The sequence below is a fragment of the Myotis daubentonii genome, chromosome 12 (genome assembly GCF_963259705.1).
Source record: "Myotis daubentonii chromosome 12, mMyoDau2.1, whole genome shotgun sequence".
NCBI classification, from domain to species: Eukaryota; Metazoa; Chordata; class Mammalia; order Chiroptera; family Vespertilionidae; genus Myotis; species Myotis daubentonii.
In genome coordinates this window covers 6,928,278-6,989,225 of record NC_081851.1, presented here as the reverse complement: position 1 = coordinate 6,989,225, position 60,948 = coordinate 6,928,278, and the positions used below count along the sequence as shown (strand labels likewise).

At 49.5% G+C, this 60,948-nt stretch overlaps 1 protein-coding gene across 2 annotated transcripts; it reads left to right on the top strand.

Moving 5' to 3' along the window:
- The first annotated feature begins 4,900 nt into the window (after positions 1-4,900).
- IL1RL2 (interleukin 1 receptor like 2) lies at positions 4,901-49,906 on the top strand. Of its 2 annotated transcripts, XM_059658864.1 has the most exons (11): positions 4,901-5,381; positions 6,152-6,218; positions 6,869-7,103; positions 9,441-9,636; positions 18,938-19,097; positions 24,396-24,470; positions 26,692-26,821; positions 27,568-27,704; positions 37,915-38,058; positions 47,002-47,163; positions 49,414-49,906. In XM_059658864.1, the coding sequence occupies exons 2-11, from the start codon at positions 6,158-6,160 to the stop codon at positions 49,764-49,766; spliced, it is 1,653 nt and encodes a 550-aa protein (XP_059514847.1). In that variant the 5' UTR covers positions 4,901-5,381; positions 6,152-6,157; the 3' UTR covers positions 49,767-49,906. The 2 variants fall into 2 exon arrangements, with proteins under 2 accessions (XP_059514847.1, XP_059514848.1); XM_059658865.1 differs by lacking the exon at positions 6,152-6,218 and having other exon boundaries at positions 5,049-5,381.
- Positions 49,907-60,948: the final 11,042 nt, after the last annotated feature.

The window sequence follows — 60,948 nt, the reverse complement described above, 5'->3', positions numbered from 1 at the left end:
GAAAATTCTTGAAAAACCTTAAAAGTGTGGTTTTGAACTCTATATCCACTAGTTTGCTTTCCTCCATTTCTATCATTTGTGTCCTTTTTCTTTGTCTCCGCATTATTTTTATGCTTCCCTGTGTTGATAAAGTGGTTTTCCGTGCTAAGTGTCCTCTAGGGCCCAGTGGTTCAGCCTCCCCAATTACCTGAGGAGGACACTCTTGGTGCACCCCCTTGTGGCCTTTGTGCACAGTCTTGTTGTAGTTAAGCCTTGATTGTTGTAGGTATCACTGGGAGGAATTGACCTCCAGGCCAATTGGCTATGAGAATCAGCTGTGTCTGCAGTGGGAGAACTTCTGTGCTGGAGACACCCTATGGGGCAAGACTTGCTTCAATGGGGCTTTGGTGCTCACTGAGTCTGCCCCCTGAGTGTGTCCTTTATGGTTCCACGGAGCTGCAAACTGGATGGTCCCACTCTGACCTCTGGGTACACTGGCTCCTGGATCTCTAGGGAGGTGCTAATCTAGCCTTTGCCTGAGACTATCCAGCAAAAACATCCCTGCAGAGTTTGGGTGGGGCTAGCAGTTATGGCTGCTCTCAGTCCTACCCTCAGAGGCTCTGCTTCTCAATGTCCCGGTAATCGCTGCAAGCCCCTCGGAGAGAAAGCTGCCCTCGAGTTCCAACCAATGACAGACAGTCCCCTTCTCCCGTATGAGTCTGGGTCCCAAGAGACTCGCCTGGAACTGAAGCTCAGAGCCGGAGACTCCCTCCCGATTGAAAACGACAACCGAGCCCTCAGCCACCAGCCCGCTCCACATGCACCTCCGCACCTTAGTATTTTACTTCCGCATTGCGCCTCCTCTGAGTCTCGGTATGCTTTTCTCTTTCCTTCTAGTTGTAGAATTTCCACTCAGTCAGCCTTCCTGTGGTTCTGGATGATGTCCGTTCCATCTTTTAGTTGTATTTTTGAAGTGGTTGTTTGAGGCAGCAAACTCTGGTGTTTACCTATGCCGCCATCTTGGTTTCTCTTGTAAATTCTAGTTTTTTAATGTTATGAATACTCCTGCCATGAAAATTCTAGCAAGTATCTCTTTTGTTGAATATACTAGTATGTATGCACTTCTATCTGGTGTATCCCTCAGGGACTGGCTGAGTTAGCTGGAGTAGATAATACCAAATCCTTTTCCTAGGTGCTGCGTGACAGCTTCCGTCATTCCATGTTCTCTACACGTGGTATTGTCAGTCTTTGTAACTCGCCATTCTAGTGGGATTTTAATCATCAGCATGATATCTCTTTTATGCTCTAAATTGCATACTAGTTTTTAATTTTGCCTAGAATAAAATCCAATCTTCTTTTTATTGTCCACAGGCCCTGGGCTTCCTCCTGCCTCATGACTGTATCCATCAACACTCCTGCTTAGTCACTGTATTCTACAGACTTCATTTCTATTATTTTAAATTTTCCAAATTTTCTTCCTTCCGAGATTTATTGTTTCTTCTGTAAGGAGAGCTCTTCATCCGTGCGCTTATCCACCTGGTGGCTCCTCATCACTCAGGCCTCAGCTACGCTGTCAATTACGTACGAAAGCCTTCCCAACACCCTCGCTACCCCTTCACCAGATTCCATATCTTTCATGTTTCTCACTAACCTGAAATCTCCTCTTCAAGTTTTCTTACTCAGTATCCCCCCTCCCTATACCTTCCCATTCCCCACTCCACAAGCTCAACTCTAGACTGCAAGCTCTGAGGGGGCTGCCTCTTCCCCAGCATGGCTTCTGGCACACAGAGTGCCCGGCACGTCAGAGGAATGGTACAAATACTTGAGTGAATGATGGACTGACGAATGGAAGCTGAGGGAGAAATTAGGCCTAGAACCCCTGGAAACCAAATGTTTTTAGCATTATTCTTCTGTCACCCCTGTACTTCTTACATCGCTAGAAGTTCGTTCATTTCAGCAACAAAAGGATGCTATAGAGTTGCTGCTGTGTATTCTCAAGTGTCTCAGGAAAAATGTGAGGAGGGAGAGCCTTAAGGTGTCGAGAGCTTCGTGGAGCCCCGACCTCCCGGCCCAGCCTGATTTGACCACGACACGCAACCATATTCCTGCTTCATTCTCACTATAAACTCTCTCTTTAGAGTTGGGAAATCACTGATGTTTAGTTAAAACAAATAAAAGGTACTATGTATAAAATATACATCAGAGTATACAATCTCTAATATAAATAACTGCCTTGCAACTCTTCTGAATATGTATGATATCCTGGTTTGAGGATCAAATAGATTGAAGGTAAAAGTCAGCAAACCTGAACTGAGCAATACCTCCAGAACACACAGGGTGCTGCTGTACGCTGCTGCCTGCTCTCCAGAGGAGGTGATGACCTGCAGAGGAAGCTGCTTCACTTCATAAAAAACATCAACCAATGGGAAGAGTCCCTCGCCTGCTTGTGACTAACAGCGTAAACGACCCATCCCTGTGACTAACAGCATAAGCTTCTAAGAATATTTGCAAAAACATCTGCAACTGGAAAGATTGCGACAGGAGGAGTTGGTGAGAAGATGATGACAAAGAAGCCTGGTTCATCGGGGATCTGTAACCTCAGACACTCTGCTAAGGACGTTTCCCAAATGTCACCTCTGAGAAGTGGGCCTGGTCACCTGTCTTGTAAGGAAGAGGCACTGCTGGCCTGCGCTCCTTCAGGGAGAGGCCAGGACGCACGTCTGCATGTCCCTTGGGACGTGCCCTCATGCGACATCAAAGGTAGACCTCAGTGAGTTTTCTACAAATTAATGGGAGGAAGACAAACCAAGTGGGCAAAAGGGCAAACATGAGAAGGAATTTCTTACAGAGAACTCCCACTTGGCCAAAGATGTCCCGCCTGAGTAGTAAATAGTGGAATGCAAAATAAAATCAGATGACAGCTTTTACAGCATTGGGCTGACTTAACTAGCAACATGGAACAGTGTGACATTGCCAACTATGTTGGCAAGCACATGAAGTGGGAAACCCTTATCGTTCAAAGGACACAGATGTGGAGAAAGTCAGGGATTTTCTAATGTAATTGAAGATGCACCTGCCCAATGATCCTGCCATTTCACTCTGAAAACCCGCACAGAACATTACAGAAACCTGCACCAGGGCACTACTTTTAAGAGCAACATATAAATTTGAAACAACGTAAATGTCCAAAGGTGATGGATACAGAAATGGGGTCTAGTTATGCAGTGGAATACGATACAGCATTCCAAGTGAATGAGAGCTACACTCCTCCAAGTGCTTGGTCTCAGAGATAGAATGCCGAGTGAGAAAAGCAAGTTACCAGTGTAGAGCTGTGTAAAGACTAACAACAATACTTTGTATTGCTTAAGAAACACACACACACACACACACACACACACACACATTTTAAGATAAGAAGCACCACGCTGAGGATAGTACATTTACTGGGTGGGAGAGGTGTATAGAGAAAAACTGCTAATTCTTATTTCTGCTGCTGGGTCTTGCTTACACAACCTATGACCTGTTTTGAGTTATTTAGCTCTTTTTTAAAAAATATATTTTATTGATTGCTTGCAGAGAGGAAGGAAGAGGGATAGAGAGTTAGAAACATCGGTCAGCTGCCTCCTGCACACCTCCCACTGGGGATGTGCCCGCAACCCAGGTACATGCCCTTGACCGGAATCGAACCTGGGGCCTTTCAGTCCGCAGGCCGACACTCTATCCGCTGAGCCAAACCAGTTTCGGCTGGACTTTGGTTTTTCAATTGCAAAGCTCACAGTCCCCAAGTGATAGGCCCATAGCTTCACTGGCAAAGTAAAATGTCAGGAATATCCAGTAAGAGAGGGGGGCTGGGATGGCCCTTCTTCACTCCATACACTTTGGGGCCCTGTACTGGTTAGACTTGGCACGATGCTCACCCTCAAACCGTAACAAGAGGGGGCACAAGTTTGTCTCTTCATAAAGTAGGAACTGAAAAGGACAAAATAAAAAGATTTAGGAACATCTTTCAACACTGCTTATAACAACAGCTCTAAGTGCAAGGACTGGACTGTTTTTGACAGTAACACCTTTGTTTTGTTTTGGGGCGGGTGCGGGGGGCATCCGCCTTATAAATTATGTCTGTGCAGAGGAACTCCCCTAGTGCTGCAGGAACAGAACAAGGCCTCCACTCACCGCCACCCAGCGCTCTCCAGAGCGCCTGGGGGTGCAGGGCTACACAGACATGTTCCCTCAGAAGCAATTAGATGCGGAAGCAGGTTCGAGAACCCTGTGTTCTTCCATTAGGTGAGACATTAAAGAGATTTCCAAATATTGGCCATGAGTATGCAGTTGTTTGTAGAACAGTATCATTTTTCTCAGGAAGTCTGTTTTGCGAAGTATAGTTATTTTTCATAAAATGTCTGATATTTATGATCTTAGGCACACATAATGCATTTTTTGTTATTTAAAATGGATAAAATAAATGTTCAAACTCTATTTAATTTCTAACACAGCAAGTGGTGACAGACAACACCCACAGACACAAAAGCGCCGGGGCCTCGGTGACCTGGAACCTTGTGGGGGTTTGCAAGCCGCGGCCACACCGCCTGGGAGCGCGGCTGGCACAGTCCTCCTTCCTCTCCGCCTGTGGAGCTTCTGCCTGGGGCCCAGCCCCCAGAGCCCCGGCGGCCTGGCCCCGAACCGCCTCTCTCTCTCTCTAATCCTCGCCGGAGAATATGTTTTTATTGATTCCTTTCTTTTTTAAAGAGAGAGAGGAAGAAGCATGGATGTGAGAGAGAACCACTGATCCGTCGCCTCCGAGCGCGCACAGGGGCTGGGCGGGATGGAGCCACAGCCTCGGCGAGTGCCTGCCCGGGGGGAGCCGCCAGCTTTGCGGTGCATGGGACGCGCTGCAGCCGCCCCAGCCCGGGCGCAGGGAGATCCTGAATGATGGTCGCATTTTAGATTTCCTTCCGTCGCAGTGGCCAGGGCAGCAGCCCCTGGGCAGCCCCCGCTCCCCTTTGGGACCCGAGCAGCCCGTGCTCCGGGGCTGGGCGTCACCCCAGGCGGCCGGCTTCCTGGTTACCGAGCGCGGCGCGTCCGTGCTGGTCCCGACTCGCCAGGAGCCGCCGGGACGGCTCCCCCTGGGGGCGCCAGTGCCGCCGGAGGAGGCCCGGCCGCACCGAACGCGTAGCGCGCACAGGACGGGGCGGGCCGACGGCGGCGGGGACCCCGGGCCAGGCGCCCAGGCGGCCTCGGACCCGCCCCTGCGCGAGGCTGCGCCTCCCCCCGCGCTGAAGTGCCCGCCCCGCCCGCAGCGCTGGTGGCGGGGAGCAGCCGGGCCGGGAGGTGCCCGCCGTCCCGCCCGGAGCCAGCCCCGCGCTCCCCAGCCCCAGGCTCCGGTCCGCCCCCGGGGCGCCCAGGTAGGTGTGCGGGAACCAGGTGGCCGGACCTGTGCGACCTGAGGCCAGAGGTCGGACCCCGGCGGCTTCCCACCGGCTGGGGGACCCGCATCTGCCGGCCTCCCGCTGGCCCCTCCCAGATGACCCTCACTGGCCTCCCAGGTGGTCCTCCAGGTGGATCTCACCGGCCCCTCCCAGGTGGATCTCACCTGCTCCCAGGTGGCCCTCCCAGGTGGATCCCACCGGCCCCTCCTAGGTGGATCTCACCTGCTCCCAGGCGGCCCTCCCAGGTGGATCCCACCGGCCCCTCCCAGGTGGATCTCACTTGCTCCCAGGTGGATCTCACCTGCTCCCAGGTGGGCCGGGCTGGGATGTGGGCTCAGGCCTTGCGGACCCGAGGCCCCAGACGCAGGGGAGGCCACGTGCCACGCACAGGGGACCTGGACCCTCAGGGCTGAGGCGGCTGGGGGCGAGCCTCCCAGGGAGCCTCCCAGCGATCCCACCTCACTGCCCACGGAAGGGGGAATCGCCTCCTCCCCAGGAAGCGATGGCGCTCCCTGGAGGGGGGACCCGCTCCTGCCCCCACCGCGCCCCGCCTCCCCTCTGCGACCGCCCGCGGCTCTTCCACCCAATCCTGAAGGTCGGCCCAAGGATAGGAAGGGCCAGGGAAGGTACACGCGGGGCCAGGTGGAGGGCACCCCAGGAGGAAGGGAAGGCCAGCGGCTGACCTGGGATCTCCGAGGTTCAGAGGTCGCCGAGCTGGCCCTGCCCTACCCCTTCTCTTCCCGCAGCCTGCTATGGGGGCGGCGTCCCTGCTGCTGTGCGTGTCCGTGGCCCTCCCGCTGCTTCTGGGCGCAGGTATGTTGGCGTTGCCTGGGCCTCGGCCACCTCACCCTGTGTCCCTGCGGCCCTCCCGCCTGGTGTGTGGACCTGGGGGGCGGGGGGCCCAGGCAGGGGTCTGCGGAGTGGGAGCTTCCCTTCCAACGCCTGGTGCTCGGCCCCAAAAGCGTATGAGCTTTGAGGTGACTTAGGAGAGGAGGAGGGTAGGCAAAGTGCGAGTCAAGGCCTGCATTCAAGGGCAAATGGATGGAGTGCTGTCTGTGTCCTGTGACAGCTCTGTTCTATGGCCCAAGGTAAAAGCAAACCAGGCAATCTGGTGGAAAGGAACTTTAAAGCAAGCGGATTTTTAAACAAAATAGCTGGTGACAGAAAACAGGACAAGGAGGGCCGAGAGCAGGAAGGTTTCCTCTGAGGGGAGGGCAAAGAATGAAGGCCTTCCGATGGAAGGGAGAGAGGGGCTCATTCCAGAGGCTGACACCGGGAAGAAGCAGGAGATTCAGTCCTATGGACACGCTGGGAGGACTCTGAATTGTGCTTCACACCAACACACTATTTTTGGGAAATTCCCACACTGAGAAACCTCCCAATGAAATTGGCTAGGAATTGACACATTCGTTAAACTATTAATAAAGTTCCCTTTCATGATTATTTTCCCTTCCTCTCCCTAGATGAATGCCAGGTCATTCGTGTGCTAACCGAGGCATCTTCAGCAAAGCAGCCTTTTGCCTTTAATTGCACATCCCCTCTGCTCACTTCTGGGAAAGCACGTGTAACCTGGTACAGACACCCTCGCAAAGGCCCAGTCTCCACCGACTCGCAGGCGAGGATCCACCAGGAGCAGAGCTGGCTCGTGTTCCTGCCCGTGGCCTGGGGGGACTCGGGGACCTACCGGTGTGTGATAAAGTAAGTTCCTCCCTTAAAGAGCACCAGCACACTCTCCCAATCTCTCTCTCACTGACATGTTATAATTATATGTCTATAATTCTTTTAGGAAAATTCTTAATAAATTCGTAAGAACTTAAAAACTCAATGAGAAGAATAAAATATAGTTTTATAGTTGTTATAAAACAATTTCCAATGAAAACATTTTAAAGCAGAGAAGATTTGTAAATCAGTTGTTAGAATATGAAATACAGCTTTTCCCGTGGAAATGATGCCACAGCCAGACCAACTTCCAAAGCTGGTGGTGTCTCCCACTATTGTCGCTGCCCTCATTCTCCGCATGCCCGGCGTCCCTGTGATGGGCTGCACGTCCGGAGGGGAGCCAGCCTCCTCTGCCCACCTTTTTGTAAGGCATCTGCTGTGGAAATGTACCAGTGACAAAGCACCACGTCTGCTGGGGCCCAGTGTACCCTGTGCTGGAAAGTAACACTGTAGATGAATGACAGCTCTGTGCAGACGGGGACGCTGTGCTGGTGGGGACTGCGGTGAGCTGGAGCGTGCCGCACCAAAGGCGGCAGTCTATTCAGCTCAAGTCCATTTTCCATTTTTTCAAGGAAACCTGAAAATTAGTGTGTGTGTGTGTGTGTGTAACTTTTCAATAGCTTTGTGTGTGTTGCCTAAATAAAACACACCTTTGGACCACATTTTGCCCAAGGGCCCCGTTTTGTGACCTACCTTTACTGACACGCATGTGCATGACCTAACGCAGTGGTCGGCAAACTGCGGCTCGCGAGCCACATGCGGCTCTTTGGTCTCTGGAGTGTAGCTCTTCCACAAAATACTGACTTCTGCGCATGGGCCACGAAGTTTCAATCGCACTGTACATGCGCGCCCGCACGTGGTATTTTGTGGAAGAGCCACACTCAAGGGGCCAAAGAGCCGCATGTGGCTCACGAGCCGCAGTTTGCCGACCGCTGGCCTAACGAATGCTTTGGCCTCCCTGAGGCATGGCTCTCTTGTCTGCAGAAAGGAAGCATGGCAGCCTGCTAGGGCCGAAGTGAAATGAGCTGAGATCAGGGGATGTAGGCGCCTCCAAAGGGAAGCTGCGTTCCCTCTCATTCTGTTTCTGTGGTGTTTGCTGGTCCCTTTCTGTGCCCGGCTCTGATTCATGCCAGATTCCTCATTTTCATATGTCAGATCGACCTACAGGACAAAATCACTCAGTGGTACAGAAACAGAAGTGGCCGGTGCCCGTGTACCTGGCCTCTTTCCAGTTTCACTCACCAGGCCCATCATGCTGGGGGGGGCGGTGCTCTCCCATGACATACGAACTAGAGGTGGAGATTGTATGTCGCACAAATTCACTGTGAAATCCAGACTGGATTTAAAATATTTGAACCTGGGAGCTGGGAAATGCAGAAAATCATCTTTCACAGAAAGGAAACAGATACTGTCTGTAATAGAAGAAAATAAACAAGAATTTCCATAAAATTTTAACATATACATAGACATGATACATACTCAGTAAACCGTATATTTGAAATGCTTTCAAATTCACATAAAATTTGCAAGACTAGTATAAAGAACTCTCATCTATCCTTTAACTAGATTCCCCTTAACACTTTGCCACATTTACCTTATTATTCTCTCTCCATATATTTGTACATCACACTTGATAAGTTTTCTAAATCATTTTTCCTAAATCATGTGAGTTGTAGGCATTATGACCCCTGACCCTTTACTATTTCAATGTGTATTCCCTATCAACAAGAATATGCTCTTACTAACCACACACAGATGACACCTTTAGGAAATTGCACTGTTGTACGATGTTCTTTATCAAACCCTCAGTCCATGTTCTACTTTTACCCATCCTCTCAGTGGCGAGCAATACACGCCTTTTCTTCCCAGCAGGGGCCAGGCAAGATCACGCCCTGCTTCTGGCTGCCATGTGCTTTTGCTCTTTCCCCTGCACAGGTCCTTGGGCTGTTCCTCACGACACTGACATTTTGAAGGAGCACAGGAAATTTTATATTAAATCCCTAATTTGGGCTATTTCTCCCCGAGCCCCCCAGGTTGGAACACTATGACAGGGTCTGTCCTCCTAGGCCACGCGCAGCGGCACCCGTGTCTGTCGGCCCCCGGCCATGTCCCCGTTGGTCCCTGGGTAGGGCGCGTCCAGTGTTTCCATGTGTCAGCACTTGCCCTGGGTGCTGCGAGCCTGTGAGCTGTGCTTGTCTTGCTGGAGGCGGCGTGTTCGCACTGTGCCTCACGGAGGATTTGCACGTATTTGAAGATGACCGGCATCGTTTGGTCCTGTGATTGTTTCATGAGGGTCACTCTGTTGTTTTCTTACAGTGATACAGACATGTGTCGCCAAGTACACGTAAACCTAACTGTGTTTGAAAAATATGGGTGCGGCATGTCCAGAAACAGTCAAATGAATTTCCCAGATGGGCACGAACAAATACTGCATGTTGGGAAAGATGACAGCCTGACATGTCACCTGCATTTCCCGAAGAGTTGTGTCTTGGATTCAGTAAAATGGTATAAGGTAAAAAAAAAAAAGGATTTTCCCATTAATACTGTCCCTTCTTTTCTTTAAAACCCACTTGTTTTTTTCAATGTAAGTTGTATTTTTAAGGCAAAATTAGTAAAGAGATTGTGTATCTCAGACAGATTTGATAGCTGATTGCTATTGACAATCTTATCTGCTAATTATTTATGTTTAAATTTATGGTTATTACTAGAGGCCCGGTGCATGAAATTCATGCACTCCAGGTGGTCCCTCAGCCTGGCCTGCACCCTCTCACAGTCTGGGGAGTGGGCCTAAGCTAGCAGTCGGACATCCTTAGCGCTGCCACAGGGCTTCCGGCTGAGCAGCACTCCCCCTGTAGGAGCGCACTGACCACCAGGGGGGCAGTTCCTGTGTTGAGCTTCTGCCCCCTGGTGGTCAGTGCACATCATGATGACAAGTTGTTCTGCCATTCAGTTGATTTGCATATTAGCTTCTTATTATATAGGATAGCTTTTTAATATTTTATTATTTGTATCTTCCACCTCCTCCCTACCATCCTTACTTTTCAGACCATCCTTGGCTATTTCTCTTTTCTAGCAGATTAATTAATTCCTATGTTTGAATGGGCCCTCACGTGCACATGAGGCAATAATCACACAGCATAACCCCCGGAAGTCTCCTTCCCACTCCTGACCCATGTGTGTCCTGGGCCCATGGCCCCTCCCCCAACAAGCGGCTACTCTTATTAGTCCTGTTAAGTGTCATGTTTATTTTGGGGTTAAGTTCTAGTTTGCTTGAAGTCATATTATGAATGGATGTTAAATTTTATCTGCCTTTCCTAATTATTAGATATTTTTTTCTTTTTACTCTGTTACTGTACTGAATAACAGGAACTGATTTGTGAATGTTATACCCATGTTGCTTTACTGGAATAATCTAAATTGGTGTGTAACCCTTTTTATATGTTGCCAGATTTGGCTTGCCTGATTTGTCAAAAAAATTTTCATCTAAATCATAAAGAGGTGGGTTTGTAATTTTTGTTGCCTGCTTTGTCCCTGTCAAATTTTGGTATAAAGAATATGCTGACCTTAGAAAATAAGTTGGGAAGTAATCTTTACTTTCTTCTGGAATGTTTAAGATTGATTTTATTTCTTCTGCTATGTGCTTTTAGTGTTTATAGTAAAGTTATGTAAGACTGGGACTTCCCTTTGAAGGAAAGTTTTTAAATCATAGAATTCAGAGTCCTTAATTATAGGACCACTCAGATGCCCTACTGCTTCTTTATAGCAAACCTAGCACATTGTGCTTGCTTAGAAATTTTCATTTTACCTTTACAATTTTTAAGTTATTGAGCTAAAATTGTTCAAAATATACTGTTATTACCTTTTTAATGTTTGTAGGATTTGAGGTGATGTCTCTTTTTCATATTTGGTGTCATATTTCTCTCTCTCTTGTTTTGTTGACTCCTGCCAGGGATTTATCAACTTGAATAATTTTTTCAAAGCGCTAACTTTGTTAACTCTGTTTCATTAATTTATGCTCTCATTTACACCCCCCCCCCCCGTTTTCTTGGGTTTTAAGTTGCTGTTATTTTAATAACTTTATGAGATGGATTTTTGGATCATCCTATATAATAAAGAGCTAATATGCTAATTAGAACGAAGAGCAAAACGACCATCCATTAAGTAAGCTTAATCGCACTGTGGCAGAGAATCTACTCCATATGTTGTAAATAGTTTGAAATTTGGTGAGGCTGCCTGCAAGTTCCACGTTTGCCAATGCCTCAGGCTTAGTCCACAGAATGAGAGAGCTGCAGTCTGGGTTTGTTAGTTCTGTGATTCACGTCCACGATGCGCTTTCCCCCTTCTCCTTTCAGTTGCTTAGAAAGAGATGCAGAAGTAGCCCTCGGTGGGTGTGGGTTTTGGAGTGTGGCTCACCCACTTCTGAAGCCCAGTCCGCCTTCTCAGGAACCAGTGTCCACTTCCCCTCGTGGCTCCCCAGGCGCTGCTCCTCAGGCCTCGGCCTCCACCGCAGCCTCACAGCCCCTCCTGGCACCAGCGGGACCGGCCCGGGCTTCCCAGGAGGACTCTGGCCTGCCCTGCCCCTGCTGAGCGCACGGCCGTGAGCGCAGTGCCATTTGCAGAGGCAGATTGTGAGCATCACTCTGCCGCACCCCCAGTGCCGAGATGCAGGCGCATTGCACCTCGTTTTCTCCCTTAGGAAGTGAGTTTGGACCACATGATTTCAGAAGGCTTTCCAATCCCAAGGCCACTCGCCTGAGGGCACAGCCTGTTCCCTTCCATCCCAGCGTGATCGGATTAGAGGAATGGGCCGTTGTTAGCAATTTAAGCAGCATTATAATACTTACCACTATTAAAATGCATGCCAATCTCTGTAAGACCCGGAGACGAACCCAGAGCTCCATGATTGGTCCTACGTGGGCATCAACCTTGATCCTACGGATCTTTTTAACAAGCAGGTGCTTGGCCTCTTTCTCTGCTACGAACCAGGTTATAAATGAGGGAGACTCAGGCAAGTTTCATTTTGAAATAACCACTCAGCCCGAGAAGATGGGAGGGAGCTAGGAGGCAGGTAGTATAAGGAGGAGGGGCCATTCTGCAGTGTCAACCTGTGCAGACCCAGTACCTCAGTTATGGCTCTGTTTTTGCCACTAACTGACTCACCCCTTGGGCCTCAGTGTTTTCATCTGTAGAATGAGAGGGTTGGAATAAATTATGAAAATATTTAGAGCTTATCATCTGCCTGATGCCATGCCAGGCACTAGGGATGTAATGATGAGAGAGCCCTCGCTTCCAATAGCTATAATTTACCAGAAGGGCAGACAAGCAAGCGAAACAGTTTTCCTTAGAGCACAAGGTGAACTCAAAGGACGCAACATAAGATCAGCCACAGGCCTTTCTGAGGGAGGTGACTGCTGTGCTGTGTTTACAGAATGATTGGCAGCTAACCTGGGAGGAAGGGAAGGGAGGATGGGAATTCAAGGGAACAGTATGTGAAAAGGTATCAGTGAGAATGGTTTGGGGCATTGATTAGAATTTAGGGTACATGTAAGCGTGGGCTAAAGTGGTATTAGGAGTAGGAGACCTTGCATGCTAACTGACACACAGCCCTTCCCACTCACAGTATTTTAACAGCTAACCACACCACCAGGATAGTGACATGATCAACTTTGTATGTGAGTGAAGTCTTCGTGTGGGCACTATAGTGAATAAATTGGAAGGACTTGATGATGGTGGTGTGTTGATTATTTAGGCTATTTTAGAATTTAATAAAAAATGGGGATCATTTTAAAAAGTGCATGAAGTGGAACTGGTAGAATGGAGGAAAGGAGGGGTAAGCAGAGGTCACTCATTTGTGAAGGCCTCTGTTCTCTCTGTTACCTGGGAGATGCCATGTGGGAGATTTGAACAGGCAGCGTGGTGAGTAGGTGAGTGTGGTAGTGAAGACCATGCATCTGGAGTGGTGCCAAGACTCATACTTACCTCCCACAGTGCTCAGCTGGCGCGGGCGGGGACCACAGGGCTGACCTGGTGCGGGTTTGCAGGGTGGATACGCTGGCAGGCAAAAGGCTACAGAGTTCAGTGGCTGAAAGGGGTGATGAAAGTCGTAGCCACAGGAGTCCAGATTTGGTTTAGATTTAGAAAGAAAACAATGCCCGAAGGAAACTAGAAATTAGGAGTAAATAAAGGGTTAAGGGGACTGATTCAAATTAAGATAAGAAATTGGATCAGGTGCGTAGGAAGTTCAGGCAGGAAATATGGCAGACATGGTGGCAAACACTCACCGTCCACGGTGAGCCTCGTCCCGCCACAGAGACCAGGAAGCTGGAAGGAAGACAGGGCAACCAGCACACCTGCGCTGCCAGGGTGCCTGCAGCTCCGCCCTGGACGGACGCAGCGTGTCCCCTGCTCCGGGGAGGCTGGTGTGAGGGCAGCACAGCAGGGCGGGAGCCTCCTGCATGTGTCTCTGGAGTTACTTGTTGGGCTGGCTCTGCCTGATGTGACAGGATTTCACAAGGACAGCGGCGGAATAGCCGCTCCTGGCCTCTGACTTGCAGGTGGTGTAGTTCCAAATCGGGGCCCCACCGTCATGATTGTGGGGGAGGTAGCAGCTGTTGTATGAGCTGGTCCCACAGTGCGGCGCTGGACCAGACCTCACTCCCTGAGCACTTCTTAACATTTTGTAAGCACCTAATACCCTGTGTTGAATCCTTTTCTGCCTAAAATAGCCAGAATGCTTTTGTTTCTTGCAACTAAATCAAGTCTGAGAGCTAGGACCTCATAGAGTTTTAAAAATTAAATGAAATAATCTCTCCACTAAGCATTTAGTTTGCTGTGGGCACATAGCAATTACTGTAACAAACATTATTAGATATTATTACTTAGTGAAAATAAAGGGATGAAGAGGTGGCATAGTAAAAAATTATAATCAGAACGATATATATGCTTTTAAGAGTTTAGAGACATAGTAGTTATGGACAAAGTTTAAGTTGTGGCTGGGAGAATTGAGGCCTGGGAGGGATAAAGATTGTCCTTGAAATCGAAGGGGTTGAGGGGAGAAAGTTTGGACATTAAACGCCCATTCTTATAGATAGATAGAGAAGTGCCTACACGTGGAAAAGCTGTATGTCTCCATTTTTTTCGGTTCCAAATTACTCCTCAGTACAACAAGGATCTCATCGTGCGGGATCTGTACTGTGAGGTTACTCCTGGCTTTCCCACTGCCAAACCTAACATTCATTTTCAGTCCTAAGCTTGATTTCCTAGTAGCATTCATAACTACTGGACATTCTTTCCAGCTAAGAACTCTCTCTTCTATTCTACCTGAGACTCACTTCTTTTATCTCTGCTCCCCCCAACCCCCCATTCTTTCCTTAGCAACCATCACTGGGTTCTCATCCTCTCTCTATATTGGGGCCTTAGATTTGGGGGTTTCAATTTCAGCCACGGTCATCTTCTATTCTTGCCTTGATTACATTCAGATGGGGATGGCTCACGGAACCATTCATGCACAGAGGGTTCCCAACTCTCTCTCCCACTTTGATCTTTTTCTCAACCTCCAGATACTTTGTCCAATGGCCTAACATGTATTCCTCTTAAACATTTCCATCCGTAACTCAACCATTGCTACCATATTTAGAGCCACTTTGGTCTCACCCCCAAATCTGATCATTCTTTTGTATTTTATTTACATTCTCTCTCCTATCTAACAACACCTTTGCATAACCAAAATGGGGTCATGAAAATCCTGTTCTCTCTCCATATTCCAAATTTGTCACTGAATTCTGTGGATTGGAATTGTTTAACATCATTGTTTTTGTGTTCTCTTCTTGCTGTTCTTACTGTACTGCCTTAGTTCATGCTCTGTTTAGCCTTAGTTTATGGAAATAACTTTCTAAAATTTTTCTAGTTTCTTGCTCATTCATCTTTAATCCTTTCCCACACAGCCAGATAGATTACTCTCAAACACAAGTGTAATAACCCTGTTTCCTTGCTTAGGCGGCTTCCAAAGCACATCCCTTTCCGTGGTTTCCAATGACATCCCTTGCCTGTCCCTCTGGTTTCATCTTCACATTCTCCCACAGCCACAACCTCTCAGTCAGAGCTCTGGGCTATTTTATGCCTCAGAACCATTGTACACGCTGGGCCAGGGGTGTTCTTTTTGGTGCTGGAAACATGAAACACATTCAAATATTGGCCATTATGAATTTTTAAATTTTAAATCTTATTAGATTTAGAATCTCTCTATATAAAAGCCTAAGCAACCGAACAACCCAATGACCAGTTGCTATGACAGGCACTGACCACAAGGGGGCAGGTGCTAAACACAGGAGCTGCCTCCTGGGGGTCAGTGCGCTCCCACAGCGGGAGCACCGCTCAACTAACCCCCCTGTCCTGGCCACCCACCAGCCCAGCAGCAGCCACTCACTCCCTCAGTAGTAGTGCAGGTCTAATTTGCAGAGAATGGGCCAGGCACCAACAGACCAGTGTTGCCAGCACAATCCCATCAGCACTGCCTCCTGGAAGTTGGCCTCAGGCACTGCGGTCACTTCCCCTCCCTAGACACTCTGCAAGGAAGAAACAATATAAAAGTGGCCGCCAGGTGGCTTCCGATAATTGGCGCGAACATCAGCAGGATGGATCCAGATCCTGGGCCAGAAAGGGAGTCCCACTGCCCACCTGGAAGGCAGATCGCGTCCCGCCCCCCTCCCACCTGCCTTGGGACAAGCGCCAGACACAGGGCTTACTACTGGCAAGCACAGCTATGGTGACGTGAGCCTCTCCTGATCAGGACTGACTGGGCGAGAGCCCGTGGCAGGCGCAGCAAGGCCGGGATGAGCGGGAGTGGCAGGCAGCGTTAGACTGCCGGTTTGCGCCCAATTCCTGCAGGCCATGCGGAGGGACCCCACCTGTGCACGAATTTGTGCACCGGGCCTCTAGTTGTTAAATAAAATCAAAGCCTTATGAGAATTTAGACTCTAAAATAATGCTTCAGTGGATTATATTAGAGGCCATCCTGTTACCGTAAAAGGATAGAATGGCTCGTAAGCTAGCAAGGCTGAACTTTCATATGGTTAAATATTTGTACCTGAAAGAAAGAATGAGTCCATTGCCAAGGGGACTTCTCAGCAATGGAAACATGGAAAGTGAGGCCCAGAGACTGTGCCTACTGAAGCCCATGTAGGGAAGAGGTTTCCACAGTCCAGAGATTCAAGCTTTTTTTGGCTTCTTCTCCGAAGAAGGTGACATCACACTATCAGAGTCTGATGCTTTCCCCTATCTGACTCTTACTCACTCCCGTCCCATGGGTAAGCCATTGTCCAGTTACAGCTTAGTTCCCCATGAAGATGTTTATAGAGCAATAATGGGAGACTTCTAGGAAGCTGTAGTTTACATGGTAAGTAAGCGAATGCTTGTCCCGGCATTATTGCATTTCACCTTCTGAGACAGATTTGTTTTTTTGTTTTTTTTTAATTAAATCTTTATTGTTCAGATTATTACATTTGTTCCTCTTTTTTCCCCCCATAACTCTCCTCCTCCCAGTTCCTTCCCCACCCTCTGCCCTCACTCCCCACCCACTGTCCTCATCCATAGGTGCACGATATTTGTCCAGTCTCTTCCCGCATCTCCCACACCCCTTTCCCCCCCCCCAAGAATAGTCAGTCCATTCCCTTTCTATGTCCCTGATTCTATTATGATCACCATATTATTTATTCACTTGATTCTTAGATTCACTTGTTGATAGATGCATGTTTGTTGTTCATAATTTGTATCTTTACCTTTTTCTTCTTCTTCCTCTTCTTAAAGGATACCTTTCAGCATTTCATACAATACTGGTTTGGTGGTGATGAACTCCTTTAGCTTTTCCTTATCTGTGAAGCTCTTTATCTGACCTTCAATTCTGAATGATAGCTTTGCTGGATAAAGTAATCTTGGTTGTAGGTTCTTGGTATTCATCACTTTGAATATTTCTTGCCATTCCCTTCTGGCCTGCAAAATTTCTGTTGAGAAATCAGCTGACAGTCATATGGGTATTCCCTTGTAGGTAACTGAGTTTCTTTCTCTTGCTGCTTTTAAGATTCTCTCTTTGTCTTTTGCTCTTGGCATTTTAATTATGATGTGTCTTGGTGTGGCCCTCTTTGGATTCCTTTTGTTTGGGGTTCTCTGCACTTCCTGGACCTGTAAGTCTATTTCTTTCATCAGGTGGGGGAAGTTTTCTGTCATTATTTCTTCAAATAGGTTTTCAATATCTTGCTCTCTCTCATCTTCTGGCACCCCTATAATTCTGATGTTGGTGCGCTTGAAGCTGTCCCAGAGGCTCCTTATACTATCTTCGTATTTTCGGATTCTTTTTTCATTTTGCTTTTCTGGTTGGGTGGTTTTTGCTTCTTTGCATTTCAAATCTTTGCCTTGATTCTTGCGCTCCTCTGGTCTGCTGTTGGGAGTCTGTATAATATTCTTTATTTCAATCAGTGTATGCTTAATTTCTAGTTGGTTCTTTATCATAACATCGAGGGTCTCATTAGATTTCTTGAGGATCTCACTACATTTTTCGGCAGCTTCTAGACAGTTCTTAAGAGACCTTAAAAGTGTGGTTCTGAACTCAATATCCTCCATTGACAGTTTTGTCCTGTTTCTTTGACTCCGCATTTTTTATGCTTTCTTGATGCACCCCCTAGTGTTCTTTGTGCGCAGTCTTGTTGTAGTTAAGCCTTGATTGTTGTCGGCAATACGGGGGTCTGAGACAGATTTGTTAACACTGCTCCGAAGGCAGAGAATGAGATCTAAAACGTGGGCAATGAGATCTTTATCTATAAGTTGAGGGTTTGAATGTCTGTCTTCTCTGTTATCACGAGTGTGCGCTCTCTGAGGCAGGGACTGCATCTTCCTCCTGCCTGGCCTCTCAGTGCGAGCAAGGAGCAGGAACTTAAATGCTGAATGACTAAAATGGGCTCCATTGTCTAAGATGTCACTTTGTAGAGTGAAGCTTCCTGAAGAAAGGGGGAAGATATGAACGTTCAGAAGTGGGTCTGAGAGATGGGAGAAGTAGCAATTAGCATAGAATGTGAGCTTCTGGGAGGACAGATGGGTATGAGACTTGGCCTCTGGGTGGCTGCTGAGGATGATAGGTAGAAAGGTGTCCTGAGACTAACCAGCCTTCAGTCGGTTTGGGCTGAGGCTGTTTTGTGGATGCAGTGGAAGCAGGGGGGTGGGGGGTGTGAAAAGTGGCATGGCGTCTGCTGTTCATAAACCTCGTCAGCACACATTGACTATGGTCCAGATAGAATGCTGGGAATGAGTTATTTTTTACCTCTGAAAAGGCCAACTCTTGACAAATGCAGGTACAATAGGGCCTGTGACACAGTGAAGCAGGCCTTGGCCAAGGGGTGTGGTGCCATCAGATGGTGGCCCACGGGGAGAGAAGGCCCTGCGGGTGGAGGACTCTGCCTGTTCATCCTCCCACTGAACGCATTTATGGCCCAGCCTGTCTTCCTCCATGGAGTCTTCCTCCAGCCGCATAGTCTCTGTCCGTCGACTCCCATTAGACTGAGTGTTCGTAACACTCACTTCAGCCTGTTAAACGTTCTCTGCCAACTCTTCCTGGAGAGCACTATACAGACTTCAGTTGGGTTATACACTACCTAATGTCTAGGGTTATACACTGTCTAATGTCTAGGGCTTATACACTACCTAATGTCTAGGGGCCACACAGTTTCTTGTATCTCCTCATGGTTTATGGAATGCTGCCAACTGGGAATGTAACTGATCCCAAAATGCTCTTTGAGTTGAATTTTCTTTTCTTTTTTTATCTTTAGAACTGTAAAGAGATTAAAGGAGAGCGGTTCACTTATTGGGGAATAAAGCTGTCAGTGAACAACGTTTCGGAGGAAGACAGAGGGAGCTATGCCTGCGAAGCCAGCCTGACACACGCAGGGAGGCAGTTCACTGTGTCCCGGAGAATTGCCGTGAATGTCAGTAAGTATGCTCACGGCCACTGCCTGAGCCTGCAGCTCTGTGGGAGATGGCGCTCTGACTTTGAGACGAGTGATTGATACTCCTGAAGGTGTTGTATCGTAAATCAGCGAACTAGATACAAGACACCTTAACAAGTCAATTACTTAGGAGTTTTTTATTGCATGCGGGTTCAGAGCAGAATATCTCTGTCAAATTCTGAACAAACGAAGGAGTATTCCCTTTTTATATCCTTCTAGGTTTTTGTGTAAGTTATTATTGCCAACAGCCTGTAACCTTGAGTATATATCATATCTAACAAACACCTGGCATGAGAATATTATCAGTATCAGCATATCAGCCCCTTACGTTAGATGGCTAGCTTGCAAGGTCAGACAGTTAAGTTTATCTTTTCTATTATTCAAGCTAAAAAACAAAGCTATATTTTATAGAATAAGAGACTGTCTAAAAATAACATAGCTGACTTAAAGAGCAAGGGACTATCTAAAAATAGCAGAGAATTTCAAACAGCAGTTTCAAACAGCAGTTTTTCCAAACGAGGGATTATTATGCCTCAAAGGTTAGCAGGTTCTCACATGTCACTATTAGAATCAGAGGGTAGAAAGAATGAGGCATGAGCAATTTAATTTCCTCATCTGAGAAAACAGAATACTCAAAACCCTTGGTCCACTGTAATCAAAACACACACACATCCTATATGTAAGTAGCTATTGGGATGCCTGGCCAAGAATAGAGATTTAGTAAGTGGTGGATATTGTGAAAATTACTGTTTCCCTGAGCCCTCACTGGTGTGACTCTTTCGGTGGCCATGCTAGCTTTGGTCTCTGAAATTGGTTCCAGGATGCCTCATGCCCATGGGGTCTTAGTTCTCAGCCCAGAGAGCTGGATTTCTTAAGCATATGCCCTGAAAATTTTAAAGCCGAATCTTAGGGGCAGAAGAAACCCGAACTAGCAATGTCGCTTGAGCCATTAAGTTTGCAGAGGTTCAGGAGGAGGCCTCCTGCCCTTACAAAGTGGTTCGTGGAGGCCGCAGGCCAAACCCAGGCCGCAGGGCTGGGCAGCGGGTTCTCTCTGACACACTCAGCAGGTGCTTCTGCTCGCTGCCGTGGCTTCTTTCCCAGTAGAGAGTTGTTTTCTGTATTTACTCCTCTAAATGGGAAGAACTGGAGGCTAAATACATCTTTATTTTAACATTAAATTTATTGGGTAACATTGATTAATAACATGATGTAAACTGTAGGCGAACAATTCCATGTAGCACATGTCTGTATGCATGTCTTTGCCTTGCCCCTTCATGTCTGTCACTGATTTCTGTCAGTCTTCATGTCCTGGGAATGCTTAGAGATTTCTTGATGGTGTGGCTGTCTGAGGAGGTGTGTCCAGCTTGAGTGGCTTCCTGCTTCCCACCTGGAGCCCCTGAACTGTGAAAATTAATTGCATTAGTTGTTACGATTTTTATGCTTTGGGTTTTACGTTAAGTGATAGAACTCTGAAAGTAGGCACTTTGTGTTGGTCACAGTTGAGTCCCTAACACTGAACCCAGAGCCTGGCCTCGTTAGGCACGGAGCTATGTGTGGACTGAATGACTGACTACTCCTGTACTTTCGTTTTACCTGTAGCAGAGGGAACTCTTTGAAAGGCAAAATTTCAAAGGCATCTGAAGAATAAGTCAGAGGTCACTGAGTCCAAGAGTCTAATTTTATGTATTTGAAGTAAACATTTATTTTGATCTATTGTATACCCCAAATTGTTAAAATTTGATAAACAAAACTTTTTAAAAACACTACACTTTGTTTTTTTCTGTTGAGCAGCTCTCAGCCTAGTGGTAGTGGAGCTAGAGAGCATTTCACATTATGTGGTGAGGACAGTTATAGACAGTGTCTGAGGGAGCAGGAAAAGATTCAGAAGTTGCCCCATGGTGGCAAGTAAATGGCCTAAAGGCTTCAGAAAGGAAATGTCATCTGAGCTGAATTGTGAAAGATGAGTAGGGTTTATGGAAATAAAGAAGAGCAAGGAGGGGCAGAGAGAGTATAAGGCAAAGCATAGAAGTGTCTGCCATTGTAGATTATGTTGGGTGTAAAACTAATCTAGACAGAGCATATGTAAGTACAAAGTGAGGAGGCCATAGAGTCACATGGGCAAGGTCAAGGGGACCGGTCACATGCAGGTGTATCATGTTGCTTCTGAAGAGCCCTGGGTCGGGTGCAAGTACAGAGCGACAAGGCTGTGTTTGTGATGGTGAAAGTTTTGAGATGGTTTGGGCAGGAGTTGAAGAGGGTCTGAGACCTGGACCATTTAGAATGTTTCTTCAATGTCCAGAAGAGTGTTGATCATCTAAACTTGGATGGAAGCGGTAGGGCTTCTTCTCAGGCAGTCATTCAGCGACTCTTCACTCAGTGCCTAACAAGGCCAGGCCCTGTGCTAAGCAGAGAGAACATGATGGTGAGGAAAGCAGCCAGGTCCACTGCTCTGCCAGGGCTTTGAAGCCTGAGCAGGGAGGGAGGGAGAAATTTCTCAGATAGTGTACTAATGATAATAACTAAGGAGATTAATGCAATGAAGGAAAGGAAGATAGAGCAAACAGACAAGGGCTCATTGAAAAGTCAGGGAAAGCTTCCTGATACTGGTGATGCGATGGGCAGGAGTATTCACTGAGGAGTGGAATGGGTGAGCTCTTTTGAGACTGAGGGCACAGCCCAAGTGAGGGCCTATAACAATACAGACAATGGCATTTCTGAAGGGTGGAAAGCAGACAGGTTGGCTGGAGCTATGGTGAGTGATGGAAATCATGGTGGGTTATAAAGTTGGAGAAATAGTCAGGAGCCAAGATTCGATGGGAATATGCAATCTAAAGCGGGAAGTATGGATCTATCCTACGAAAAATGGCAGAGAGGTTGAGAGCAGGCTAGCTGATGTGACTTACATTGCTGAAAGCTCACTGTGGCTGCTGTGCACAGGATGATCCCTACAGAAACAGGAGTGGCGGTTAGTAGGCATGTGAAGAAATGCAAGTGAGATGTCAAGTAGGTACAGGCAACATGATGGCCCTGAAGATGGAGGGATGTGGTGTGATGGATTAGAGGCATTTTAGGAGGTAAAATCCACAGGTCTTAGTGTAGGATTGAATGTGAAGTGAGGGATGTGGCATGATCAAGGAAGCTAGGCTTTGGGCATACACAAGTGATTGGATGATGATATTATTCAATAAAATAAGGTAACGTTAGAGGAAAACGGGTTAGGAATGTGATCATGAGTTTGGTCATGGATAAAGTGAGTACATGGACAAAGTGAGTACATGGATAATGTGAGAACACGGACAAAGTGAGTACATGGATAAAGTGAGTACATGGACAACGTGAGTACACGGAGAATGTGAGTACATGGTGGTTTTGAGTTGCTCAAGTGGAGACACTGAGGAGGCTGTAGCCTATGTGGGTCTGGATCTTAGAGAAAGAACTGGAGATAGTACAGCTTACAAGGTCACTGGCCTTGAGGTGGTAATTGAAGAGCTGGATGTAAACTCTCCCTAGGAGAGTGCCTAGGGAAAGAGTAGAGAGTAGAAAATAGAGGGTTTAGGAGTAAGTAATCACAGACTGAGAAATGTTAAGAGGTAGAATTAGTTTGACTTGGTGATTGGTCATTTGAAGAAGGTGAAGGAAAAGCTGTTGCCTAGAATGACTTTTAGATTTTAGATGTGTGTGGTCATATGGAAGGCGGCAGTTATCTAGCTGGTGATGATTTCTGTTTGGGATGTACTGAATCTGAATAGTTTGTAGAAGGTGCCAATATTATTGCCATCATAAAGTATGTATGTTTTTGCATTTTCCTAGTTTCCTTTTTTATAACTTCCACATCCCACCAAATGGATAGGAAGAATATGGGACTAAGAGAGTGACTGTTAAATTTTGGTGGACAAATGAGGAAGAGAAGAAGTACAGAAAGATGAAAGGGTAAGGGGGTCCATGTCATATAAGGTAGGCAATTATAAAGTGGTGTGTAGGGATGAAAGAGCTAAAGAAAAACAGAAGGGAAAGGACAGGAAAGACATGAAAAAGCAGGGTTGGGGGACGGAGGAATGGGACTAAAGACAAGACATTAGGGTCATTGTTTCTATCTAGGACCTAGGCCAGAGCTTTAATAATAGCCAATGCTTTAGAAGTATATTTAGATTATCAGAGACTTTTATTACATAACTAGGGGCCCAATGCATGAATTCGTGCACCTTGAAAGGAACTGTGGGCTGTGAGGCTGCGGTGGGCACAGGAGTGGGTCTCAGCCCATCCTCTGTGCCCCCGCCTGGCCCCTCCCACCGTGGTCTCTGGTCCCGTCTGCTGGCAGCCCTGCTCCCAGTGCTGCTGCCACTCCCATGCACTGACGGCAGGGGCCCCACCCAGCAGCGGGTGCGAGCGGGGCTGGTGCTGTCAGTGGGTGTGAGCGGTGGCTGCTGCTCAGATCACCCCTCAGGAGCAGGGGGAGGTGGAGAAGCCCTCAGGGACAATTGAGGCCAGCAGCTGCCACTCTCACCTACTGATGGTGCCAAGCAACCGGGACCAGCAGGTGTGACTGGGACCAGTGCTGGCAGCAGGTGCGAGCGACAGGCAGGACCAGGGCATGCGGGAGTAAAGAATTGTCAGTAACCACCAGAGGCTCGCCCGGATGACAGCGACCGGTGCCCTGCCTTGGTCTGGGCTCCTGCTCACCTGCTCCACCATCCTGCCAAGGCCGACACCCGCCATGTTCTGTGCATGCCCTCTGGTGGTTAGTGCACCTCATAGTGATCAGTTGTTTGGTTGTTTGGTTGTTCTGCTGTTCAGTCTATTTGCATATTAGGGTTTTATATAGAGAGAGCTCATCAGTTTATATTTATACCAAATATGTAAATACTAGAGTCCCAGTGCATTAATTTGTGCACGTGTGGGGTCTGGCCAGCCCTCCCTGATCAGGGCCAATCAGGCTGGGTTGACTTGGGGGAGGGGATGTGGGATGTTGGCCAGCCGGCCCCGCCCCCTGGTCGAACTCCTGGTAGAGGAGACAATTTGCATATTAGCCTTTTATTATATAGGATATAATGGCAAAGCAAATTCTCTTGATAGGCCAGCTTTTAGGCTTTTTCCTTAACAATTCAGTTATTTTTGGTTTAAAAATATGCATTTATAGAGTGACACTGACACGGCATGAGTTATGGTTTTTCTTGACAAATGTTTTTTGAGGGTCTGCAAGTGTTTAATGCTATTATCACATTAAAGTAATTGGGAATGTATTGTATGTGATTCTAATGCAATTTCCTGTGTGATTTCTTAGCAGAAAATGTTGGACATGAAGGAGGAATCCCTAAAATAACGTATCCAATAAACAATACAATTGAAGCACAACTTGGTGAGTAAAGTTCTGAAAGCCATTGAAATCATTAAGGGTAGAAATCAACAGCCTAGGGAATTTCTTGAATTTCAGGGATGAAGAACATTCCACACACGTCCCGTTTTCCAGCTCGGAGGTTCCTGGGCTCCGCAGGAGCGGCACAGAAACAGCAAACCCAGGGAGCCGAGCCCTGGGCAGTGGCGGCAGCCACGGCCTGGCAGTGAGCACGGCTGGCCTCTGGTCTAAGAGAGTGAATTCCAACTCGCTGGCCTCAGGCATTTTACAGCCTGCACTACCTCATGTGTAGTCAGAGGCACTGGCCTCTTCCCTTAGATTGTCAAATTAAAAACTGACAACAGCCATCCAGGGTGAACGAATCAAAATTATAGCTATTTTTTTGTCAGATAGGCAAAACATATATTTTTCGGTGTGCTTCAAATTTTAGTAATTAGTTTATGTGTGCCATGAGTTGAAAACGATTGGAAATCATTGGTCTAAATGATTAATGTAAATCTGTTTATGCAAAGGCGATGAAAATGTAAAAATAATTCCCAAAAGAGATGATAAAACTACTAATATAATGTTGGTCAAGAATTCTGAATGATACAATCTCGCACTGGAAATTATTTTAAAGGAGTAGAGAGAGTTATCATGTTATTTTCCTTATCTTACTTAGGAAGGGACCAGTGAACATTGCCTCAGTTTATGATCTAAGTGAAGAAAAAGGAGCTCAAATTATTTTTTAAAATGTAAAGGTAATTGCTAATAAAATACTAGTTGAATACTTTCTGAAGAAAAAGGTAAATTAAACAAATTATTATTAAAAGATAAATGCTGAGGTTGAATCAAATATTAAAATCCGGTTACATGCTATTTTTAAAAGACATAGTTCTAAAATACATGACCTAGAAGATTAAATATAAATTCATATGCCTGTATATCTTGGCAATATGAATCTTTCAATCTGATAAATGTCTTTTAATGCAAAAAATTAAATGAAAAATTGAATCATTTGATACTAATAAAATTATAATTACCCCTCTCCCCTCAAAAAAAGTTATGTGCCAAATAACAGTGCATCAAAATATTTGAAGCTAAAACTCTTGGATATACAAAAGCAATACGATAAGACAATGCAATTATTTCAATTATAGTGGGAGATTTTAACATACTCTGGATTTGACTAATTTGTTAGTCAAATAAGGATCTGAAAAATTATAGTAACATGATAAGAATAATGTATTAAATAAATCACACTAATACAAATTATGAAAAACTCAAGAGTCCCAGAAGAGGAAATCAACAACTCTATCTTCTATTCATTTAAAATAAACGTTGACTTGCACATGCGTCATATTTGTCCCTGTCTGATACTGGCCTCCCATTTAAATCAATTCGAAAACAGTTTTCCATGATGCTAGCATTTGTGATGACTATTAATAAATCACAGGAGAAACTCTAGACAGAGTAGAAATATTCCTACCTGAACCTGTTTTCAGACATGGTCAGTTATATGTTGCTTTCTCTTGAATTTGAAGAGCATGTGATGTTAAAGTTAAAGTTGTAAATACTTCATCACAAGGGAAATTAGTCAAGCACTCTGAAAGTGTTTTTACTCTTAATGTGGTATACAGGGAGATATTAGAATAAGTTTAATCAATTTATCAGTCATTGTTTTTATATCATGTTTTGTTTTTATATCATGTCTTTGTTGTTGTTATATCATGTTGTTATTGTTTATTTATTAATCAATTTATATATCATTTTCATATAGATTTTACTAATTTTCTTTCATCTCTGACACTTCTATTATAGAGAAAGGACAAGTAGCGATATTAAAATATTTCTTCTAATTAATTTCTTTTCAATGTGCATGAATCCGTGCACCAGGCCACTAGTTTATAAATAAAACCACAGAAGTGACATTAAAAAATAAAGACAATTTTTTTAATCTAATGCCAAAATGATGTACTTTTGAAAATAAAATCAGTGGAAGAAATCACAAAAGATCAAAAATTAGACTAGCATAAAAAATATAGATGGCGCTATAGATGAAAAACAGTGAAGACACAAGCTCCCGTGTCCCTTGTGACCTCTGCCCAGTAAAGCAGATCAGCACTGACCACAGGAGTGTGTTTTTGGTGATGAGAAGGTAGTCAAGGCTCAAAAACAGGCCGTATTTGTTAAGCAGGTCACTTAGGGTAGAACTTTTATGGAGTGTTTGTGACTGCGGTTTCAGGCTCCACCCTTACTGTGAACTGCACCATCACAGACTCGAGGGACAACACCAACCTGCGCAGCTGGAGGGTCGGCAGCACTTGGGTGGAAGTGTACTACCAAGAGTCCAAGCGGGTCCAAGAAGGAAACGAGTAGGTGTTTTGTTGTCCTGGCTTCTCTGCGAGCCAGCGGCACTTTCTCCAGTTCAGTGATTGGGTTAGCTCTGCTGCCTGAGAAGGTTCCTGCCTTCTCGTCGCTCCTTTTGCTTTGTCTCTCGAGGATCTCAGGGCTATGTGTGGGCGAGCAACTGTTCAAAGATTGTCACTCTCCTGCGTCCTCGTTCCAGATGAGGTGAACGGGAGGCGTGGCCTGCTGGAATGAGATCCATTTCTGTCAGCTGCTCCTGAAAACCAGTCTCATTCCCAGGCACGTGATGGACCAGAGGCCTTCAGCCTTAAGCAGGAAACACGTGGCAATACAGGGACCCTTGGGGAGCAGTGCATGGTCATTAGCTGACTGAGGGCATGAGCCCCATTTACGATGGTATGAATTGCATGGTGTGGAACAAGACTCATGAGGTCAGAGGGCAGGGAACGTGTGTTGGGCCTTGCAGTGTAGATAAGTTAGGGTACGTGGAGAGGGAGAGGGGAAGTCCTTTAGGGTGGAGGATGGGAGTTTACAGTGAACAGAACCACACTTCCCCGTCACACTGTCCCCAAGAGAAGGCAGGTTTAGAACTACACCATGCACACACCTCACTGAGCTACTCGGGGAGTATTTGTAGGTGCACGGCGGCTGGAGTGTCTCTAGGAAAGAACCTGGTTCTCCAGACGAGGGGTCATGAAACACGTCGGGGAAGATATGACTCAGGTACTAATGATCGACTCCTCTTTCACAGAACCCACGTTGCTTTTAAGGAACATGCTGTTTACACAGTTGGCATAACCTTTTTAGAAGTGAAAATGGAAGATTACGGCCATCCCTTCACATGCCATGCTGGTGTGTCTGCAGCATACTTCATGCTAAAGCCCCCAGGTAATGTTCCCGTGGGCCAAGTACTGCTGAGAGGCTCAGATGGTGGCAAGGACACACACGGAAGACAGGTGGCATGAAATGCAGGCATGTGGCAGTAGGGTGGTGGGACACAGACAAACCCAGCATGAGGTACAGGGTGCATCTGAGAAGGCTCTCCAGGCGCTGCAACTCCAGCATGGGGTGTGTGGGGAGTGCCATGTTATCAGACGTGGAATGCGTGGGGAGTGCCATGTTATCAGATGTGGAATGCGTGGGGAGTGCCATGTTAACATACGTGGAATGTGTGGGGAGTGCCATGTTATCAGACATGGAATGCGTGGGGAGTGCCATGTTATCAGACATGGAATGCATGGGGGGTGCCATGTTAACATACGTGGAATGCGTGGGGAGTGCCATGTTATCAGACGTGGAATGCGTGGGGAGTGCCATACTATCAGACGTGGAATGCGTGGGGAGTGCCATGTTATCAGACGTGGAATGCGTGGGGAGTGCCATGTTATCAGACGTGGAATGCGTGGGGAGTGCCATGCTATCAGACATGGAATGCGTGGGGAGTGCCATGTTATCAGACGTGGAATGCGTGGGGAGTGCCATGTTATCAGACGTGGAATGCGTGGGGAGTGCCATGTTATCAGACGTGGAATGCATGGGGAGTGCCATGTTAACAGTGACATGTTCTCCACCAAAGTTCTGGTAAACAGGTGTTCCTGTATCAAACCTGATTGCTCAATGTTTATAGTCATGTGCTTGTGATTTTCAGCCTTTAGGTGGTTTGTTATAAATAATTTGATATGAAAATAAAATGTTTATGTATATTTTGATCAGGTAACTTTTAAAATTATCTGCAGAGGCTGAATTCTGACACTGAGCAGAGGCCTTCAGACTTATGTACACAGGTTGCTCTCCTGGCACCGTGCAGAGCTTACCGTTGCCCACGGGAGGGGACACAGCCGGGGAGACCGAGATGCTGTAATCATAACCTGGTGCACAGCTTAAACTGCCAGCGGGCGAGGGGAGGTGCTTGAAGACCCGTGTAAAATGCTGCTCTGCACCTTAGCAAGACCGTTTCTTCTTGATTCTATTAATACCAACTTGTTTCCTTGGCTAGCTGGGAGCAAGAGGGAGAGGGCTTGACTTGACAGTGTCCCTTGGTGATCGGTTTAACTGTGCTTGCATGTGTCTAGCTAAAGTCCTACTCGAGAGGTTTTTCTAGAATTTAACATTAACATTAGCTCAGTGAGTGCTGTATGGAGCTATAGGATGTGCCTTGGCCCCTGGCCTCCTGAGTGTCCATCGCCTCCCTTCCAATAACAAGGAGTAGGGATGCGTCCACAGCAGCTGCAGTCCTGACACACAAGCACGTGCATGGCCTGGAGGCCATAGTCACTCTGCCCGAGCTGCTTCAGCCATGAGTGAGCACGCAGCACCTCCTCTCCTCACCTGGGCCCATGGGGACTCTCTGGGTTGCAACAGGTGGAAGAAGCCTTGGGCTTATCAGCCACCATTATCCATTTTTACTCTTCTAAAGGACTTTCTCTTGTCATAGAAAGTAAATTTTTAAGTTATTTTTTTTATTGATTTCAGAGAGGAAGGGAGAGGGAGAGAGAGATAGAAACATCAGTGATGAGAGAGAATCATTGATCAGCTGCCTCCTGCAAACCCCACACTAGGGACTGAGCCACAACCCAGGCATGTGCCCTGACCAAGGAATCAAACCATGATCTCCTGGTTCATAGGCCGATGCTCAACCACTGAGTCATGCTGGCTGGGAAGTAATTTTTGATGGTTTCCCCCAATCAGTCTTGTGCATCTGTCTCTCTTGGTGGCCCACCTGAGTGATTCTTGAGGCTCTATCACCAGTGCGGTCCTTTCTTATCCTCATCCCTGATAACCTTCCCACTCTCAGGGCTTCAGTGTCATCTCTGAGCAGGTGCAGCCCACATGTCCAGACGCATCCTCCCTCCCACCTCCCAGGTGGCGGCCTGCATTGCCAGCTGCTTGCTGGCCTGATTCTGAACTTTGTGGAAGAGAAGGGTGTCATGTTTTTTTCAATGTTGCTGCTCAGGCCTATGGGGCTCATGGCTGCATCGGTGACGTAGCAGGCAGCCGTAGTTCATTCTCACTGCTGAGTCCTATTTAACTGAAGAACTAAATCACAGTTGATTATTCTGCTATAAATATGTCGCCATTGTGTTGTTCCCACTTTGGAGCTATTCCTAGATCATGCTGCTTGGACATTTCAGGCTGTGAGTTGTTAGGTGGAGAGGCAGTCCTCCATAGCATATCCTCGAGTAGGATTACCACAGAGGACTCAGGGGCCATCCAGAGAGAAGAGGGGAGGAGACTGCACAAGACTTGAAGGAATTATCATTGAAATCGGCCTCAACCTGGAAGTGTGAGTTCTTTGTTTAGCGACCTTGACTAAAAATGACCAACATAGATTTTCTTTTTTGTCTTTTTCTTTTGTTTTTAATGTTGACACTATTACAGATGCCCCCCAGCTCCCCCTCCCTTTGCCCACAGCTCACCCCCGCCCCCCCCCCCCCACACTCCGACATACACCACACTGTTGTCTGTGTCAATGGGGGCTGTGCGTATATGCTCTTTGGCCACTCTCTTCACCTTCTTTCATCCAGTCACCCACACCTCCAGCCCCTCTAAGATCTGTCAGTCTGTTCCATGTGTCCTTGCCTCTGGTTTTGTTTGGTTTATTTTGTTCATTAGATTCCACATATTAGTGAGATCATATGGTGTTTGTCTTTCTCTGACTGGCTTATTTCACTTAGCATGATACTCTCCAGGTCCCTCCATGCTGTCTCAAAGGGTAAGAGCTCCTTTTTAACTGCGGCATAGTATTTCATGGTGTAAATGTGCCACAGCTTTCTTATCCACTCGTCTACTGATGGGCACCTGGGCTGTTTCCAGATCTTGGTTATCTATACTAATAAAAGGGTAATATGCTAATTAGACCGGATAGACTGGACGTCTTCCAGACGTCCTTCTGGACAAAGCCACGGTGGCGGGGCCAAGGCAGAGACAGTTAGGGGCAATCAGGCAGGCAGGCAGAGCAGTTAGGGGTGATCAGGCTGGCAGGGAAGAGTGGTTAGGGGTGATAAGGCCAGCAGGGGAGAGCAGTCAGGGATGATCAGGCTGGCAGGGGAGCAGTTAGGGGCATCAGGCAGGTAGGCAGAGGGGTTAAGTTTGATCAGGCAGGCAGAGGTGGTTAGAGACAATCAGGCAGGCACGCAGGCAGAGTGGTTGGGGCAATCAGGCAGGCAAACAGGGGAAGTTAGGGGTGATCAGGAAGGCAGACGATTGGTTAGGGGCAATCAGGCAGGTGTGCAGAGTGGTTAGGGGTGATCAGGCAGGCCATTAGTATTTTAATCAGAATTGCATTGAATCTATAGATTTCTTTGGGTAGTATGGACATTTTAATGATGTTAATTTTTCCAATCCAAGATTTCAACATTCTTGAATTTGTTAAGACTCCTTTTGTGTCATAACATGTGGTCTATCTTTGAGAATGTTCATTGTGCACTAGAGGTATATACTTCCACTTGTTTGTATCTTCCTCTATGTCCTTTTTCAATGTCCTATAGTTTTCTGAGTATTGGTCTTTTACCTCCTTGGTTAAGTTTATTTTTAGGTACCTTATTTTTTGTTGCAGTAGTAAGTGGTATTGTTTTATTAGTATCTCTTTTTATTAAATATATTTTTATTGATTTCAGAGAGAAAGGAAGAGGGAAAGAGAGATAGAAACATCAATGATGAGAGTGAAACCTCCTGCACGCCCCCTAGGGGAATCGAGCCTGCAACTTGGGCATGTGCCCTTGACCGAAATTGAACCCCAAACCCCTCAGTCCACAGGCAGGTGCTCTATTCACTGAACCAAACTGGCTAGGGCATTTTCTCTTTCTGATAGTTCATTATCCCATATAATAAAAGAGAATCGTGTAAAATTGACCGTCCCTCCACTACGTTCACCAGCCAATCAGGAGTGAGTATGCAAATTAACCCACCAATGATGGTGGGTTGATTTGCATACACAGGCGCGAGGCGGAGAGCAGAATGGGAGAGCCAGCAGAGAGTGGAGTGGCTTGGGGAACTTGGCTCCCCAAGCTGCCAGACGGAGAGCAGAGAGGGAGAGCTGGCAGCTTGGAGGACTTGGCAGAGTGGGAGGCCATGGACGGAGACAGAGCAGGAAGGGAAAACCAAGAGCATGGGGAGCACCAGGAATTCTGGGAAAAGTAGTTCTGGTGGCAGCCCCAGGACCTGAAGCGGAAGCTCAGAGCGCAGGGAGCACCCGGAATGCTGGGAATCGTAGTTCTGATGCAGGCGGATCTCCTAGACACTAGAGCAGCGGTTCTCAACCTGTGGGTTGTGACCCCTTTGATGGTTGAACGACCCTTTCACAGGTGTAGCCTAAGACCATCCTGCATATCAGATATTTACATTACCATTCATAACAGTATCAACATTACAGTTATGAAGTAGCAACGAAAATAATTTTATGGTTGGGACACAACATGAAGAACTGTATTTAAAGGGACAGAAGGTTGAGAACCAGTGTACTAGAGCAAAGTGAGCCTGGGGCAAGTTACTGTTGTGGTGGGGGATGGAGGGAAAGCAAAGGTGAGAGACATAAGTAAAATCAGAGTGTCTAGGAAAAATTAAAGGGAAGATATCTTAAAACTTCCAGGAAATCTCCAGCAATGAAGCAAAGAAAAAAAAAAAGCCTCTATTATTCTGTGAGCAACAAACCAAACTGAGTTGGGATCTCAGACAATTCGCTCATATGATTGCAAAGACAGACAGAAACTCCTGGATTGGAGAGGGCTCTCCTGAGGGCTCCCAGATTGCAGAGGGCGCAGGTTGTGCTAAGGGACCTCCACACCCCCCAGTGCACAAATGTCATGTACGGGGCCTCTAGTAAGTGTACAAAAATGCCACTGATCTGGATGTTAATTTTGTATCCTGCTATTTAGCCGAATTCATATATTATATATAGCAGTTGTTTTGGTGGACTCTTCATGGTTTTCTATGCACAATATCATGTTATTGGTGAATAATGACAGTTTTGTTTCCTCTTTTCCAATATGGATACCTTTTATTTCTGTGGCCAATAGGTGCTGAAAGCAGACATCCCTGTCTTGTTCCTGATCTTAAGGGAAACACTTTCTGTTTTTGCCCATTGAGTGTGATGTTGGCTGTGGGGTTTGTCATATGTGCCCTTTATTACACTGAGATATGTTCCCTCTATTCCCACTTTGTTGAGAGTTTTTATCATAAATGGTTTTATCATAAACATTTATCAAATGTTTTTTGTGCACCTATTGATATGATCATGTGGTTTTAACCTTTCATTTGTTTTTTGTGATATATCATATTTATTGAATTGTGAATATTTGACCAACCTTGCATCTCTGAAATAAATTGATCATGGTGTATTATCTTTTCAATCGATTGCTGGATCCAATTTGCTAATATTTTTTGAGGATTTTAGCATCTATGTTCATCAGGAATATTGGCCTATGATTTTCTTTCTTTGTAGTATATTCATCTGATTTTGGAATTAGGGTAATACTGGCTTTGTAAAAAGAGCTTGAAAGTCTTTCCTCCTCTTGAAATTTTGGAATAGTTTGAAGAGGATAGGTGTTAGATTTTCTTTGTGTGTTTGATAAAAGTCCCCTGTGAGGCCATTGGTCCAGGAATTTTGTTTACTGGGAGTTTTTATTTTTATTACAGTTTCAACTTCATTAGTTATTATTGACCTATTCAGGTTTTCTGATTTTTCCTGAATGAGTTTGGAAGATTGTATGTTTCTAGGAATTTGTCCCTTTTGCCCAGATTGTCCATTTTTTGGCATATTTTTCATGGATTATTTTTGGCATATTTTTTACAGTTATTTGTATTTCTGTGGTGTCAGTTGCTACTTTCCCTCTTTCATTTGTGATTTTATTTATTTGGGTGCTTTCTCTTTGTTTCTTGGTGAGTCTGGCTAGAGGTTTATCAACCTTATTTGTCTTTCCAAGGAACCATCTCTTGGTTTCATTTATCTTTTGCTTTTTTTTTTTTTTGTCTCTATGTCATTTATTTCCACTCTCTTCTTTATTATTTCCTTTCTTCTACTTCTTCTGGGCTTTGTTTGTTGTTCTTTTTGTAGTTAGTTTAGGCATAGGACTCAGTTATTTATTTTAGATTTTTATTGCTACTTGAGCTAGGCCTGCAATGTTGTGAACTTCCCTTTCAGGACTGTTTTCATTGTGTATATATATACATATAGATATGTTTTCTTATCCATTCAGCTACCCTATGTTTTTTGATTAAAGTATTTAATCCATTTACTTTTAAGGTTATTATTTATTGATATTTATTTATTGCAATTGTTTTTCTTTATGCTTGTGTTTCTCTTTCTCTCTCTCTCTCTCTCTCTCTCTCTCTCTCTCTCTCTCTCTCTCTTTCTCCTTACAGCATTCCCTTTAGTGTTTCTTGCAGTCCTGGTTTGGTGGTAACGAACTTCTTTAACCTTTTGTTGTTGGTGTCCTGGAAGCACTTTATTTCCCCTTGAATTTTCAATGCAACCCCAGAGCCTATCCCTGGCCTCTGGCTCCTGGCCAGAAGCCTCCCCTGGAGGCAGAGTCTTTAAGTGCTCGCTCTGCATGTCTCCCTGCACCTGGGTGCTGTGGGACCAGGAAAGCAGGGGGAGGAAATCGTCCCTGAGCAGAACTTTGATTTCTCCGTATGTCTCACCACAGGGCAGGGGTGAGCATTTCCAGCTCTAGGCCCTGAGCAGCGGAACAAGCAGGACAGGCTAACCGAGTGTCAGCAGGCGGGGAAGTGGTGCTGCACGGCACTCAGTGTGGGCGAGACCCATCCTCCTTCCCAGGCCACATGGTTTAGCCCCTGCCTGGCTCTCTGCCCACAGTCCTCCTGTTATGCCCAGATTTCAAGATCCCCAATAGACCAACAGGGAGCCAGCCAAGTCCGATGCAAAAGCAGAGAGTCTTTATTACAAACCCGGGTTTGGCTCCCAGCCTCTACCAACTCAGTGGCGAGACGAGAGTGCCAGCCCCGTAGGAAAAAGGGGTTTAATAGTAAGGGGAGGAGAGAGGACTGTGGGCCCTGCCGATTGGCCAGGCACAAGTCGGTGCCTCGTTACACAGGATGTGGTCGTATCTATGGCGCACACTTCCCTTGATTATCATTGGTTAGTTTGAAGAAATCCTAGGTGTGGCTAGCAGAGGCTTGGGCTTCTTCCGGAAAGGAGCTCTTTGCTGAGCACATGGCTCTGCCCAAAAATGGAGGATTCGGGGCAAGATGGAGGGCGTAGCCCTCGCCCTTTCACTCCCAGAGAACACAGCCCCTCAAGGTCACTGCTGAGCGCACTGGCAGACCCTCCACCAGGTGGCGTGGCCTGTGGACTCTCCACAGTCACAGACTGCAGCGAACTTCCCTGGCTGGTGGTGGAAGAGGAGCTCCCCTTCCCTGGCTGGTGCTGCCAAGTCTCCCAGGTGGACAGAATACCCACTGATTGCCACGCCCCAGGCCCCAGGGGCCCCTTCCTGTCTCTGTTGCTGTGGGTTGGGGATCCTTGCACGGGGCTGAGACCCATGCTCCCTGGAGGCGGAGCTCCACAGCCAGGATCCCTCCCTCCCGCCCCCACTTCCTGGCCACCAGCTGTATTAGGTGGCCTGCCCTCTCCGTGTCTTAACACCCCTACAGGCTCCTCCTGACTTCCTTCATGCTCCTTGGTTATAATATTTCAGATCAGCTGCACCTCAACTGCTTTTTCGAGCTGATTGCTCTCTAATTTAGCTGCAGGTGTGGCCAGGGGCTGGGAGGAAGTGGATGGAGCGCCAGCTGCTCTGCAGCCATCTTGGCATCTCCTCCAGTGCAGACTTTCATGCCAGCGCTGACTTACACACGACCACTGACCACCGGGAGGCCAAGGCCTGGCTCAGAGGAATAAGGCGGCTACAGCGAACAGCGGCCGGTCAGGCAGGAGGGAAGAGGGCAATTCGTCATCTTCGCTGTAGGCCAGCTGAGAGGTCTGGGCTTACCACATGCATCTTTGTTCCTGTCCACACTGACTTCACATCTCACATGCAATGTCTTTTTGGACACGTGCGTTTTGTTTTGTTTTCCCTGAGTTTTTTAGAAATATTATCTCTTAAATCCAAGCCTCTGTGGGTTTGCTTCGGGCCAGAGGTAAGGCTGCAGCTTCTCCACTTGACTTCCTTATTTTTGTAGAAGACACATCCCAACTGAATCTGAGCCTGAAGCAGGGTCACTAGAAAGTTGTTTGGATTGGGTGCACCCTTCTGGGAATTTCCCTGGTCACTTACTCTCAGCTACCATCTCAGCTTAAGGCTGGCGGTAGCCATGTGGGCCCAATGGCTAGCACCTCCCTGATGGGCTTCAACAGGCACCTGGTGTCTCAACAGCGAGGTTCCCACTTCGTCCAGCTTCAAAGCTCATACTCCCTCTGCACTGTCCTTCATTTTCCGTTTCCAATCTCAGCGTCTTTTAGCTCATTTACAAAACAGGGTGCCACTGCTCCTGAATGCAGCGACTGGTCAGCTCAAGAACCTCCGGCCGTCGCTCCGGCCTACTTACCAAGGGCTTCCGAGTCCCATAAACTGTGAGCATGGTCTCACAGTGTGACCATTACGACACCCAGACCCCTGGCCGCTCAGTCAGGGCTCCCAGAACAGAGCCGAAGGGAGATGGGCCTCGGTGTCCGGAGAGCTGGGAAAGGGCCACGACGCGGAGGGTGGGAGGAAGGCAGCAGCATCTAAGATGAGGAAGGAGAGGCTCAAAGAAGTGGTCAGGGTCAGATGGCACCAGCACCCTACAGGCAGACCCCCGGGCCGTGCTGGGGCGGAGTTAGTGGTTGCCATTGTCGTGACACAGAATGTTTCCAGACATCGCTTCCCTGGGCCACGCACTGAAGACCTGCATGCTGGCTGGGCATGTCCTTGGCCTCAGAGTGTGGCCTAGGCCGGTGGTGATGGCCCTTTTCAAGTGAAAGTGCTCTGGAAATCCAGAGAAGTGAGTCCCTCCCTTCCTTCCCTCCTTCTTCGGGGACTGGAGGATCAAGAAGGGTCCCCAGAATGAGGAGGATTTCTCTCCCGTCCTTCCCTCTTTCTTATTCTGTCCTGGGAGCCGCCTCCTTTGGCAGCAGCGGTGTGGCTTATGGTGAGGAAGAAAACGGCTGTTCCTCTGGTCAGACACGTGGGAAGGAGCGTGTTTCTGTGGACACGGCGTTCAGGGGAACTGGTCTGCTCCTCGGTCAGGTGCTGCCCACAACCTTTTCCATAATCGCTCCGCAGGGACCTCACAGCGCAGGACGTCCGCCCTCCGGGGTGCTGGCCCTGGAGGCTGGGGCGGGTTGGGGTGGGTGCTGGCCCCTGGAGGCTGGGGCGGGTTGGGGTGGGCGCTGGCCCCCGGAGGCTGGGGCGGGTTGGGGTGGGCGCAGGTCCCCAGAGGCTGGGGCTGGCGCTGGCTCCGGGCCAGCCTTGTGGAGCCAAAAGAGATGGCTTCAGAGGCAACTGAGAGCTCTGTACTTATGGCAGGAGTCCTGCTGCTCAATTCTGAGTAGCAGTTATAGCAACATTATAATCAAGGACATGTGGCAGTGCCAGCTGTGGGGCTTTCCAGCACTGCTGGCTTCACATCTGGAGTGCGGACAGTGCCATGCGGGGCAGCGTCCTTACGGGGCATGTCCTCCTGGGGGAGGGTGTCCTCCTGGGGGGAGGGTGTCCTCCTGGGGGGAGGGTGTGCTCCTGGGGGGAGGGTGTCCTCCTGGGGGGAGGGTGTCCTCCTGGGGAGGGTGTGCTCCTGGGGGGGAGGGTGTGCTCCTGGGGGGAGGGTGTCCTCCTGGGGGGAGGGTGTCCTCATGGGGGCATGTCCTTCTGGGGGGAGGGTGTCCTCATGGGGGCATGTCCTCCTCAGGGGAGGGTGTCCTCCGGGGGGAATCTTCATAGGGAGGTGGCACCCTCATGCAACGGGCCGCAGCATCACCCTCCCCAGGTTCAGAGCTCTGTTTCCTGAAGTTCAGGGTCAGACCAGAGCCCTCTACGCTCAGGCCTATGACTTAGCGAGGGAGAAGTAGTCACCGTTCCCTCACTGACATCGAATGCATCCCTGGCCTTTGCAGGGGGCCTGTGAGGAAGCCAGGACTGACTGTGTTATTCTGCTCTCCTCGCAGCGCCAGACGGGCGAGTGTACCTGATCGGCGGGCTGCTGGCCATCACGGGCGCCGCTGCGCTTGTCCTGTGCGTGTCCAGCAGGTTTAGGATCGACATTGTGCTCTGGTATCGAAGTGCCTTCCACTCTGCCGGGACCACAGCAGGTAAGTGCAGGTGTTCGCTCACCGTGTGGCCATTTGAAAACACTTGGTCTTGCGTTCGAGCTGCCTCTTATGTCGCGGCACATGCAGAGGCGGGCCTCTCCCTGGACTTTCATGCTGCCAAGTGCCTTCCCGGGCGCCTGCGCTGTCGGTCACACCCTGCTGAGGCCTGAGCGACCCAGGGTCAGATCCCTAGGTCCCACTGCAAAGTGTCTCAAAGGGATCACACATCCACTGGTGTGAGCAAAAGAAGGACTTGCTCCTTAAGCAAAGTGCTCTTCATCCAGGAACTGCCCTTAGCACAGTGGGTGCATGTCAGGATGGGTGTGTGGGTAGGATGGGTGTGTGGGTAGGATGGTGTGTGGGTAGGATGGGTGTGTGGCAGGATGGGTGTGTGGGTAAGATGGGTGTGTGGGTAGGATGGGTGTGTGGGTAGGATGGGTGTGTGGGTAGGATGGGTGTGTGGGTAGGATGGTGTGTGGGTAGGATGGGTGTGTGGCAGAATGGGTGTGTGGGCAGGATGGGTGTGTGGGTAGGATGGGTGTGTGGGTAGGATGGTGTGTGGGTAGGATGAGTGTGTGGGCAGGATGGGTGTGTGGGTAGGATGGGTGTGTGGGTAGGATGGGTGTGTGGGTAGGATGGTGTGTGGGTAGGATGGGTGTGTGGCAGAATGGGTGTGTGGGCAGGATGGGTGTGTGGGTAGGATGGTGTGTGGGTAGGATGGGTGTTTGGGTAGGATGGTGTGTGGGTCGGATGGGTGTGTGGGCAGGATGGGTGTGTGGGTAGGATGGGTGTTTGGGTACGATGGGTGTGTGGGCAGGATGGGTGTTTGGGTAGGATGGGTGTGTGGGCAGGATGGGTGTGTGGGTTGGATGGGTGTGTGGGCAGGATGGGTGTGTGGGTAGGATGGGTGTGTGGGCAGGATGGGTGTGTGGGCAGGATGGGTGTGTGGGTAGGATGAGTGTGTGGTAGGATGGGTGTGTGGGTAGGATGGGTGTGTGGGTAGGATGGTATGTGGGTAGGATGAGTGTGTGGGCAGGATGGGTGTGTGGGTAGAATGGGTGTGTGGGTAGGATGGGTGTGTGGGTAGGATGGGTTTGTGGCAGAATGGGTGTGTGGGCAGGATGGGTGTGTGGGTAGGATGGTGTGTGGGTAGGATGGGTGTGTGGCAGAATGGGTGTGTGGGCAGGATGGGTGTGTGGGTAGGATGGTGTGTGGGTAGGATGGGTGTTTGGGTAGGATGGTGTGTGGGTCGGATGGGTGTGTGGGCAGGATGGGTGTGTGGGCAGGATGGGTGTTTGGGTACGATGGGTGTGTGGGCAGGATGGGTGTGTGGGCAGGATGGGTGTGTGGCAGGATAGGTGTGTGGGTAGGATGGGTGTGTGGGTAGGATGGGTGTGTGGGCAGGATGGGTGTGTGGGTAGGATAAGTGTGTGGTAGGATGGGTGTGTGGGTAGGATGGGTGTGTGGGTAGGATGGTGTGTGGGTAGGATGAGTGTGTGGGCAGGATGGGTGTGTGGCAGAATGGGTGTGTGGGTAGGATAGGTGTGTGGGTAGGATGGGTGTGTGGGTAGGATGGTGTGTGGGTAGGATGGGTGTGTGGCAGAATGGGTGTATGGGCAGGATGGGTATGTGGGTAGGATGAGTGTGTGGTAGGATGGGTGTGTGGGTAGGATGGGTGTGTGGGTAGGATGGTGTGTGGCAGAATGGGTGTGTGGGCAGGATGGGTGTGTGGCAGAATGGGTGTGTGGGCAGGATGGGTGTGTGGCAGAATGGGTGTGTGGGCAGGATGAGTGTGTGGGTAGGATGGTGTATGGGTAGGATGAGTGTGTGGGCAGGATGGGTGTGTGGGTAGGATGGGTGTGTGGGTAGGATGGGTGTGTGGGCAGGATGGGTGTGTGGGTAGGATGGGTGTGTGGGTAGGATGGGTGTGTGGGTAGGATGGGTGTGTGGGTAGGATGAGTGTGTGGTAGGATGGGTGTGTGGGTAGGATGGGTGTGTGGGTAGGATGGGTGTGTGGTAGGATGGGTGTGTGGGTAGGATGAGTGTGTGGTAGGATGGGTGTGTGGGTAGGATGGGTGTGTGGGTAGGATGGGTGTGTGGGTAGGATGGGTGTGTGGGCAGGATGGGTGTGTGGGCAGGATGGGTGCTGGGGGACGCCCTGCTGCCTGTGGTGCAGGCCGGGCACTTGGTGCCTGGAAAGTCTAAGTCGCCAGCGCTCCAGTGTGAAGAGAGACAGTGAGCTTGAATTTAGTTCTCCATTCACTCCCCGTGTGAGCTTAGGAAGTATTTGATGTTCTCTCCTTTCAGTTACGGAATGAGAAAAAGGAGGAAGGAGGGAGGGAGGCAGGCAGGCAGCAGAGCAGCCGTGTCTCACAGGGTGCTGCAGGAGAGCTGAATGGAAGTCCAGAGAGACCCTGGGCAGGACCTGGGCACAGCTGGGCTCCCCGTGTCTGAGGTCAAGGCCAGCTGCCGGCCGCTCTGCCTGGAGGTTGCAGTGGGTGCTGGGTCTGGGCCCTGCAGCTGCTTTCAGCTCGGAAGCCCTGGGTGAGACCCCAACACCGAGGAGCCAGCGTTCCCCCCCACGCTTACCCCCGCCCCCCCACCCCCCGTGTGGTTTTAACTGCGATATACAGGGGGCGGCAAAGGAGGCTTACAGCTGTGAGTACACAAAACACAGCGTATTCTTGTATTAATATTTATTAATTATTGTATTATTTTCCTTACAAATAACTGTAAACCCACTTTGCCTCACCCTGCATACTTGGCTCAGAATGGACGTGACCTATTCCGGCCTTGAGTAAAGTAATAAACTGCGCAGGCCCCCTGACTGGGTGGGAAGATGACTAGAAGGCACAAGGCCGTGTGCGGCTCACGGGCATGAAGAGACACGGAGTAAGTCTTCCGGTCCACACCTCGCAGTGCTCACAAGAGCAGGGGCGCAGGACCGCAGGGGCGGGGAGAGCGGGCTGGAGCGGGTCTTCGTCTTCCCAGTCCCTGTTCAGAGGCGGCATTGTTTACTCCAAGTGTCTGCTTTGCCTGGAGAATAACTGGACAGAGCTGCCCACGTGTTTGATAAAACGAACGTGGCCTAACCTGGACTTTATTCTGCGTGAAATTTTAGAATTCAAACGTGGCAGCCCCTGAGCAACCAAAAAGGCCTCGCTGTTTTTATGATGACAGATGACACTGCAGAATCCTGGCTGTGGCTCCAGGCCGGCAGGGGAGCCCCAGCTGTGCAGGGCTCGTGGCTGTCGTCCTGGGACGGGCAGCTCAGCCGCGTGCCCAGAACTGTCACCCCCTGACTCCGCGGCTCCAGGAGCTGAGGAAGGAGGGTGGTGAGTCCGGTTAGCGCGGCCAGGCTCAGCAGAAGGGGGGCGGACTCGCCCTGCCCCCACTGACCTGAGGGAGGAGAGGCTCAGAGCCCCGCCCTGGGGTGAGGGTTGGGAGATGGGAACCCACAGTCAGCCCGTGGTCCTCTTCCTCTTTTTGTTTTTTTAAATCCATAAAAGTCTATGGCACTTTGTGATTAAGTTCTCCACAGCTCAGCTCGCTCGGCGTGCTCTCGGGTAAGCCCCCGGGGAGTGCTGGCCTGGACAGGCAGCCGGTGGGGGTGCGGAGTCCCTGCTGCCTGCAGCCTCCTTCCTGGAGGACAGCCTGGTTGTCTGGGCGCCTGTGAAGCAATGGATGGCAAACACAATGAGGAGGGAGAAGCTGCCCTTCTGTGACGGAGCATTTATCCCAGGAATTAGTCAGGCTTTCTGCGTGACTAATCGTTACTTGTGTAGAAGTCACAGTTTATAAGTGGGTTCCCATCGTAGCCCTGGCTGAAGCCCACGGGTCCTGTCTATTCTCCATTCAGTCCTCCATTCAGTCGTAGGAGGCGCTTTACAAACCCTCCTGCCAGGGGTGCATGTGTACAAAGCAGACCGACGTACACACCTTAAGGGGTGTGTATTTGTGAGAAAGTTCCCGTAAACAAAACAAGTACAACCAAAACCCAAGTAGGTACAGTGAACACAGGGAAACAAAGGAAAAATGGCAAAATCAAGCCAGGGGACAGTTATGACAAATCTTGGGCAGGTTTTAAAGTGAGCTGTGTTAGAAGGAAACGCGATTCTGTCCTTCCTCGTGTGCTATTCACGGGAACCTTTCAGTCGCTCCTGAGAGCACATGGCCTTTTTGGGGACAATTTTGCAAGAGTCATTTTTTTTTTACTGTTTTCTTTTTACTTTATTTTAAATCTTTATTGTTGAGAGTATTACAGACGTCCCTCTCCCGCCCCCCTCCCCCCTCCACCTGGTTCCTGCCCCATCCCAGGCCTCACCATCCTATTGTCGGTGTCCATAGGTAATGCATACATGCATATAAGATCTTTGGCTAATCTCTTTCCACCACCCCTCCCCTCTTCCCTCTAAGATTCGTCAGTCTGTTCCATGTTTCCATGACGTTGGTTCTATTTTTTAGATTTAATTATTGATAGATATGTATTTATTGCCATTTTATTGTTAATAATTTCTTCTTCCTCCTCCTCCTCCTCCCCCTCCTCCTCCTCCTCCCCTCAGCCCTACCTGATTTGGCTCAGTGGATAGAGCATAAGCCTGCGAACTGAAAGGTCCTAGGTTCAATTCCAGTCAAGGGCACATGCCTGTGTTGCAGGCTTGACCCCCAGTAGGGGGTTTGCAGGAGGCAGCTGATCAGTGATTCTCTCTCATCGTTGATGTTTCTACCTCTCTCTCCCTCTTCCTTCCTCTCTGAAATCAAGAAAAAAATCTCTCTATATAAAAAGCCAGTGACTAGAACGCAGTGGGCCAACCACCCCACAACCCCTCCCCCAGGCCAGCCCCGCCCCTGGTCGCCCCCACCCTAATAGGGGGTGGAGCCAGCCCCTACCCATGGCTGGTCCCACCCCTGATGGGCCCCCACCACGCTGATTGGCCTGCAGCCCCTCCCCATGGCCGGCCCACCCCTGATCGCCCCCCCCCCACCCCAATAGGGGGTGGGGTCAGTTGGGGGGAGGGGCTTCAAGGAGGTTGGCCCCCACCACCCCAATCGGCCTGCAGCCCCTCCCCCTGCCCAGCCCCACCCCTGATCACCCCCACTACCCCAATAAGGGGTGGGGCCAGCTGGCTAACCTGCAGTCCCTCCCCCGACCCAGCCCCACCCCAGATGGGCCTCTCCACCCCAATCAGGGTCAGGGCCAGCTGGCCAACTGCCTGCTGACCCTCCATCTGGCTGGCACCAGCCACGATAGAACCCAACCACCCTGATTGGCCTGCTGCCCGTCCGCCCCTGATTGGTCCCCCCACTCTGATCACGGGCAGGGCTGGCCAGCCAACCACCCATGGCCCCTCCCCCAGGATGCTGGCCCCAAATTGGCCCCCTAACACCATTCAGGGGTGGGGGCAGGGCCAGCCAGCCCCCCACCCACAGCCCCTCCCATGGCCAGCCCCATCCCCGATCAGCCCCCACCACCCTGATCAGCCTGCAGCCCCTTCCCCAGTCAGCTCCGCCCCTGACCAACCCCCCACCACACCAATCAGGGGTGGAGCTGGCTGGCGAACCTCCCCTGGCCCATCCCCCAGCTGCTGACCCCTGATGGCCTCCCCCCACCCCATTTGAGGGTGGATTTGGCCATCCCACTGCCCACAACCTCTCCTCACAGTGGCCCTAACCCAATCACCCCTCCACCAAATTGGGGACAGGGCCCGCCAACCAATCACCCGCAGCCCTGCCCCCCAGCCGGCCTGGCCCTGATCAGGGTGGGCCAGCTGGCCAACCTCCCGCCTTCTCCTCCTCCTGACTGGCCCAGCCCTGATCTGCCCCAGTTGTGGCTATGCCAGCTGGACCCCACCTGTGCATGAATTCATGCACTGGGCCTCTAGTGTGTGTGTGTGTGTGTGTGTGTGTGTGTGTGTGTGTGTGTGTATTACCCCTCAATATTTCATGTAATACTGGTTTGGTGGTGGTGAACTCCTTTAGCTTTTTTTGTCTGTGAGGGTCTTCATCTGACCTTCAATTCTAAATGATACTTTTTCTGGATAGAGTAATCATTGTTGTAGGTCCTTGCTATTGATCACTTTGAATATTTCTTGCCACTCGCTTCTGGCCTGCAGTTTCTGTTGAGAAATCAGTTGATAGTCATATGGGTTATCAGTTGTAGGTAACTAACTGCTTTTCTCTTGCTGCTTTTAAGATTCTCTCTTTGTCTTTTGCCCTTGGCATTTTAATTATGATGTGTCTTGTTGTGGTCCTTTTTGGGTTCCTCTTATTTGGGACTCTGTGCTTCCTGGACTTGTAAGTCTATTTCTTTCACCAGTAGAGGGAGTTTTCCATCATTATTACATCAAGTAGGTTTTCAATATCTTGCTCTCTCTCTTCTCCTTCTGGCACTCCCATAATCAAATGTTAGTAAGCTTGAAGTTGTCCCAGAGGCTCCTTACACTATCTTCATATTTTTGGATTCTTGTTTCTTTTTGCTGTTCTGTTTGGGTGTTTTTTTTTCTTCCTGATATTCCAAATCAATGATTTGATTCTCATAATCCTGTACTCTACTGTTGAGTCCCTGTAAGTTATTCTTTATTTTAGTCAGTGTATGCTTAATTTCTGACTGGTTCTTTTTCATGTCTGAAATTCTCACTAAGATTCTTGAAAGTCTCACTAAGTCCCTTGAAGCTTTCATGAATGTCCTTGCGTAACCTTATAACCATGTTTTTGAACTCTGTATCTCCTAATTTGCTTGCTTTTACTTCATTTACTTCTTTTTCTGGAGATTGCTTCTGTTCTTTCATTAGTGATATGTTTCTTTGTCTCCACATTTTGGCTGCTTCCCTGTATTTGTTTCTATGTATTAGGTAGAGCTGCTATGTCTCCTGGAATTGGTAGAGTGGCCTTGTGTAGTAGGTGTCCTGTAGGGCCCAGTGACTCAGCCTCCCCAGTCACCTGAGGTGGGCACTGTAGGTGCACCCCTGTGTGGGCTGTGCACAGACTTGTTTTAGTTGAGCCTTAATTGCTGTTGGCGTCACTGGGAGGAGTTGACTTCTAGGCCAATTGGCTGTGAGGACCAGCTGTGACTATAGTGGGAGAGCTGCTGTGCAGGAGACACCCTTATGAAGCAGGGCATGCTTCAGTGGGGCTTTGGTGCTCACTGAGTCTTCTCCTTGAGTGTGTCCCTGTGGATGTGTAGAGTTGTAAGCTGGTGTTGTCTGAAGCTGCCCACTGAGTGCACTGGCTCTTGGGCCTCCTGGGAAGTACAAATTCAGCCACTGCCCTGGCCATCCGTCAGGAGCTACAGAGATATCTACAATGGCTGCTACTTGTATTGGGCTTGGAAGTGTCCAGGCAAGGCCAAGCTGTGAAGCAAGGCAGGCTGGTGCTAGTGCCAGGTCTTGAGCCTTTTATTGATAGTCTGGGCCTTTTATTGGGGCATGCTGATGCCACCTTCTGCTTGTTTGAGAAATTTTAGCAAAGTCTGAAGCCTGAGCCAGGACAGGCCGTTCATATGGAAAAGCCTCTGCAAACAGCTTGGGTGGGACTGCAATTTGGATGGGGCAGGGTCTCGGAATCACCAGGGTGGGGCAAAAAGTGTGGACCATGCTGATGGAAACTCAGATATGGCTGCCAGTCAGCTCTGGGATGGGGACAATGGCACCTATGAGCACCCCTGTCTGCGAGAAAGCCACCCCTGAGTTCCTGCCCTGATGCCAGTTAATCCAGTTGCTCCCCATATGTCCCTGGATCCCCCAGAGCTGCTACCCAGAGCTGGTGCTCAGAAGAAGAGGAACTGTGTAACTTTGTGTACCTGGCCCTTTAAGAGAACTGCTGGGTCTCTTCTGTTCACTCAGCCATTTGCTAACTTACAGTGCTGCATGCTATTTCTACATTCATGAGTGGCCTTCTGATTGTATATCTGGGTCTTGTTCATCTGTACACTGTGAGCACAGTGGCTGTGGCCTGTGGCTGGTCAGTATACACTGGCTCCCTCTGACATGATGATGTGCTATGGTGCTTGAGTTCTTAGCATGGCACAGCCAATTCCTAGAGTCTGCTGCTTGGTTTCCTTGTAGAGTAGTGTGCAGTTTCCATGATGGGATTCACCGGTGGGGCTACATTGTGAGGATTTGGCCCACTTCACCTGGTGCCGTTAGAACAGCACTCTGTTGCACAGGACCCATCGACAGTGACATTGATGGAGACTCTTGCTTCCAATTCTTTTCAGCTGCACCGCAGGGGGTAGTATAACAAACGTGAAGGCTGCCTGATGGGCTTGTTAGACAGGCCATGGCCCAGCAAAGAGTCTCTGAGCTTGAGGATAACTAAGTAGAAACCCCCCAAACTGAAAAGTGAAGAGAACAAAGACTGTAAAACAAAACTAAACTAAACTAAACATAAAATGACTGTGGCACAACCACAGAAGGGGTAAAGTTTAAAGAGAGTCCCAGGAGGAGGAGAAAGAGAGAAAGGAAGAGATATGTTTGAAACCATAATGACTGAGAATTTCCCCCAATTAATGTTAGACACTAAACCACAAATCCAGGAAGCTCAGAGAACACCAAGTGTGCTAAATATTTTTTAAAACCCACAAAAAAACTCACATACACCTAGGCACATTATTTTCAAACTACAGACAATCAAAGATAAGAAAAAATATCCCAAAAGAAGCCAGAGGCAAAAAGTCACCTTAACCATAGAGAAGCAAAGATAGAAATTATGCTCAACTTCTCAGACACCATGCAAGCAAGAAGCCAGGGGAGTGAAATATTTAAGTGTTAAAGGAATGTGAGGCTGAGAGCAGCAGTGCTTGGCACCGAGTCAGCCAGCTGGGCACTCTGAAGCCATCAGACTGAGCGAAGAGGACAGCGTGGTAGCAACTCCGATTTCCACCTTGTTCATGTAGGAAGGACTTGGTAGGAATCGTTCCATGAGCTCGCCACGTTTCTCTTTCAGACGGGAAGCTGTATGATGCGTACGTCTTGTACCCCAAGCCTCCCCGCGACTGCCGGAGCTCTGATGTGGACACGCTGGTTCTGAGGGCTCTGCCTGAGGTGCTGGAGAGGCAGTGTGGATATAAGCTATTTATATTGGGCAGGGATGAGTTTCCTGGACAAGGTATGTGTTAACTGAGGTAGAAAAACAAAAATGAATAAAAAAATTAACGGAAACTTCCCTTCTGTCACTTTACCAATGGTAGGGACTCTGCTTGCCTTCCCCCCGAACCATAGGAAGTCTCCCACCGCCCAGCTTGCCACCTGAGCTCGGAGCTTAGAACCTACTGCCCTCCCCCATTCAGCTCATCCCGGCAACAGGATAACAGAGACCCTGACTGAAACACCGTGACTCTCACCCTGAGCAAGGATATGGCTAAACCACCCATGTGCACTGGTGATGGGTGGCATAGGCTTGGACCCTTCCATGTGCACAGGTGGTGGGTGGCATAGGCTTGGACCCTTCCATGTGCACAGGTGGTGGGTGGCATAGGCTTGGACCCTTCCATGTGCACAGGTGGTGGGTGGCATAGGCTTGGACCCTTCCATGTGCACAGGTGGTGGGTGGCATAGGTTTGGACCCTTCCATGTGCACAGGTGGTGGGTGGCATAGGCTTGGACCCTTCCATGTGCACAGGTGGTGGGTGGCATAGGCTTGGACCCTTCCATGTGCACAGGTGGTGGGTGGCATAGGCTTGGACCCTTCCACGTGCACAGGTGGTGGGTGGCATAGGCTTGGACCCTTCCACGTGCACAGGTGGTGGGTGGCATAGGCTTGGGCCCTTCCACGTGCACAGGTGGTGGGTGGCATAGGTTTGGACCCTTCCACGTGCACGGGTGGCACAGAGAATGAAAGTGGTCGCTTGCCCTGATGTCCTTGAGACTAACTGCTGAGTATTTTTTTTCAGTTGGAGCATGTAAATAAGCTCATGTTTAAAGTGGATTTTCTAACCCCCAACCCCTAATCCTCCCCTACTAAATAGAAGAGGTATTTACTTCTCTCATTTAATAGCAGTATAGCTTTGGGCTGTGTAGCTGACATCTCTGAACCTCAGGTGTCTCATCTGTCATATGGGGATAAGAATGCTTCCCTGACTTGGTTGAGAGAATTAAACGAGTATAACCTTAAGCAGTACTGATTAGACCAGCGGTTCTCAACCTGTGGGTCGCGACCCCTTTGGGGGTCGAACGACCCTTTCACAGGGGTCGCCTAAGACCATCGGAAAACACATATATAATTACAGATTGTTTTTGTGATTAATTGTTATGCTTTAATTATGTTCAATTTGTAACAATGAACTTGGGGGTCACCACAACATGAGGAACTGTATTAAAGGGTCGCAGCATTAGGAAGGTTGAGAAACACTGGATTAGACACTCAGAGGACAAAGGTTTCCCCTTTGATGGCTATACAGTCAATGGCTGAAATTTGAAATAAGTCTCATTTTCTAGTCACCAGGAACCAAGATTACTACTTTATTGCAGTTGGAAGTGGCTTATTCTGGGTCGCTTTTAAAGCTTTCTAACTACTTTGGACTTACAGGCTACTTATACCCACAGAGACCACAACTATATCTCCGCCCAGACCTCCCCATGGTCTGAGATCACCCTCTATGAGGAAATGAAACTTCAGTCCAGTGCTTATGATAAACATGTGGAAGAGCTCTCCTTTCATAAGCGGGTCCATCTTCATTCACTCACTTATCCAACAAATATTTATTGAGCACCTGCTATGTGCCAGGTAGTGTCCTAGGCTCTAGAAATGTTAAAAGTAACCAAACATAAAAAGTCTGCTTTTGGGGAGGTTGTTATCTACTCATATATTCTAAGAATAAGGAGGATGTAAAACTTGGTCTTTATTCTGCAAAAGACCAACTTATTTCAGGAACTCTCCCCTTCCTGCCACCAGAAACCATCAGGGTATATAAATCCTGGTCATTTAAATAGCTATAAAGCATAAGAGGAAAACACGAATAAAGATTAAAATGACATTTGCGCTAACTTCTTATTCTTTTAAAATGCATTTATTTTTTAAAAATATGTTCATCATCTTATACCAGACCTCCAGCTAAGTATGGCAAAACTAGGCCTGATCAGACCCTGTTCTGAGCAGTTCACGCCTGTGTGAGCTGAGGAAAGTGACATACCAACAACTATCAAAACATGTGATTCATGAATATAAAGGACCAATGCTTCAGGGACAGTAGGACGTTTTCACAGAGAGGGTGACGATGTCAAAAGACAACTTGTTAGTCCATTGCTAAGTCATGTCTATTTTAATGTTCATTCTTAGGGTCCACTTCTACTGTCCTCAAGAGCATCAAGATGCAGGCTGCTTTATTCATGAGATCTGCTTCTCTCTCTCTCTGTGCAGCTGTGGCCACTGTCATCGATGAGAACATTAAGCTGTGCAGGCGACTGATCATCATCTTAGTTCCTGAAGCGCTGGGCTTTGACCTCTTAAAGAACATGTCAGAAGAACAGATTGCAATCTACAACGCTCTCATCCAGGATGGGCTGAAGGCCATTCTGATTGAGGTGGAGAACGTCGAGAGCTACGCATCCATGCCAGAGTCGATCCAGTATCTCAGACAGAAGCACGGGTCCGTCCAGTGGAGCAGGGACTTCACAGCGCAGTCCCCGTGTGCAAAGGCCAGGTTCTGGAAAAAAGTGAGATACCTCATGCCACCCAAAAGGTTTCCGCCACCTTCTCCGGCCAGCTGCTGAAGCTCATGCCCTGTGACCTCACAGCTGGCAACAGCTGGCAAGCGGGAGGCCACCTGGGAGGTCTCTACCCCATGATGGAGAGTTTGCCCTCGGAAGTGGCTCACAGTTGGACAAGATGCACTGCATTCAGGCCACCTGCTTGGAGTCTGTCGTTGGTACTTGTGAGAGAGAGGCTGCGTTTATTTTTGTGTTTTGTTTTTGTTTTAAGAATATGTTTTTATTGACTTCAGAGAGGAAGGGAGAAAGAGATAGAAACATCAATGGTGAGAGAGACTCATTGATCGGCTGCCCCCTGCATGTCCCACACTGGGGATCTAGCCTGCAACCTGGGCACATGCCCTGACGAGGAATCGATCTGTCATTTTCTGGTTCATAGGTCAATGCTCAACCACTGAGCCAGACCACTTGGATGAGAGGGACTGTGTTTGTTTGCTTATTTTGGTCAGAGATGCTTCTTTAAGGAAAGACATCACCTCTCTAGAAGGCCCTCATTAACTTATTGGCTCTGAACCCCTATGAACATTTGCTGAACATGGAGTGGATTTGAGCCCCTGAGAAATGGGGCACAGGGCGCTCTGGGATTGTAATTCAGATGTCAGGAAGTTGGCACATGGTGTGGCACCTGAGAGACCAGAGCTGGGAGCTGGTAGTCAGGGAGGGCAGGAAGGTAGGATGTGGGCTTGGAGAGGGCTGGCAAGTTGTTATGCCTGACCAGTGTCCACAGGGCCCTGTGCTTAGGGATATCTGCTGTCTGTGCATATACATAGCCATGAACAGTCTTAGCAGGTGATACTGGAAGCGACTTAGTGGTCACCAGACCAGTGGGGTTAACAGTGGCGACACTGTAATTGCCCATTACTCACCCTCTGGTGAACCCGTGCTTTGAAAGACTTGTCAGTATGGTCCAATTAAAACAAAGTAATCTTTCAGTTAGCCCCTCATCGCAGGTCAGTTCATGATGAAACAAGTCACAAAGACTCTTGATACTAAAAATTAGCTGACACTCTCATCACAACTTGTAAGGGCCCTAACTTGAGGAGCCCATTCTGTGGTAAATGACACTGAGCCTTACTTAAAAAGTGGCCTGCTAGGATGCACAATTAATATTCAGAAAGTGGTGGCATTTTTATACACCAATAACAAACTATGAGAAAGAGAAACTAAGAGAACACTCTCATTTACAATTGTAACAAGAAAAATAAGATAACTAGGAATAAATTTAACCAAGGAGATAAAACACCTGTACTCAGTAAATTATAAGACACTGAAGAAAGAAATTGACAAAGATACACATAAGTGGAAGCATATATTGTGTTCATAGATAGGAAGAATTAACATCATCAAAATGTCCACACTACACAAAGCAATCTACAGATTCAATGCAATTCCTATCAAAATACCACTGGTGTATTTCACAGAACTAGAACAAATATTCCAAAAATTTATGTGAAACAACAAAACTCCCTGAATAGCCAAACTAATCTTGCGAAAGAAGAACAAAGTTGAAGATACCTCATATCAAACTATACTGCAAGGCTGTAGAAATCAAAACAGCATGGTATTGGCATAAAACCAGACACATAAACTAATGAAACAGAATAGAGAGCCCAGAGGTCAACCATGGCTTATTGTCAATTAATATCTAACAAAGGAGGTGAAAACATACAATGGGATAAAGACAATCTCTTCAAGAAGTGGTATTGGGAAAACTGGACAGGTACATGCAAAAAAATAAAACTAGAGCACCTCCTAACACCACACACAAGAATAAATAAAAAATGGATTAAAGACTTAAATGTTAGACTCAAAACCATAAAAAACCCAGAAGAAAACACACGCAGTAAAATCTTGGATATTTCTCGTAGCAATATTTTTTTCTGATATAACTGCTCGGGCAAGGGAAACAAAATAAACATGAACAACTGGGACTACATCAAACTAAAAGGTTTTGAAAGGCAAAGGAAACTGTCAACAAAATGGAAAGACAACCCACTGAATGGGAGAGCATATTCACCAATGACGCATCTGATACGGGGTTAACCCTTTGAGTGCCAACCAATACCTAGGAACTATGCTAAAATTGCCAAGGCATTTTTGCTGATTTTACAGCAGTTTAGGAAAAAAATTATGAATCACAAGTAAATGAAGTTACATATTCAAAAACTTAAGGAAACCTTTACTACATTGACATATTTAGCAATATCATCATCACTAATAAAAGCAGACTTAGAACTGGACGCCATTTCGAAGCTTTGATAGCACTCCCAGCACTTTCGGCAAAAGACAGGAGGAGCACAATTGCGCTCCCCGGCACTCTAGGGGTTAATATCCAAAATTTATAAAGTGCTCATACAACGCAACACCCAAAAAACAAACAATTCAATTAAAAAATTGGCAAAGAATCTGAATAAATACTTCACCAAAGAGGACATGGAAAGATGCTCAGTGTTACTAATGATCAGAACAATGCAAATGAAAGCAAAATGTGATGTCACCTCACACCTGTCAGAATGGCTATCATCAATAAATCAACAAACACCAAATGCTGGTGAGGATGTAGAGAAAATGGAACCCTGGTTCACTGCTGGTGGGAATGCAGACTGGTGCAGCCACTGTGGAAAACATTATGGAGTTTCCTCAAGAAATTAAAATGGAACTACTTTATGACCATCCATCCCACTTCTGAGAATATCTCCAAAGAAAGCCCAAAACACTGATTTCAAATATATGAAACCCTATGTGCATTATTTATAACTAGGGGCTTGGTGCATGAAATTCATGCACTGGGGAGGGGGGGGGGGTGCTGTCAGCCCAGCCTGCACACTTTCCAATCTGGGACATCCCTCTCACAATCCAAGACTGCTGGTTCTCAACCACTTGCCTGCCTGGCTGCCTGATTGCCCCTAACCGCTTCTGCCTGCCAGCCTGATCACCCCCTAACCACTCTGCTGCCAGCCTGATGGACGCCTAATGGCTCCCCTGCTGGCTCGATTGCCCCCAACTGCCCTCCCATGCCAACCATCTTGTGCCCACATGGGGCGCCATCTTTGTGTGAGGGTATGATGGTCAATTTGCATATTACCTCTTTAGTATATAGAACTAGAGGCCCGGTGCACAAAAATTTGTGCACTCGGGGGGGGGGGGTCCCTCAGCCTGGCCTGTGCCCTCTCGCAGTCTGGGACCCCTTGGGAGATAACGACCTGCTGGCTTAGGCCTGCTCCTGGGTGGCAGAGGGCGGGCCTAATCCCTAGGTGCAGCCCCTGGTCAGGCTCAGAGCAGGGCCAATTGGGGAGTTGGGGCGCCGCCCCCTGTCATGCACAGAGCAGGGCAGATTGGGAGGTTGCGATGCCACCCTCAGTCACACTCAGGTTAGGGCCGATTGGGGGGTTGGGGCACCGCCCCGTCACACTCAAGGCAGGGTCGATGGGGAGGTTGCGGCGCCACCCCCTGTCACGCACAAAGCAGGGCCAATCAGGGGGTTGGGGAGCTCCCCCCTGTCACTCACAGAGCAGGGCCCATCAGGGGGTTGTGGAGCTCCCCACTGTCACTCACAGAGCAGGGAGGATCAGGGGGTTGGGGCGCCGCCCTCTATCACCCACAGAGCAGGGCCGATCAGGGGGTTGGGCACCACCACTCTCACACTCAGGGCAGGGCCAATGGGGAGGTTATGGCTCTACCGTGTCACACACAGAGCAGGGCCCTTGGGGGGGGGGGGGGTTGAGGCGCCACACCCCGTCACACACAGAGCAGGGCCCGTGGGGTGGGGGGGTTGGGGCGCTGCACCCTGTCACACGCAGAGCCGCAGGGCAATCAGGGCTTGGGGAGCTCCCCCCTATCAGGCACAGAGCAGGGCCGATCAGGGAGTTGGGGCACCTTCCCCTGTCAGGAACAGAGCAGGGCCGATAGGGAGGTTGTGGCCCCGCCCCCTGTCACACACAGAGTCGCAGGGCGATCAGGGGGTTTGGGTGCTGCCCCCTGTCACACTGATCCCGGTGCTGGGAGGCATATTACCCTTTTACTATATAGAATAGAGGCCTGGTGCATGGGTGGGGGCTGGCTGGTTTGCCCTGAAGGGTGTCCTGGATCAGGGTGGGGCTCCCCACTGGGGTGCCTGGCCAGCCTGGATGAGGGGATGATGGCTGTTTGCAGCTGGTCACACACCCTTCAGGGTAGGGGTCCCCACTGGGGTGCCTGGCCAGTCTGGGTGAGGGGGTGAGGGCTGTTTTCAGGCTGACGGGTGACTGAAGCTCCCAACTGCTCCTTTTTTTCTTTTTTTTTTTTTTTAATTCTGGGCCAGCTTTAGCTCTGGCTCCAGCTCTGAGGCCTCTGCTGGTGAAAGAAGGTATCTGGTTTGTTTCAGTTCTATAATCGAAACAGTGTATAACTCCAGCTCGCTGAAAGCAGGTTTTTGGGGTTTTGTTTAGCTTCTATATTTGTTAGAATTTTTCTTAAACTGCAGGCTCAGAGGCCAGCAAGGCAGGCGGGGAATGTTGGAGTCCTCCGTCACTGAAGGAAGGAAGCCTCATGTTAGTTTCAAGCTGCGTGGCTGCCGGCCGCCATCTTGGCTGGCAGTTAATTTGCATATCTTTCTGATTAGCCAATGGGAAGGGTAGCGGTTGTACGCCAATTACCATGTTTCTCTTTTATTAGATAGGATAGCCAAGATATGGAAACAGCCCAAGTGCCCATCAGGAGATGAAGGGATAAAATAGCTGTGGTACATCTACACCATGGAATATCACATGGCTGTAAAAAAGAAGGAAATCTTACCCTTTGAGACAGCATGGAGAGACCTGGAGGGCATCATGCTGAGTGAAATAAGCCAGTCAGAGAAAGACAAGTATCACATGATCTCACGTATATGTGGAATCTAATGAACAACATAAACTAACAAAATAAGAACAGACTCACAGATGCAGAGAACAGACTGACAGCTGTGTAGGGCTGGGTGAAATAGGGAGGGATTAAGTAAAAGAACGGAAACTGGCTGCTCTGGCCAGATTATGTGTGTCTCAGCAAATTCTCCTGTTGGAATCTGAGCACCCAATCGCCTGGTATTAGTAGGTGGGGCCTTTGGCAGGCGATCAGCTCATGAAGGAGGAGCCCTGTTAGTGCTCCATGACAAAAGGGGCCCAAGGGAGCTCTCTTGTGGGTTCTGCACATGAGGGCACCATGAGAAGTTGGCACCAGGAAGCCCCCCTCGCCCCCCGCCACTGTGCTGGCACCCTGATCTCACTGTCCAGAACTGTGAGGAAGGACTGTCAGGTGTGGGCCAGGCCCAGTTGGTGGTGTTTTGCCCTAACAGTCACAGGGGCTGGAAGCGCATCCGCAGGGAGGGCAGGAGGGCTGAGTTGGGAGAGCAGTGGCCCTGGAGGGAGGCGGAGCAGGAAGTATTAGGGGGAGCGGGTCAGGCAGGTCTGCGCCTTGCTTCCCAGGGGTGGGTGGTGTGGAGTGTCTGGGGGGATCTTAAGGGATAAGAACACATTCTGGACTTTTAGGGTTTATATTCCACGGCGACCTAGTGCTGCATATTCCCCCATCATTCTCAGGTCCTCACTCAACATCTAGCTGCTCTTTATTTTATTTATTGTTTGCTCTCTAAAGAATTTAAATAGTGACAATATACATAACACAGAAGTTATCATCCCGGCCGCTTGTAGGTACAGTTCAATGTCATCAAGCACATCCCATGAGCAGCCAGCAGCACGTGGTCTCCGCGCTCTGTGCCTCCCAAAGGGAAACGCCAAGCCCAGGCCCCTCTCTCGCTCCTGGGCTCGGCCTCCTGCATGCATGAGCTGAGTGCTCGGGCCTCCTGGTGGGGCCCTGCGGGGCCTGTCCTGAGCTGGCAGAATATCCACGGTGCTTCGTTTCATTGTTCTGATCTAGTCCCTCCCCTCTTCCGTCCTCTCCTCCCCGCTTGAATGGAGGGTGAGAAGCCAACAGAATGCTCTGTTCTATTCAGAGGCAGGAGCCAGCCAGCGGTGAGGCGCTCCGTAGGGCTCTGCCAATGGCTCTTTGTAATTTCTTTGCACCTGGGCTCATCTCTAACGTGTCCTCGCGGCGCCTGGTGGAGGACGAGCCCGTTTAGTGGGATGAGCTGCTACTCCTGGTGGACAAAGTGCTGGCCGCCCTCCGCCTCCCAGCTCCACCCGTGGTGCCTGGCCCCAGGTGTCCCGGCGGCTGGGGCTCCTTTATGAGAGAAGGGAAAACACACACACACACACACACAAAACGGCACCCCCAGGAGACACCCCAGGTGGTCTGGACCAGACGGGGCTCCTTCATCTGAGGCTGCCAGTACCCTCCACACCCGCGGAGAGGATCCCGGGGAGCACACCCACGGAGAAGGGTCCCTGGGAGCACACCTGAGGAGGAGGAGGGTCCCGGGGAGCACACCCGCAGAGGAGGGGGTCTGGGGAGCACACCCGCGGAGGAGGGGGTCTGGGGAGCACACCCGCGGAGGAGGGGGTCCCGGGGAGCACACCCGCAGAGGAGGGGGTCTGGGGAGCACACCCGCGGAGGAGGGGGTCTGGGGAGCACATCCGCAGAGGAGGGGGGTCCCGGGGAGCACATCCGCAGAGGAGGGGGGTCCCGGGGAGCACATCCGTGGAGGAGGGGGTCCTGGGGAGCACACCCGTGGAGAAGGGTCCCGGGGAGCACACCCGCGGAGGAGGGGGTTGGGGCAGCGCCCCCACACTGGGAAACACGCTGGGAAGCGGGTTCCGGAGCACTTTCCTGGGTCTCTCCTGCTGCCACGGGCTCCGCTGCAGGGCGCAGGTGCGAGGGTGGCGCCCTTGGGCTCAGCCAGGGAGGAGGCGGCCCCTGGAAGCCGGTGGTGTGGGGCGCGCGCTGCCCTCTGTGCGCCGGGGAATGGATGTCGGCGGCCCGCAGCTTTCACTCTGCAGTGAGTACCACAGGTACAGCTGTTTGGCGCTCATGCAAAAATGACCCTTCTTTCCTCAACCGAGAAAATAAAACCTGTTTCTGGTACAATGGAGCAGCAGGTGTCGCTATTCTAATAACCACACTTAGTTCCACTAACCTGCGGGGGAGGGCGGGGGGGGGGGGGGGGGCGGAAACGCAGCAAAGCTGCCTGTGGTTACAGTGGCACGCGATGTGAGGGCGATGGAGAAGGACTCGTGTTCTGCTCACTCAGTGGACGTGTCCTTTGGGAATCCGAGTCCCTGGCATCTACTGTGTGATTTGACTTACTGACGTGGTGCCTCAACCTACCTGGAGGCCCCTGGACAAGGAGGTTTACATTAGGGGGTGACGCCTCCCAGACCTGAGCCTCATCTGTCCCTCCTTCCCTCCCTTTCTTGTGATCAGCAGCATTTGCACCCCTCCCCCCACTTTCTACCTCCGCACCATTCAGCATCTTTCAGGAAAGAAACTCACCTAAGGCGGGTGTCGGCAGGGGCCAGGTTGCAGGCCAGTGTTTTCCCGCGTGCAGGACGCAGGCCAGGGTTTCAGCTCAAGTGCTGGCATCTGCTGCCAACGGCTTGCGTGTTTTTTCAACTAAAGCAACAGGATTAAATGCATTTCACACCCGCAACTCAGGACACGTATGCACACAGGATGCAAATGCGTCCTGTGTTGTTTTCCCTACTTTATTCTAGACTTCTCCAACTCCCGTGTGGGTCTCGGCCCACCTTGCGTCACGACAATGCATGTGCTCCTAAAGCCACTGAACGCCCGCTCTGCTCTGAGCCTGCTGGCCTGTGGATGCTAACAAAGAGGGTGTGCTACCATCGCCCCCCCCCCCCCCCCATCTCCAGAACTGTCACCGTCCCCAGGGAAACTCTGTGCCCAGCCAAATGCTTGGATAATACAGTGCTTCATGCGTGTAGAACAGTGCAGAGGGCGATGCAAGGACACACATGGCCTCTCACGCAGCTCCCCCACACACAGATCTCCTCCTCTTCCCTTTTTCCTTTTTTAAGAAGCGAGACACCGAAAGTGACCACCTAGCAGATTATTGTTAAGGGAGCTTCTACCCGGCGGGAGAGGGGCTCGGCACTGGGGATCCAACTCGTTTCACCCACACTGACTCTCCTGGAACTTGGGGCCAGTTCCCTCCGCTATTCCAAGGGAGCCCCGGGCCGCAGTGCAAGTGGACCTAATGGCCGCCTGTGCCAAAGGAGGACACCACAGGGAAGAGGGCAGCCCGCGGGTGGCGACCCAGGGGAGGAGAAAAGCGTCTCCTCTCAGGAGACCCAGGAGAAACTGGCCCCCAGTCCCCCTGGCAAAAGCTGGGGCCCCGCGGCGCTGCTGCGCCCTCTGCTGGCCCCGCGGCGCTGCTGCGCCCTCTGCTGGCCCTCGCAGCCGCCTCCCCCGCTGCTCCTACCGCCTCTCCACCGCCAGGTCCTGCTGCTCGGCCCACTGACGCACAGAATGCGTCTTCGCCTCCATCTGCCCAAGTGTAATCTGTGAATCTGCACCATGACTGCGCAGCTACGTGAGGAGACGCGCCTGGTTTTATTTCCATCTGTAACCTGAGGCTGCAGGCGCCCGGATGGCGGCGGGTTGCTGCAGGGCCTGGTCTCCCTTCCGGACTTGGCCCAGTGCAGCTCTGAGAGGGCAGCCCAGCGGTGGGCTGTGCCGGCCTGTGGGGTCTGCCCCTCCCAAAGGTGTGTCTGGTGACAGGATCCAACAGGTGTGCTTTGCCTGAGTTCCTGGAAGCCCCCCCCCTCCCCTCTCCCTCACCCCCCTCCCCCTCCACACACACACACCTGCTCCAGCTTTCACCTCCCAAACCCTAAGTGATCGTCCTGGGCGTGGCCGCCCGGAGGCCACGAGGGAACACTGTGACACTCGCCCCAGGCTGGCTTCTGTGGGTTTGCTGTCATCTCCCTCCACACAAACCCAGGGACAGACGAAGGGCAGCAGACAGGGAGAGGAGACACGGGCAGACAGCGGCCAGGGAAAAGGGACGAGAACATGACCGGATTGGAGTCACCTGTCTGCATGTCATTTCCACCCGTGTCTGCGTCCTCGCTCTGTGTGTCGTGCAGCCATAGCCATGGAAGGTGCGGCTGCCCTGAGCGGGGCCTTGCTGAGGGATAGCTGTGTCTGACCCAGGTCCCCTGGCTGGTGGTCTGGCTCCCCAGGGCCATCAGGCCTGAGCAGGGCACAGAGCAGTGGTCAGAGCCGCCTGGCGTCTCGGAACAGAGCTGTGCTTCCTGCCAAGTGGCTGGTTAAATTAAGTCCAAGGCTCTGCCAGGCATGTTGTTATGGAAGTCGCTGGTGGAGCGGGTGGAAGACATCATTCCCCGCTTCCCTCAGGGCACAGGGAAGTCGCCACCCGCGACATTAGCCTAAATCAGGGGTCCTCACACTACAGCCCGCGGGCCACATGTGCCCGCCGAAAACATTTATCCGCCCGCCGGGTGTTTTGCCGCTGCTGCCTGTTGCTTAGCAGCCGACTCGTCCGGGGTGCAGTGCGCATGTGTGGAACGTGCCGCACCCTCCGACTCCTCCTCTCAGTCTCGGGTGTGATCGTACGAGACACGAGCTTGCCTGTGCAGAGCCTGCTGCTGCCTGAGGACCGAGGTAAGAACAAGTTAGGATTTTTTTTTTTTTGAAGTTAGGAGGTCTATTTTTTTTTATTTTGCAGTTAGTAGGTCCTATTTTTTGAAGTTAGGAGAGCCTTTTTTTTGAAGTTTTGTTTTTTTACTGCAAAATAAGACATGTGCAGTGTGCATAGGAATTTGTTCATAGTTTTTTTTAAAACTGTAGTCCGGCCCTCCAACGGTCTGAGGGACAGTGAACTGGCCCCCTGTTTAAAAAGTTTGAGGACCCCTGGCCTAAATGAACAGGAGAGCGGGTGTGGGGGCCCGTGGGAGGGGTGGCGGCCTGGGAACGGGTCGGTTCTGCTTTCCCGATGGCTCAGTGGCCTGGTGACAGTGGCTTGTCCTCAGGACTGCCGTGGCCTCCCGAGGAGCCCCAGGGCCCCCAGAGCCCACCCACTGCCACCTGCTCTCCGGAGCCCTGCCCGCCCTCCCGGAGGCACCCACTGTGCAACCTCATGACAGAGGAGACTTTACCCCTGCCAACCCTGAAACCCAGGGAGGGGGAGGCCACGCAGCAGCACCTGCAATGCCTGGAAATGTCCGGCAGGGGGCGGCCTAGCTTTTCCCCTGCTAGTTCAAAAGCTTCTAAAAACTGATTTCACAGGAAACAATAAAAATCTGCGATGAATAACGCAGGGCGGAGAGCATGGCAGCTCCGGGCACGCCGACCCTACAGTCTTCCTTCTTGTCTCAGAAACAACACACGTTCCCCTGAGGTCACAGCACCGACGAGTGACCCACGAAGTGTTTTCTAGAGATTTCCACCTGGGAAGGCAAAGTGCAAAAGGAAATCTCACTGCCCCCAGCTCCTTTGCAGCTTTAGGCGGTGCCGCTAGTGGGGCTCAGTGCGGGCGAAAGGAGTTGGATCCCCAGTGCCGAGCCCCTCCCCCGCCCGGTAGAAGCTCCCTTAACAATAATCTACTAGGTGGTCACTTTCAGTGTCTCGCTTCTTAAAAAGGGAAAAAGAGAAGAGGAGGAGATCTGTGTGTGGGGAAGCTGCGTGGCAGGCCATGTGTGTCCCTGCATCGCCCTCTGCACTGTTCTACACGCATGAAGCACTGTATTATCCAAGCATTTGGCTGGGCACAGAGTTTCCCTGGGGACGGTGACAGTTCTGGAGATGGAGGGGGGGTGGTTGCACAACAATGGAATGCACTTAGTCGCACGGAACTGTACCCTTAAAAACGGTGAATTTACATGTATATTTTACCATAATAAAAAAGCTTGAATTTGGTCCGACTCTGTGCCCTTAAATTTGTATACTATGCTGATGAGACAAAACAAAGGGCCATCTTAGTTGTGTGATTACCAGAATCCTTCCAAAGCCCCGCTCTGATGGGGCAGCTTTTGACTGTTGCACGTCTTCCCGGCTCAAGCTTTTGAGACCAGTAGGTCGCTGAGCAGGAAACACCTTTGGTTCTACGTCCCCCAAAAGCTTGCTCTGACTTGAACGTCCTTGACACCTGTCACTTGATCCTGTGTCTCTATTACATCTGGCTTCTGCACAGGCAGTTGGCTATCTGGTCACCTGGGCAGGGCTCGGAGCACCATGTTCTTCCCGGCCGTCACCAACGGTCTACTGCTCCAGCGTTTCCAAAACGGAATGAAAA

Excerpts from the sequence above, each read along its gene's own strand:
- IL1RL2 (XM_059658864.1), top strand. The coding sequence starts at position 6,158 with ATGGGGGCGGCGTCCCTGCTGCTGTGCGTGTCCGTGGCCCTCCCGCTG. Across the intron at positions 24,471-26,691 it reads TACAATTGAAGCACAACTTG|GCTCCACCCTTACTGTGAAC; the intron begins GTGAGTAAAGTT and ends CTGCGGTTTCAG. Across the intron at positions 27,705-37,914 it reads CTTCATGCTAAAGCCCCCAG|CGCCAGACGGGCGAGTGTAC; the intron begins GTAATGTTCCCG and ends CTCTCCTCGCAG.